Below are 72,089 nucleotides of genomic sequence, written 5' to 3' on the forward strand. Positions count from 1 at the left end.
TTATAAGATGCCTTGTTCTTTATCACTTCCATACATTTAACAGTAAACTGTAAAATTAAATTAAATGTCCCATTAAATCTATTGCAGTTTTTCACCATATAAAGAGAACTGACCATTAACCAATTAACAGTTTTATACAGTATACCATCACTTTTACAGTCATGAATGAGAATTTATTATTTATCGCCAACCAAAAGTATCAGAACAGTGGAGGGTTACTGAGATAAAGTATTCAACATGATCTCCAGCCCGGATCAAGCAGCTTTTTTAAGTTAAAAACTAGTTTTATCTTTTATAATCTTTTATTTGATTGTCAAAAGCTGATTTCGGTCAACAATTACAACGAGTGCTAATTCCCAACATGCAGCTCTGCACAGAATCGGTGATAACGGTGCATGATGGGAACTGGCAGGCACTAATATCTGTGCACTTAGGAGCTTGTCTGAGCTGCTCAGTGGATTGAGTTACTGTGAAAGGCATGATGGAGTGTAAAGTAATCTCCTGCTGTGGAGCTGCCGCGCATGCCTGGAGTCCGTCGCATGTTTCTGAGATTCCTTATCTGGTGTGAGGGGGCTTCACCTGCTGCGCTAAGATGCCCTGGAGACTTTACCACAGCTCGCCAGCATTTCCCAGACAACATTCGGCCTTTATCCAACAAAGTTTCCTACATATCGTAGATATGCAATGAAATACACATCCAAAAAACGCTACAAATCCTGTCCAAATGATCTGAATGTTTAAGCTTGAAATGAAAACAATAGACAATTACAATAAGGTCTCATTAGTTAATGCATTAGCTAACATGAACTAATAATGAGCAATTAATTTTTCAAAGCATTTGTTAATACTTGTTAAAGGACAAGTTCGGTATTTTACACTTAAAGCCCTGTTTTTAGATCGTTTCTGATGAAATAGAATGGTTAAGATTGAAATTTGGACACATGCTGCTGGAGCGAGAATTTTCGGTTTCTGTGGTAGCACCCCCCCCCCCACCTCCACAATGGCTGCATAGGTGCACTGGAACAATCCTTCCTAAAACGCATTAAACTTTCGTTTACAAAGACGTGAAACTCACCGAGTGGTCAGGGGTGTTCACTGATATGCTCACACAAAAATCGCTGCAAAAGATGCTTTCCAACAGGTGTTTTACCATTCGTTGTAAAACTGTGGACCTATTTTTCCAAACGCCTCACATCCGTACATTCTTCCGCTGAGAGCTTGAATAATAGACACTCCAGCCCAGTTGGTGGCGATAATGCACCTTTGCCAATTGCAAGCAAACCACTGGCATTTCATTGAACAAACAGAAGAAGCAGAAGATCGCTGTCTTAATTGTTTGGATAGCCTAGCATACGATACCGCGACTGCATAAGACTACAGAAAGAATACAAACAACCCCATTTCCGTTTCCGGTGGCGGAGTAATACCGTACCTCACAGCACATCCAATACAAGTCAATGGAGTTGGACAAAAACTATGATAAAACCTGTTGGAAAGCATCATTTGCAGCGATTTTTGTGTGAGCATATCAGTGAACACCCCTGACCACTCGGTGAGTTTCACGTCTTTGTAAACGAAAGTTTAATGCGTTTTAGGAAGGATTGTTCCAGTGCACCTATGCAACCATTGTGTAGGTGGGGGGGTGCTACCACAGAAACCGAAAATTCTCGGGCCAGCAGCATGTGTCCAAATTTCAATCTTAACCATTCTATTTCATCAGAAACGATCTGAAAACAGGACTTTAAGTGTAAAATACTGAACTTGTCCTTTAATGTCTACATTTGAAAACGCATCGGTAGCACTTTATTTTACAGTCCTGTTCCACATGTACATACATGTACTTATTATAGTAATTACAGTAACTGGGTGATGACTAGGTACTAATCCTGTACCTACCCCTAAACCTAACCTTAACCCATGTAGTTACTTTATATTAACCAGTAAGTACACGTGACGTAAGTGCACTTACTGTAAACTAAAGTGCAACAAACGCATCTTTTTCCTCTACATTTTGGTCTTTTGTCCACACTGAGATGGCGATTTTGTCCTTTGAAGACTCTCTAAAGTGGGTAAATTGAAAACGCTGTGACTTTGTACAATCTTCATATTACATTTCTTGAAAAAAGACAAAAAATTTACTCTCAATTGCTGTCCTTTGGCAAAACATGAGGGCTATTGCACTTTTGACCTTAAAATGGCTATTGAGTGGTGACCGGTGAGATATTTTGCAAATAAAATGATCGTGCCAGAAGAAAAGTATGAATTTTATTATGTCTGGTCTCTCAGTATCATCTCAGTAAGCTTTTAGTAAATTTAATGTGAGTGCAGGAAGATCATTTAAGCACCATTCAGTGAGGATGAGAAACTTTTGGAAAACACTTGAAACGCTATGTGGACGGAGAGAGGTTTGAAACGAAAACAAATGTATCTGGATTAATATAGATGTTTACACGACCCCACTCTAAACTAAAAAAAAAAACTTTTTATGCATTTTGATCGTTCATTTACACGACAACAGCGTTTTGGGGGCCTGAAAATGCTAGTTTTTGAAAACGGCACTGCTATTGTCTCCGTGTAAACTACAAAAACACGAATTTGTGAAAACGGCGATTTGGTTTTTTGGCGTCATGTGTATGCGTATTACATCACTCTATAGACGAGCAGTGTTTCTTTACAAACATCGCCTACTACTGGCCTGGCAGCAGAATACAGCGTTTTTAATCGTTTTCTCAGATCCGTGCAAACTGGGATCGATTTGACAAAGTTTTTGTCTGTGCGCGAAAAACGAAAAGGAAAAACGTTTCCGTTTTTAATACATCGTGGTCGCGTAGAAATATAATTGTTCATTGTTTGTTCATGTGTTAACTTTTGATTTTCAAAATGTATAAGTAAATGTTGAAATTAACATTGACTAATATTAATAAATGCAGTAGAAGTATTGTTCATTGTTAGCTCATGTTAACTAATATAATTTTAACAAATGGAACCTTACAGTGTAAATTTGCTTCAGAGAACAAAGAAACCCACATTTCACTGGCATATACTGAAGCACATCACATAAGGTAACTCTGGCTCGTCTCCTCATATGTATGAGTCTCAGTTTCAAAAGAGGAAGGATTTTTTCCACCACAATCCAAAGAAACAGCACACAAACGAATGGAGCCGTGCCACGGTGTGGAAAAGACGCATGTCCAGCCTCATGCTTCACGTCAGGGCCTCCGCCAAAGAAAACTGTGGTCGGAAGAATCCTTTAATAGTGCCTGATCTGTGTCACCTGAGACTGGAATCATCCGAAACTCAGAAACCACACGGCCAAAGTCATGGACGTGGATATTTGCAGCAGCTGAGTCTCTCTAATGAAGGGCTCCCACCGCAGACCACTCCGAAATGCATCACAATCTGCCCTACTTTCACATTGAAACGCCTGGGCTCTGGATAGGTCGCAATCCAGACATCTATAACAAATGCACAGTGGTTTTCCCACAGACTCTAAGATTACAGTTTGCCTTATTTATCTCCATCATGACTGTCATGTGACAGTCGAGCACATGAAAACGACTCACACTTCTCAGGGAACGGTGACAGAATTTTCCAACTGTGTGACTGATGCAATCTAATGGTGACAAAGCCTGAGCAGAACATTTCCTATTCTACCATCCACAGTATACTGAGCGCTAGTGCCATCTCGATAGCAAACTTTCAGTAATCAAAAATAATAGGGTATATTAAAGGGATAGTTCACCCATTTACTCGCCTCATGTCGTTCCAAACCTGTGACTTTTTTCTTCTGTGGAACATAAAAGATGATATTTTGAAGACTGTTGAGGTCCAAACACACACTGACTTTCACTCTATGGACAAAAACAACGAGAAATGAGTAAATGATAAGAGAAATTTCATTTTCAACTATCTGTTTTAGCACACTTTAAAAAAAATAAAAAAATTAATTGATATTATTAATATTAAATATTATCACATTAAATTAAAATACTTACCAATAAACATGGAGAGTGTTCCTGGAAGCATGTTTGAGAAAACAATTATTTGCAATAATTGAAATTATTGTTGTTGACATTACATATATATATATATATATATATATATATATATATATATATATATATATATATATATATATATGTATGTCCACTTTAGTGTATAATATATATATATATATATATATATATATATATATATATATATATATATATACACACATATACTAAAGTGGATATATATATATATATATATATATGAATAAAATATTATATTAAATATAATGGATTACTATGCCATTGAAATAAAAATTCTGGCCAATACCGATAAGCCGATAATTATTTTCATAGTTGATAAATAGTCAATATTAAAATGTATGCTTTTTTTTTTTTTTTTTTTTTTATATGGATGAAAATTCATTTTAAGATTTGCTAAAGAATAAATTTAACAGTGTATTAAATTATTAGTGTTTTTAAAGATTAGCTTTGGTACCATTTAACACACACTTGAAGTTAATCTGAATATAAAAAATGCCGGAAATAAATTTACAATCAAGTATCTAATATCGACCAATAGGTTACTGATATGAATTACAAAATCTGACAACCGATATGGTACGGATATGTGCATCCCTACTTTTAACCCCTATAATTTAGTATTATCACTCATATTTTAGTATCAGTAACCCTGAGCACACAAAAACTAAAACCAACATCACACATCTACAAGCCACAGAGAGTTGTGCTTTTTCAGATCGTCCAAGAAGAAGTTGTCATTTGGTGCTTCCACCAAACCTCTGCTTCCAGTTCAGACCAACTGTTGGCGAAGAGACGGAGACACAGAAAAGACTGGTTAGTGTCACACAGGACAATGTGGTCCATTAAGAAGACCACACAGGGCTCCAGACACTTCTCCAGTGAGATAGACGCTATCAGAGTGAGTGACAGGTGCTGGTTTTTTGTCCCATCTCGTTCTCTGATAGTACAGATGAACAAGCCTCCCGACACGCTCCAACTGTTTATCATCAGACGGCTTGATTTCCTCTTACAGAGAACAGATGGCTTCCTCAACGGCTCTGTGCTCGCCAGTTTCCACTTTAGTTCTCAGCACAGACGTTTCGTGAGATCTGGGCCCGCGCTAGATTCGTCCCACAGAAGAAATAATGGGAAAACTAGCACTATCAATACCGTTAAATATACATATTATTGCGACAGTGGTGGGATAGAATATACATACTGTACTAGTTATGTTTATCAGATTCAAATAATGCAGGCACATTTAAAAGTTTGGGGTCAGTAAGACTTTTTTTGAAAAGAAATTAATAAATGTATTCAGCAAAGATGCATTAAATTGATTTAAAGTGACGATAAGATTATAATATTACAAAATATCACAATTTCCACAAAAATATTAGGCAGCACAACTGTTTTCAACATTGATATAAATAAGATATGTTTCTTGAGCATCAAATCATCAATTTTGAATGATTTCTGAAGGACACTGAAGACTGGAGTAATGATGCTGAAAATTCAGCTTTGAAAATATATGAAAATAGATAATATTTCTCAAAATTACTGTTTTTTATTGTATTATTGATTACATAAATGCAGCTTTTGGTGAGCATAAGAGAAAAACATTTTTAATATTTTGTGTTATTTAAAAGAAAGTACCACAAGTATAGATATAAAATATAAATCTGAATTGAAATTATTTTATTATGTGAGAAGAAAAAGGGTGGAGATTGATATTAGAGTTTAGCTGTTATTATACAACATTTTCTGAATACACAATCCTGCGATTGACCAATCACAATCAAGTATTCCAGAATGCCATGTAATAAAGGATAACATATGACAGACATTTTCCATTGTATTTTGTCAGCTAGCATTTGTCAAACTTCATTCACAGTAAGACTTGCTAATGTCATCCTCAATCCATTATGAAGTTTATACTGGCCTCAGCTGTCTGCAACGCATTCATGTAGGAATGCTTGGAAGAACAGGCTAGCATGTCAGCAATGTGTAGCGGGACTTTGAAGTGTCAGCCTGGGTCAACATAAACAACAGGTACGGCAGTAACAAACCTCAGAAACAGGTGGTCCGGTCATGAGTGAACCAATACGTGCTGGTGGCCGCAGGAAATGTTTCCGCTCAAGGACTGGATCGATGTGATCGATTGCTTTTGACAGATTTTTACATTTTCTGAAGAAAAAAAAAAAACATAAGCATGTTAATCTGCTGGATATTTTGGATGGATATTTTCAGTTAATGCATTAGTCAACATGAACCAGCTATGAGCAATATATTTTCCAGCATTTATTCATCTTTGTTAATGTAAACAATTATTCATCGTTTGTTCACAGTGCATTAACTAATGCTAACAGATACAACATAACAAATTAGAAAATGTAGGAATTATCATTAACTGGTTAGTTCATGTTACCTAATGTACACTGCCCGGCCACACAAAATAAAGTCGCTGTTTGGATTTCATAGGCAAATGCTTAAGAGTCTATGATTGGATTGGAATACATTGATGAACCTTTTGATGTTAATAACATCACAACATTTATTTCCATCAAGAGGTTCGTCCATTTTTGGTCAAGATCTTGTATTGTCAATGCAAGAGTCCAGCACTGTGTAAAGTCTCCTCCAGCACATCCCAAAGACTTTCAAAGAATTTAAGCTCTGGACTCAGAGGAGATGATTCATGTGTGAAAATGATTCTTCATGCTCCTCACAACCATTCTTTCACAATCTGAGCCTGATAAATCTTGACATTGTCATCCTGGAATATGGCCATGATGTGTCTCATACATGGTTGTTTAAGAAATGAAAAGCTACACACTCCATCAATTAGGGTTAGAAGAACTTCTGCCAAACATAACATGCTTGAAACATAATAATCACTGAAATATTGATCCAGTCATTGACTCTTAAGCATTTGCATTTTGAAATCCAAACAGCGACTTTTTTATTTTTTTGGCCGGGCAGTGTAACTAATGTTATCAAATGAAACCTTACTTAAAAGTGTTTATTTTTTTTATTTTATTTTAATTGTCTGTATAGTTTTTATCAATTTTTAATAGTAATATTTTTTTAAGTATCTGTTCGTTCGGCTTTTCTTTTTTTTTCTTTTTTTTTCACACAATAAAAAGTCAATGTGTGTTTGGTCCTCAACGATCTAAAACTATCTGTCCACAGACGTAAATGATTAGGTGAACTATTTTTATCTCACATCAAGCTAAATATACCAAATTTGACTGTTAATGTTCCATCAGGACTTTTAAATATTAAAGGACGGTACTGGGTTTATGATTTTATTAAACTAAATAAACGTTGCAACTAATATTTTTAAACGTATTTTTACTTTTTTATTTTTTAATATTAGTTAACGAAAAGTTAAAGGTATAGCGGAGGATCTTTCCGAATTTTAGATAAGAACCGCCCTCTCCACTTTTTGAAAAGTTTGATTGATTCACCAGAATGATTGACAATTAGGAGGACCAATAGTATAGGTGATCCACCCGGAAGTAAAAAATCCTCCGCTATACCTTTAAGTGAATAAAAACTTGCTAACTATAAAAAGTCTCCTTTGCTCACCACCATGTTGTTGGCCTGGTTTATAATGTGACATAAAATATGCGGGGTCAAAGGTTTTGAAAAATCCCTAAGTATTAGCAATAACTATAGTGACGTAAGTATTAGCAAACCACTGTTCCCAAACAATTGCACCTGATATTTCCACAGATATGGTTTGGCGTCTTTAAAATGTGGAACTTGAGAGTGGAAACCGCTCCGGACATCTTTGGAGAGCAGACGACAGTCATTGGCATGTCAAAGGGCCAAGTGTTCACATATGGTCACATAGCTGAACTAATGGCTGACAGGCCTCAGCAAGGGCATTAAAGTGACCCTGCCTCCAGGACAACACAAGCACGGACCAGCGCTCTGTAAACACGCATCCAGAAACCTGTAAACACACAATTAGGCCATTAATGTTGCACAAAGGCCTACTTACTCCTCTCTTCACATTTGATATCTCACCCACAATATAAACAGGGTTTTTCTTTATTCCAAAGAACCTGTAGATTTAAACGACACAATCAGAAAGTCTGTAATTACGTGAACTAATGAAAACATAAATGTACACTGAAAAATTGTTTGGTGTAATTTACTTTGGATCACTTTTCAATCAGAAATGGCTAATTTTACATTTACAATTTACAACTTCAAAGAAATCATTTTTTAAACTGTACCAACCATTCATGTCCATATAGCACAAACGTACAGGATGAGTTGCACATCAAAGTTGAATAAGCACCATGGGACTGTTTAAATAGTTAAACCTCAAGTTTTCCAGATTCCCAGCATGCATTGCAGCTTGAAATATTTATGTGGTCACTATTATTTAAAAATGATCATTGCTTTACATCTTAGGGTCTTCATTTATGCTGCTGCTGTTCATATTTTTACTGAATTTAGAGATTTGAGATTGGTGTATCTAATCGCAACTCTAAGGTTTAATATATTTACCTGAAAGGTTAAACAATCATTATTTGCCTTGATAAGAATTTTCAGTCATTAGTTGAGTTAACTTCACAAATTGACTGTAAAACGTTGCCTTTTTTAAAAGTTAGGTCAGCTTTTTTTTGTTTTACAGTGTTGTTATCTGAGGCATATCATCTCAATTGTAGCAAAAGCTAACAGACCTGTGGGAAATCCTTCACGGATCTGACAGTGTGAGAAAGTTAGCGCACAGATTTGAAGCAGACAGCTTACAATGGACCTTATCTGTATTGAGTGTTTATGATAGATAAGGTTTGGGGAAAAGCCTGCCTTCAGTGACAGCCATCAGACGCTCATAGTGTTCTGATAGAAAGCCTGGACACATCTTGAGATTGTTAACAAATAGACTGCTTCATACAGATAAGCTCGACAGAGATTCAGTACAATCGCAGGGACGTTTTTCGACATATGAGACTATTTGAATACGCAATAGGAACAGCTTTGTTTGGTTCGAGTTCCAAGCCTGACCATTTCATAATCAGGCCTGAATTAGTTTTTTGTCATCAGCATGCAATATTTGTTTTCTATTTAACTGTTAACTATTTCAATCTCTGTCACGGTAAGGGCAAGATTTGAATAATTCAAATGCATGTGTACAGTACACGTAAATGAAGGGAGAAGGACATAGTAAGGCTTTCATTTGAGATGGAACATTTTCATTTTGCCTGATATACAGTATTTTCTTTTGTTTTGAATGTTCCGCTCTAAAATTGGAAGTCAAAGAAGAAGTAATTATCCTCTAAATTGAGCCATTTCGCATAATTATTTCTTGGAATGTAATGTTTTTTACTGAGCTACAAAGAACATTGAAACTCGCCATTTTATATGCCGTTTGTGTCGCATAATGGGTTTTCCCATCAGCTCCAGACTGCGCTGGTTAATTTGGGAAGAGGTCTTGTTCCCTCCGAGAGCACAATTTAATGAGGGATATCATCCAACTGAGAGAAGTTACATTTATTTATATATTTTACATTTATTAATGTATTTGTCTTTCAAGATTTCAATTTGCAGACACTTGATATAGATGAAGGAGGAATGATGGCTGTAATTTTGGTAATCAAATAAAAGATTGTATTGACACATACGTCAATATATGTGTACATTTATATTTTCTTTATTTAACCTGTTGTTAATGTAGAATATATTACAATTACAACCAAATGTGTGTGTGTGTGTGTGTGTGTGTGTGTGTGTGTGTGTGTGTGTGTGTGTGTGTGTGTGTGTGTGTGTGTGTGTGTATGTGTGTGTGTATATATACAGTATACACATAAAAAAAATATATATATATATACATAAAAAAAATATATATATACATATATATATACACACATATACACACATATATATATATATATATACACTGAAAAAAATGTTTCGTTGAATTTAATAAAAATTATCATCACAGTTGCACACAATTGATTTTAGCTACATTTAAACAAATGCATTAAGTTGAACTAAAATTGATTAAGTTCAACTTAATGCATTTGTTTAAATGTAGCTAAAATCAATTGTGTGCAACCACTTACGATAAAAATTTATTAAATTCAACGAATATGCACACATATATATATACACACACACATATATTTACACATATATATACACACACACATATATATAATATATATTTACACGCACACATATATATATACACATAAAAATGTACACACACACACACACACACATATATATATATATATCTTTATATATAAATGCAAAAGTACGCATCAATAAAATGTCATAAAATTCTATATTAAAATGATATATATGCACACAAATTATTAAATGTTTAATATGTAATATAAATATCATGCTATCATCCAATATACCTTAACAACCACCAACAACATTCACAAGTGCTGTTTGTAATCCCTCTAAACAAATGTGATTCTTAAATTGAATCCATAAAATTGAGATTATACACCAACTAAGTAACTAATGGGTCTTTATGCCTCTTTTTAATCTGTCTGTGACCTTTTAAAGTTCATGTAGCTCAAAACAGAGAGCACTTAAGACTTAGTTGCTCCCCAGATGACCAGTTCAGCCATATGAGTGTGAAGAGAATTATGACCCATTTTATGGGGCAAGTTAGTTACTCCTTTGTTTATAACTAAATGCGACTAGTGTTCTGAGAACAGTGTAGCAAATGTAAAATTTATGTACAGCCTCAGGCAATGGTGATTTTTTTTCCCAGTGTTGCATCAGTGAGTTGATCTTTGCATTCCTAGTCTTATCTGTAAATCTTTACGTAGCCGCAAACCACAACCCTGGCACATACGTGAAAAAGCTTCACATCGTGGAAGCCTTGTTCTGCAGGTCACATGATCGTGAGCAAAGGGACGATCTGAATGAAGGGTGACCTCTACTGAAAGAGAAACATGACTGACATCACCCAACTATGTAAGGTCAAAGGTCACAACTGGAGTGATACACAGTGATACCCATGAAGTATCTGGACACTTAAGCCACAAAATATATAAATGTCATTGCATTAGAAATCTCAAATCAAATCCATCTGCAAAGAAAAGCTTTTCTGAAAACTATAACTTTACTTCTATTTAACATTTTTGAGCAATAAGTCAAAAAGTTCCTCTAAAGTGCAGCCTTGGAGAGCAGAAGAGAAAATCTTACCAACTCCAATCTTTAACAATAGTGTACTTGTCTAAACACTTTAGGGGTCATTGAGTGCACATTAAATTCACCAGGTCATCTAGTCTTCTAGTGCAAAACAAAATAGTTCTGATCTACTGTAAAACACCCATTTGGGAGTAGCTAAATTTCCATCATAAAAAAACGTAGATATTGTGGAACAGATTCCATGTTGGCCATTTTAAATTGGCAGACAATAGCATGGCAGGGTTTGTATGAGTTAATGCACTCTAAAAGCCCCAGTGGGAGAGTTGTTATTCAGCCGATGGGAGCCGTTTCTGCAGCTGAAAAGTTTGTGAAACGGTGCCCGCTCCTTTGGTTCCTCACAGCAAGACAGCAGTCTATAATGGGCGGCGATTGTTCTCAAGACAATACGGCTTTTTAAAGGGTGCCACCGCGATGGTAAGTATATATATGAAATATTGTTATCCTGGCTCAGAGAAATCAGAGCGGTCAGGCTGTCTAACCACAGTCACGCAGTGGCGCCACAATCCCGTGGACAGCTTCCACGCTTGTGCCGCTCGAGAACAGCGCCCACGGGTGTCTGGATGGTGAACCGGAGCAATAATCTATTACGAAATCATTTCTTCTTTCTCAAAGTGACATTTCAAGGTGGACAATTGGTTCCTCAAAAGTGACGGAAAGGAAGAAGTTGAGAATCTTTTGTACATGACTGGTCAGTCTCTTAAAGTCAACTTTAAACGCTCAGAGCACATTATTTGACGTATTTTTAAAAATAATGATAAAAGACTAAAGATCCTATTGTAAAAACCTGTTAATTGGTTAATGGTCAGATATCTTACTCTATATGGTGAAAAACTGTAATAGGTCAAATGGGACATTTCATTTAATTTTACAGTAAAATATTGTTAAATGTACAGATTTGGAAGTCAAAAAGAACAAGACATGTTATAATTGGAAATAAAATAATTACACCCTATTGTAATTGTTAGTTTTCTTATTAATCTTCCTCCCAGTGGGTGTCTATGGCAGCCCTATGAACAGAATATAGAAAAATGCTGAAAATTGGCACACTTGTAGTGATGTAATGAATAGTGACCAACTTTTTTGAGATCTGAAAAATTATTTACTTATAACTTTTGAACAGTTTGTCAGAATTATGATCTTGGTGTCTATGGCTTCCTTAGGTTAAACCGAATCCGTGGATACCGATTTTGCCAGGATTGGACCAACCGCCAGTCATTCTGACACCATTTTGAAATTTGCCAAAAAGCTGCAATACCTTTTAAACGATTTGACATATAATCCCAAAATTTGGTAGGGTTCATTGACAGCATGTGCTGAAGGAACATGAGAGGTTTGAACACAGCGCCACGTAGTGTTCCAGATTTATAAGGTTTTTTGCAAAAAATTTGCAAAACTGTCCAAAAGTTGTTTTTTCTGTCACTATTTATCTTGTTTTATGCTGATTCCGACTACATCTCATTTGCAATTTTCCATTAATGTGCCTGTCCACCGTATTGATTTTTTTTATGATTTTTTTTACACCATGCCTGGGTCTTCTGTGGACATTTTCATGGCAAGAAAATTTATGATAAAACTATATCCGGGTTTTACAATCTTTATATATATATATATATATATATACCTCTGCAGAGTTAACTGTGCCTGTTAACTATATGCTAGTTAGCTTAGCATATAATCAAATAGCATGCTAATCAGAGGCCATTCTTTCTTTAAAAGTAACGAATCTTATGTCTAAAAATATTCATTGTGTTGATGGTTTTGTGTTTGTATGACACCGTCCACCTTCTTTATTTTAGTATTTACTTCAGCTTGTGGAAAATTGAGTTTACTCTTTACCACCCGTGTTTTTAAAGTGGTTGTCCGTGTGTGATATATTTGAGTAATTTGGTTTATTAACATTATTTCAGTTAATATAGTATTTTACAGAAAATTTAAGGTAAATCTGTAAAACTTAAACATTGCTACCATATTTTCAGTATGATAAAGTTCTGGCAACCACATCTGCCTTCTTTTACCATAAATTTCACAGAGAAAAGTGGGCGTACCAAAATGGAGTCAGCCAACAAGCAAAGTTGTTTTTAGAGGGGGAGCAAGTGAAAGATTATGAAGACAAACCTTTTTCTTTGGAAAAAAAACATGCATAATCATTTACAACAAGACCAGGAGTGAATTTCAGTTTCATGTTGACTTTTAGCATACTCTGGTGTGCACTATTTCTGGCTTTAATACACATTTCTTGGCCTCAAAATGGCGGCAAACACTTTCAATTCACCAGGCCAAACGCATGATATTAAAATGGGTCAGCTGCCCTGCCTAAATATGACATCTTTCAAACCCCAAAATGTCGCAGTGCTCCTGTTTTTCGCATCAAGACTTCCCCCTTCAGACCACCAGCACCCCGAAGAGAAACCACTTGAGGGAGCGGGACCGGCCTGTAACCAGGAAGAACAGGGCGGCTGTTTATTTCTGGTGCATCTCTACCGAATGACTCACAAGTTGGCTGCAAAACCAGTTCAGTCTCCAACAGCTGAGCATGTGCCAGCTCCAAAGGCATATAACTTGTGCGCTGCCCACCCGCTCCGCTTTACCCCCGTCTCAATCGCAACGCTCGTCATCTGCCTATTTTCTCCTGCGTTTAATCCCCCTGTAATCATCAGATGCAGCGTTTTACAATCAACATTGGATCTGACCTTGAGCAGGTTTAGAAACGGCCAGACACATTAGTGGATGGGTACGAGGCCGGGCATGGAAGAGAGAGAGAGAGATTAAGTATAAGTGGGCGGCTCTCTGCTTCACTGGAGTTGAAACACACATTCGATGTCCCTATTATAGAAGACAGTGGGCCAAATACAAACAAGCACTGCAAAGCGAAACAAATCCACATTAATAGTAGTATCATTAAGGTTGTATAAAGTATTTACAGTATGAGGACTATTTCAAAGTATTAATCAACTAAAAGACAAAAAAAATAAAAATTTGCATGCTTGTTGACTAAACTACAAATGAAGTCATGATTGGTCTAAGTGGGAATATACATTTACCCATTAAAACATTTCTTACCAAATTGACACGTGGGCAGCCAATCTAGGACTTGATGGAGATGCACTTTTAAGATCTTTCTTATGTACACTACCTTTTGAAAGTTTGGGGTCAGCAAGATTTGAAAGCTAGCTAAAGACAAACATTAGTGAAAGTACTAGTCGTGTACGTTGTTTTCTGTATCATACTAGAAATAAACTTGCAAATACAATACATTAATTGCAACTTCTAGAATAATAGTGTGGGTTATTCACATTTAATCTCATAAATGCAACATGTCAGGCCCTCCAAATTCATCCTTATTTTAGGCTTGACCCTCTACGTAGAAAGCAACACACCATGTTATTCACTGAGATCTGAAGCATCATCTGGATTGCAACTGTGACATGGACAACAATTAAGGAGGAGGAAAAAGTTGAAATATTTCCGATCAGCATACTTGGTGACTCAACTACAAATAAAGTAATGATTTATCCTAGTGGGAATATAGACAAACATTTTCCCATAAAACACAGCCATGTGGGCAGTCAATCTAGGATCATGTGGAGATGCACTTTCAAGTAGATATATTGAAATGTATCATGTACACTACCTTTCGAAAGTTTGGGGTCAGTAAGATTTAAAAAAAAATAAAAAATTATATATATACTTTATTCAGCGAGGACGCATTAAATTGATCAAAAGTGACAATTAAAAGACATTTAATGTTACAAATAAATTCTTACAACTTATTAACTTTCTATTCAACAAAGAATTAATCAAAAATATGAAGCAGCACAACTGTTTTCAACATTGATAACAATCAGAAATTGTTCTTGAGCACCAAATCAAAATATTAAAATGATTTCTGAAGGATCATGTGACACTGATGCAGTAATGATGCTGAAAATTCAGCTTTGATCACAGGAATAAATTACATTTTACATTATATTAAAAACATTGTTTTAAACAATAATAGTAATAATATTTGATGTATCTTGCAGACCCCAGATGTATAAATGGTTGTGTACCATTTTTATTCTTTAAAAGAAAAGAGCCTATTTCTCACACACACACACACACACACACACACACACACACACCCTCTGGTTAACCCCTATAGTTTTCATTGAACCAAGTGCTAAAAAAGGACAAAAAAAAGGAACTCTGTGGTAAGCTAACATTAGATGACTTAAAATAGTAGCATGCACATGATCTTAAATATTCAAACATGAGATTATGCTATTTTAAACATTTGAATTAAGTTCAAATAAAAACAAGGCTTATAAAAAATAATAAAAGGCTATATAACCATTTGGATATCGGATTCAAATCATCAGCTTACACTAGACCTGAAAATGAGTCTATGGTCATTATTTAATATGATCAACCTGGTTGTTTATCATCTCATCGACTTTTCAGTAGCCTATCATGGGTGCTAATGAGCAGCGCACCTTGGGTTTCAACTCTTGCAAGACTGTATTCACTCAACAACCAAACCAACCAACAAAAATGAAGACACAGCTTTGACAGTCTCACAAATTCCCCAAAAAAGCCCCCCGTGGGCAAGCCCTGGTTCGTGGGAACTGCTGAGGTGACAGATCCCGGCATCTCTTCCCATAGAGCTCAGGGACAGAAGACATCGCTTATCCTGACCTACAGTCAGTTAGACATGATGAGCTGCTTCCAGCAGTCAGCTGACCCTCTGTGGACCAATCCGAGCAAAAGAAATCCCATGCTGGAGGTCATGGAAAACCTCTCCCTGAGAGGTCCAGATTTACTTACTCAGCAGAACACATAAAACTGCTCTTGGACAACGCGTAACGAGGAAGACGGACATCTCCAGGCCAACATGTCACCCTCAAAAATGCATTTTTTTTCTCCTGGGGAAATTTGTGGCTCGGAACAGTTCATATGCGTTTCTAAAACGGATGAGCTTGTGTTTGAGCGATAGTAATTGGATCGTATACACTCTAAAAATAAACTTAAAATGGATGGATACGCCAGTCTTTTTAACAAATGTTTCCCTCCAAGTTTAAATTACCGTGTGTGAGGGAAATGTCTTAGAAGGTTTTGAAATTTGTACGAGTAGGCCATGATCGTGTGGCTACGACTTAAGATACACCAAAGTTAAATATGCTCCAAATTACAGTCGTTACGAGACCCTCAAAGCCAAAATTAAAGGGCGAACGCCCAGGCGGTACTATTGACTTCTTTATTGAATGGCTGCTCTGTATAATTAGCAAAGCAAACTAATCCATCTGATCTAAACCATCTGAGCGCATTGTGCTGTGATTCAGATGATGTTTCGTGATGGCACCTACTCTAGAATCAACCAGGAGTCTCATCACAACAGAGCTTTGATGTCCGTCTGCGGTCCATTCAAGGTTTTTGGTTGGTTTCTAAGGCGAAACATTGATCTGACGGAGGATGCTGTCCCTGGAGACTCTTCTGACAGCTGAGAAGGAAGCCATTACTGCCACTACGGCCTGATGGTAATGACAGGATGACCTTTAACCTCAGGTTTCCCTCATCTAAAGCACGCCAGTGATTTTCAGAATATCGTATTACGACATTTAACCACATTTCGCCATCAGATGATTTCAGCAGATTAAATTGTTGCTGTTTTCAGTTCTATTTATAAACCCTTGTCTAAAAATATCTCAAAAGCTCAGAATTGTCTGTGTTTTTCCTATGTATGATTTCAGGAACCAGTCACTAATGTGAAAACAGAAAAAACTTAAAATACATGTACAATACTAATATATATATATATATATAAATTGCACCTAGCACAAACATGCACATATGTACATATGTATATATATATATATATATACACACACATATACACACTGTATTTATATGTAGATATACAGTATATATATATATATATACACACACACACGTGAGTGTGTACATATACATTTATTTATATGTACATACACACACACACAAACATACATACACACACACACTCATATACATACATACATACGTATACATACATATATATATACACACACATTATATAAACACAAATATAGGTTAGATGCGATTAATCGATTTGAAAGCAATACACACACACACACATAATATGAATTATTTTATTATAATTCCATATAATTATAATAAAATAATTCAGCTCAAAATTGTCCAAACAAATTGTGGGTAATATTCCAGGTTTTCACTGACTTAGTACTTGAAAAACTGCATTGGTTCTTGCTTCTCATAAATAATTGTGAAGATAGTTGAAAAATTTAATATGCACAAATACAAGACTTAAATCTTAAATATTTTAAGAATTATAGTTCATAGTTACATAGAAGAAATTCATACATGTTTCAGGGTGAACTACTCTTAATTTCTAAAATGTCTCCATTGTCTCTTTACTAAAATAAGGATGCACTTTATTAATTTTAATCTCATTAAAATGTTCTGTAAATGTAAAAAAATTAAAAGTAAAAATGTATTCTTTAATAAAGATAATACTGTCATGGGGGGGGGGGTGCTTATTTGATCCATTTCGACAGGCATTCATCAAATCATCTTGCTAAATTCTTTGGCCTGATTTGTTGTTTAGATGTAGTAGACAAAAACACACACACACACACACACACACACACACACAAACGACTTATATTCATCTTTGGTCTGCTGGCCCGTATCCATGACAACGGTTTCCGTGCTGATGTTCTGTGTAGGACTGTCCTTACCTCACGCTTCCAGACAGAGACACACTGACCAAATTATCCTCACAGCGGCACAGATACGCATGGAGTCATCGCTGTCAGCCTCTGTAGAGCTGTGGTCACATGTTTAATTTTGGATAGTGTTGTAAGAGGTGATGCTCAACACATTCAGCCATTTAAAGCTTTCCTGTCACCTCACCGTCAAGTCGTTTTGACAGCTGAATCGATCCCGCATAGGCAGACATCTGGCCAAGGAACAAAACTTTTGTAGATGTCAAACTTTTTCCAATGAACCGGAGAAGCTAAAGGTTTCCTTTACACACAAATTCTGCCACAGATGTGAACTAGCATGCAATTTGAGATTCAAATTTATGTTGTATTCATAGGTTTCCTTGACTTTGCATGGATTCTGATGAAATATAATTTAAAGTTATGGTCTTTTTGGAAAAAAAAAAATCTCTCTTTTTGAAAACCCAGCAAAACAGCTTTTCTATGAATAATGTCTCCCTCTATTGGCCAAGACTGAATAATCCCCTTTTAAACCTTATAAATCAACACGCCACTAAACTAAACAAGGGACGAAAAGGCAAAAAAAAAAAAAAAAAAAAAAACAACCTTCAATAATACATCACAATAATTAGGTTATGGATTCAATACATTCATAATCAGAATTTTAAATTAACTATACAAAAGATCAGGATGAGCATTATACGATTCAGCTTTTGAGGAATTATTTCTATTTAACGCTATTATTACATATGTTATTTATATTTAATATTATGTATATTTAATATAATCTTGCAACAAGTGACCTTAAAAAAGTGGAAAAAAATAGCAAACCTATGCGGTTTCAGAAAAATTGAGCTGCATTGCCTGGAATCAGTTTAAAATTGAATCAACAATGTAAAGACAGGATTGCAAAATAAATATGCTATCATAGGATAATATGATTATCAATGTGACTGAAGACCATTCTGCCCTTTATTCAAAGAGACGAGCGAAAAATGATATTTTTACTGTGTATTTACAATAAATAGTACTTTGGAATGTTATTTCAGATGCAAAAATGAACAACTACAATACAAACTATTAATATTAAAGACACATCTGCAATGATAAAATACAAAATATCCCTATAAAAATCAAACCAACCTATTCATGACCTGTTCAAACTTCACGGCCAGGTCAGTTCAAGCTTCTGTCCAAACCTTAGCACCGATCAGACCTACCGTTCCATACATTTGAAAAGTGGTTTACTGTTCATAAGATTAGTTTGTCTGATGGAGTGGATCTTTGCAGAACATGTGCAGGCAAATCTTCACCAAACGGTTTCATTGAGTCACAGCTGCTCACGAGTCTCCGGTCATGATGGAGATGAACTCCTCTTGATTAACTGAAAGACAGTACAAGAACAAATGTGATCACTTAAATTTACTTTGCTTTTAACCTACTTATTCACAGCACAGACAATTAATATTTTGCTGATTAAATTACATATCATAACTCTTCACAACGCCAAAGGACACACAAACAGCTTTCAACGCAGCCTTCACTTCCACTGTTCCCATTTTTGTTGGCTGCAACACATTAATTTGCTGGGTCTTAATTGAGAAAAGCACTTTGGGTCAACTGGGAAAAGCACAGTAATTACTTCCATTCATCAGAGGCAATAAAAATAGCACTTTTTCCCTCTCCCTAGATAAAAATCCAGCAACTTACTCTCTCCGTCCCCATCAGTGTCAAATTCATCAATCATGGCTCGCAGGTCTTCGTCACTCATGTCTTCGCCCAGTTCACGAGCGACTCGCCGCAGGTTTCTCAGGCTTATCTTTCCGGTTTCATCATCATCGAACAGCTTAAACGCCTTCATTATTTCTTCTTTTGGGTCTCGCTCCAATATCATGTCCGTCACTTTAAGAAAATGACATTATTTGAAGTATAAATGCTAGTGAAGTATTCACACAAAGCAAGCAGAAGATTTATAATGTTACATACATAAATGTTACATTTATCTGCTCCAGATTTCAGCAATATCATTTTGCAGTCTAGGCCTGCTGATGAGTAGTGAACTCAACTTACCCACTTCTTTGAAATCTTCGAAAGTTATTTTCCCAGTTCCTTCTCTGTCATAGTCTTTTAAGATCTTTAACACATCTACTTTCTTCACCTCAAAACCCAGAGCTCTCATCGCTACCTGGAACACAAGTTTTAAATATCAGCAATTTTTGAGCAACTATTGTTGATGTTTAAAGGTGCACTATGTAACTTTTTGTTCAAAATGAACTAAATTGACATAATGAGTCAATACACCATCAATCCTTCTTCCAAAACGTGTTTTTGTCTTACCCTGATTCACAATGATAAGCCCGTTATAAGCGTTTCTATTTTAGTTCGAGCAGGATGTTTTTCCGTAGAAATTGCGTCCTTACGTTAGGGGTATGCCGGTTTCAGAATTGGTGATGACGGTTATGGCGTGAGTCAAATGTGACGGTTCGTAACATAACCGTTGTCGTCGTCATCGTCGTCGTCATTCATTTACGATGAGATGCGCTCTAGTTCACAATGCAATGCAAGTGAACGCGGCGCACCGGCGCCTCCATGTCACGGTTATTATATTGTCTGCTATATTTATTGGACAGAAAATCTGAGGAGAAGCTGAATTGCTGAGTGATGTCATCAAAATCATTGATCTATTTTGGTGGAAGTGAGAGGCTGTAAATTTTGAATGCTTGTTCTTAATCCAAATTTAGTCATTGGTTTAGAGCACACTAGCTTATCCTAACAGCAATGCTAATGCTTTTTATTTATTAAATACATGCAATTGGTTGATGAAACATTTATTAAAATTAAGATACAATTTGTACAAAACGAAATTCGCTTTAAAGAAAGGCTTTCTACAATGCAAAACTTAATGAAGTGGTAAAAATCATGTCTGACGATTTACAAAACAAAACTTCATTAAGTGGTAAAAACCATGTCTCCCGATATATTGCGCATCTTATGATCCTATCTTTTATTACAATTGTTTTTGAGCTAAAATGTAATACACATCATGGCTATAAACACACTGTATATGTTTCTTTTATCAAACACGTTTGGGGCCAGTCAAGGGGTAATTAAACTGCACGATCAGTTATCGGTAATGATAGGTTGTTTATTATTGCAAAAGTTTATTGCTAATGTTTATTATTGCAAATGTTTTTCATTTGTTTAATAAATCTCATAATGATGGCACATCACTATATCATAGTCATAGCTTTTATTTCTATCTCAACTGATTGGTGGTCGGTCAGGGGGTACTTGGCAAAGAATCAAATACAGTTGGAAACGACGTAGACCATTAATAACACAGACTGTTAACAATTGTTTTTAATTAGTATTTAAACATTCTCTATGACAAAAAATGTTTGTAAAAAATATTTTAATAACACGGTTTTGGCGGTTATAGAGTTCTAATGACGTGCTCAACTATAACCGTCGGTCTCACAGTTATATACTAACCGTCACACCCCTACCTTACGTCACTCGTCCATGCGTGTCTCGAAATATCCGTAAATAGAGAAAAGTGTCTCTGGCTTCTTTGGTGTATGGTGTGGTAGTGGCATAAGTTAGTTGTCACATTGAGGGAAAGTTTGACATGGAGCAACTAAAACTCAAACCTCCAGTGAATCACCGTTTTTGTTTTTTTTAACGCCGAACAGACGAGAGTCTGCTGGAAAAAACAGAGCGCGACAGAGCTCGTAATAAAACAAGAATCAACATTGGCTTGGCTTTTCAGAGATAGTGAGAACTGAGGGATTTGAAATGTTGTAAAAGTGACGTGGAGATTGCGTTTGTATTACTCAACAGGCGAGTAAGGTACTTTATTGAACAGAGATATCGCCATAATATGTATTGTGAAGGGTCATTTCATTATGGTTGTTGTAGTGATTTGTGGGAATTTATTTTGAAGGAATTACGTGTCTATTAACGGGTAAAGCTACAGTAATGTCTTCAGCTAGTTGGCTTGAGACCCTTTCCATCTAACGGGTTATATCTCTTAAGCCTAGTAGTGAATGTTTTATGAGCAGTAGGATAACCATATTCATCCGCACAGTCAGAGCCAAAGCACAACCAAAACAATGTTCTTCTGCAAAATAGGCCTACATGCAGTTTTGTTTTTTAACCACAGGTTAATACAAAGAGTATCTTTAAGTGTTTGCTGAACAAAATTAATATACGCTCTTACAGTTTACAGTAACCTTATAACAAGTCAGAATACCAAGGCCACTACAGCCCTGTGCTATGTGCGCAAATTAATATAAATTAATGTATTAATGAAACGTATTAATGAAATGTTATTCAAAATGTATCATCCTCTTTAATTGGTCTTATGGTTATGTATAAATAATTGTAAAATTGCTATAAAAAGTGGGATTTAGTGACTGTATCAGAAACTTTTCATAAAAAAATAAGAATTTACATATGAGTGAGTTAATCAAAATATTGATATGAATTAATTACATAATTGTTATTTCATATAACATTCTTTTTTTAGTGATATATCTTTCTTATTTGCAAATTATGTTGTATTACTGTTAAAATTAAAAAAAGAACACTCCATTTGTCGAGGGTAACCGAGTAAAAATAGTTAGTGTTTCTCAACCTTAAGATTTGAACTTTTAAACAGATGACCATTACGAATATAATGAATGGCCGTTTTTGAAATTAGATCTTTACCTTTAACTCATGATAATCTATTTCTTTATCCTTGTCTGTGTCAAAGAGCTCGAACGCCTCCTTGATCTCATCCTTCTGCTCCTCTGTAAGTTCTCTCCTTTTCTTCTTTTTGCTCTTATCAGCAGTTAATTCAGTCCTAAGGGCACAAGTATGGAAATCAATCATGTGAGCATGAAATGCATGAAAGCATTCTGATTTTCCATTATTTTAGACACCATTCAATCAAATACACACTTACTACCTGCACTTTTTTCACTCAACTAGACAGTGTTTTGAGGTCTCATAGAACATGTAAGTTATATGATAATGTACAAAACTGCTGACTTGACAGGCAGGTAATCAAGATTTGATTGTCTGTATGAATATGTGATTCATATTGCAATAAAAATGAAGAACATGCGTGCTGTTGCTCTTGTTTAATACGTATAGACATTTTATTATTATGAATCACTATCATTACTATTAATAATACATAAAAATGTGTCAGCGAATCGCATGCACCGGCTAGCAATGCTCAACACACCAGAAGCTGGTCTCTAAACCAACAGCTAGCGACTAAACACCTCATAATTACCTCAGAGACAGACTCATTTTTGCAGTTTAGCAATAAATTCGCTGATATTGAAACCCAAATCCGTCCAACAAGATTAGAGTTCGGCTTCAACAGTCCTGCTAATCCCGAACACAGACGCCAAGGCAAGCACAGCGCGTTGCTAGTTGATTGTCAAGGAAACGTTTCCGATTGGCTGCTGCTGTCTGAGCGTCAGGATGACGATACTTGTGATTGGTTGTTTGGGAACAGATTTGTGTTTGAGCCTGTTTGATTGGCGGACTGGGACTGGCATGGGCGGTCTTAATGATGGCGGTCAAGACGGCGGCGCTTTCATGAAAATTTAAATGTGTGGTAATATTGGACACATTTAGATAATTAGATTGTGTTTATAATGAATCGGTAACTAACTAACATGTATTTCTATATCTGACATGATGTAATATAATACAGGGTAATAGTAATAGTTTAGATACTGAAGTGTAGGCTACTGTTGTTACCAAACATAAATTGTTATAAGCAATACTGATTAAAATTAAGTGATTATACACGAGTATATTTAATGAAATATTATATATAATTGTTGCTGTTAATATTATTATTTTATGTTTTATGATAATAATTAATGTATAAATGTCAATAAATAGGAATTGTTAAAATATTTAAAAGTATATTCACCCAAAAATGAAAATTCTATCATAATTTACTCACCCTCAAGTTGTTCCAAACCTGTATGAATTTCTTTCTTTTTTTGATAAACACAAAAGAAGATATTTTGAAGAATATGGTTAACCAAACAGTTGATTCCATAGTACGGGGGAAAATGTATGTTTCTGACATTCTTCAAAATATCTTCTTTTGTGTTCAGTAGAAGAAAGAAATTTATACAGATTTAGAAGAACTTGAGGGCGAGTAAATCATTTTTGGGTGACTATCCCTTTAAATAATCAGATACTAAAACTCTGGTGATGTATAATGGTGCCTTTTGTTTCATTTTTTATTTCTGTTGCTGTTCATAAACATAATTATTATTGATAATATTTAACAACAATTTATTTAACACATTAAAATAAGTTTTTATTCCTCAACTTAGTAATTGCAGTCAACCACCAATAGAGGACGCCCTACACCATGACAACACTGACATGTATTCTTTCTAAATTCAGCTTAAACTGCAACAGGAAATACAAGAAACTCGTTTAAGACTTTGGACAAAAAATGTTTTTGTGTAATTAATTTAATATCATAGAGTAATAGTATTCTCTTGTTGTAAAATTAAGATCGTGGCAATATCTTTACAGCACATTTAGGGGAGTTAAATGGGTGGCTCCCAAACCACTTCCTCTGATGAGCACAAAATGTGCCTTTGGTCTCACGAGGCTGTTGTGGGTTCAAGCATGAAAGGTCTTAAGGTCACAAAACCACACCCTAGGCTCAGGCCTGGAGAAAAGTAAACAGATTAATCCTGTGAGGTGCATTGGCTGTTCTGATAAATGTTAAAGAATAAGGGTAAAGTGTAAACCAGGACAAACAAATGCACCAATGTAGCCAGGTTTACTTGTATTAGTGCATGTGCAAAAAAAAAAAATAAAAAAAAAATAAAGTATCATTAAAGTCCCCACGAAATCAAATTGAATTTTTATTTTTTTTTTGGGGGGGGGGGGGGGCTTTTAGTGTGAATATGTTAGCATTGCTGTTAGGATAAGCTAGTGTGCTCTAAACCAATGACTAAATTTGGATTAAGAACAAGCATTCAAAATTTACAGCCTCTCACTTCCACCAAAATAGATCAATGATTTTGATGACATCACTCAGCAATTCAGCTTCTCCTCAGATTTTCTGTCCAATAAAGTGCTCTCTAGAATCTAAAGCGTTCCGCCCCCAGTGCACTGACACTGAAGCTGCAGCTAAAATTGGTCCCTTGTTCATACAACTACTATTTGCTACATGGTAAATGGCATATAGTGCACTAAATAGGGGATAGGGAATGATTCAGACAATGTAAATAGGTGAATGATGTCTGGTTTCACATCAGTGTCACAACGCGCACAAGGTCGGTTCAGAGACACGATAGCACAGAGCGGATCATAAGCGCGAGTCGGCGCAGACCACAAAACTTATTGGACCCATTTTAATTCTACACAGAATGCTATATTTAATAGTGATATGGAGGAGATTAGGAGGAGAAACGGTTTTATAGATTAGGAAGAAACTGCGACTCTACCGAGCTCAACGGCTCTGGCCGAGCCGTGACATAAACTAACCGCTATTGGCCATTTTAAAAAAGGGGAGGAGCTGATCGATATGTCCCACCCTGTCTTCCTGTTTCAGTGGAAATCACGTCAACACATTAAGTAATGCTGTGAGTTTCAAGGCACTTCAGTGGGCCTTTAACATGGAATGGCTGTTTTCTTTAAGTGCACAGTCTGCATGTTTTCATGTTTTGACTGAACTTGATTTAGAGCACTTGGAACCAGAAAAGTCTGTTACCGTGACAACAAAGATTACCTCTTGGCAAACGCTGACATTTGATAGGTGTCATATTGAGAAACAACAGGATTGTTCACACACTCGCTAATCATTATTCATATGAGGTGTGAGCGCTTGCTGGCCATTCTGCTTTTGTACAATTTCCACGTAAGCTGATCTAACAGTAACAGGGTTTCATAAAGTCCATGATGTCATTCTCGAAAGTGCAAGCGTGGTTCTGATGGTACAGATCACTGGCTCTGAGTTTTGAAGAACAGAGTTTGTGGATCCCATGAAGCAAGTCTGTGTCTATTGGACGGAGCTGGTCACGTGACTGGCCATTCATTTCATTAGCCTACTTGTGACAGTCACGGCGCAGTCTTGGTCATAAAGACCCTCAAATGCCTGGACCATCTGGACTTGTTTGTTTCGCTAGACTGTTGTGGTGTTAAATAAAATAACTATATAATCATTTGAAAGTATCTTCTGAATATACATTAATTTAACACACAATTACCTGTCATTTTAAGCTCACTATTATGGTTTACGCAGCTTAACCCTGTTTTATAGAGTGATGTTGTTGTGTGCCAGTTAGTAATGCATCCGTGGGGGAGGTTTGACTAGCTATGACTGGCTCTTGCTGAACAAAAGCAGATGAGGAACTACTGTGATGCTGTCGAGGCTGGAGAGATCTAGTTCAGACCGGTAGCTGGGTGCTGCCGGCTTACACACTGAAGGGTTCTTTGCTGTGGTTTTTTTTTAATTTTTTTTTATTGTCATCTGTGTGATTAATTTGGGGAAGACAAGACAGTCTTCAGAGGTTTCATACTTACTATCGTAAGAGGTAATTATAGTATGTACAGCCCTGAGATGGAGGAAGTCAAAACTCTGACTGCTTTTTAAAGGTTATGAAAGTGTGTAGATACAGATTAAAGATGTTTGTTATTAGATTTAAACAGAATAAAACAATAATAATTATATTAATGTAAAAAATATAATCATTTGGAAGAAGATTTTAACCAAAGGTATCATATACAATATGAATATTTATATTTATTATAGATAGATAGATAGATAGATAGATAGATAGATAGATAGATAGATAGATAGATAGATAGATAGATAGACAGACAGACAGACACACACACACACACACACACACACACACACACACACACACACACAATAGTTCTTATATTAAACTGTTGTTACTGAATTGTATGATTGATGATTACATTAAAATGTATTCATTTGTAATTTGGAAGATGCTTTAATCCAAAGATACTTTATCATATATATGTATATGTATAGCCTATAATTTGTTACAACATGTTTACTTTTATGATAAATTCACTGTAAATTAGGTCATGCTTGTTTTTTAATTCCAACATGTATGATATTGTTATAATATTTAATATTTGTTGATCAATGTAAGGTAGGGTAATTTATAGGTGTCAAGTACTTAAGTTGAACATCATTTTCCCTCCAGGCAATGTTTTGTTAATTTTTGCATTTGTTCTATTGACTGTTATGACATAAGCGATAAGCAGATGCAGATGCCATGAACATTGTGAAAAAGGTCACATCAATTATTAGCATCATTAGAATAGCTTAGTGACTCATTATGGGAAATTTCATTGAGGGAAAACAATGAGTTACAGTAAGTACAGGACATCTTATAGTCCTTACCACTCCTTGAGCTCCTCCCCAAATACCTGTTCTTTCAGCTCAGTGGTGGCGTGATGTTATAGACACGCCCCCTCATTGTTTCTGCATTCTCACTGGATGAAGTAGACAATTTGTGATGCAACAGGTGATGGTTTGTGCAGCTCATGAGATGTTTGCTGTCTCATAGCTAAGTTAAACAAACATTTAGCAGATAAACCATTTTTAATAAGCTAAGACTTTATGTGAGGCCACATAAAAGCTCCTTCAGTAGCCATATTTATCTAGACATCAGAGGGACGCGTGACTCTGCAGGGCTGTTGCAGTGGTAATCATGTGGAGATGTTTTTTCTTGTGGCAGAAGGTTAAAGACCACATACGCTCATGTGGCTTCTCGCTTGCTTTCTCGCTGAGAAAGAAGGAAAGGCAGATGTTGTGTGTACACAATTCCAAATCATGCCGCCACAGGAGATCCTGGGATCCAGCCAATCTCTCCCAAAGCCAAGAAAAACAGACCAGTTATTCTCGGGCCGGCTGACCAATCTTCTGTCTGCGATGATATGATGCATGATGTAAAGTTAAAACTGCATTCAGGTCCACAGTGAGTAAGGAGATTAGGTCGATTCTAAGGGCCCTGGTCAGAGAGGGAGAAATTGAGTGAAAAATTCAGCGCTGTGAATACAAAATGTCTAAGCGACGACGTTATTGAGAAGAGAGAGATCATTTTAATTCTGTAGTTAAAAAAATGTTCAAGCAAATTAATTAAAATGAGAAGTATCCTTTCAAAAAAGTAACTCAAATATTAATGTGTAAATAAAATAAGTAATGCGTTACTTTACTCGTTACATCAAAAAGTAATCTGATTACGTAATACACATTACTTGTTACATCTAAAAAGTAATCTGGTTACGTAATACACATTACTTGTGATGCGTTACTCGTTACATACAAAAAGTAATCTGATTATGTAATACACATTACTTGTAATGCGTTACTCGTTACATACAAAAAGTAATCTGATTATGTAATACACATTACTTGTAATGCATTACTTTTTACATCAAAAAAGTAATCTGATTACGCAATACACATTACTTGTAATGCATTACTTTTTACATCAAAAAAGTAATCTGATTACGCAATACACATTACTTGTAATGCGTTACTCTTTACATAGAAAAAGTAATCAGATTACGTAGTACACATTACTTGTAATGCATTACTTTTTGCATCAAAAAAGTAATCTGATTACGCAATATACACTACTTGTAATGCGTTACTTTAAAAAGTAACCTGATTATGTAATGCACATTACTTGTAATGTACAGTTTACTTGTCACATCAAAAAAGTAATCTAATTACGTAATACACATTACTTGTTACATCTAAAATGTAATCTGGTTACGTAATACACATTACTTGTGATGCGTTACTCGTTACATACAAAAAGTAATCTGATTATGTAATACACATTACTTGTAATGCGTTACTCGTTACATAGTAAAAGTAATCAGATTACGTAATACACATTACTTGTAATGCATTACTTTTTACATCAAAAAAGTAATCTGATTACGCAATACACATTACTTGTAATGCGTTACTCGTTACATAGAAAAAGTAATCAGATTACGTAGTACACATTACTTGTAATGCATTACTTTTCACATCAAAAAAAGTAATCTGATTACGCAATACACACTACTTGTAATGTGTTACTTTAAAAAGTAACCTGATTATGTAATGCACATTACTTGTAATGTAGCCTACAGTTTACTCGTTACATCAAAAAAGTAATCAGATTACGTAATACACTTTCCTTGTAATGTATTACCCCAACACTGTTCCGGGGTTCAAATCCAGGCTAAATATGCAGTTTTAATAAACCAAGTATTGCAGCTGAGCCACAGAAAAGCTGGACATTTCGCAACATTTTTTCTTTTGTGTTCCACATGAAGAACGGCACAAGATTTTCAAGTGACCTGAGGATGGGTAAATGATGATGAGGTGAAGTATGACTTTAAACTTTGATTCTGTACCTTCCACATGTTTACATGACCTTCTTCATATTAAATGCCCAATATTTTTTTGCTATGGTTTGTGACACCCATTTTTAAATATCCAGGCAATAGCAGATATACATCAAGTCCTACATTTTCACTTATTCAAAAATGGTGTTGTGAATATGAATTCATGTTCACTTTATCACAATGAATAGCACATTTGCTCTGAATAATTTAGTAAAATCTGCCAATTAGGTCAAAATGTTTTGGATTCATCTGAATGCTTATCAGAGGGTTATTAATGCGTGATTAAGGAAGAAGTAAAGCTGATTTGGATGAGAACGGAAGGGTTTAGACAAACAGTTCAGAGGCGCTCAGTAACTGGTGCAAAAAGGTCATCCCATAAAAGGACGAACTAACTTGACCTCAAAAGAGTGACTATCAGGGGTTTTACGCATGATGCATGTGATTGCAAAAGACTTGCTTAAAGGTTACAAATTATACCATCAATACCAACATGTTCTGTATAAAAGATGACTTTAAAAAATCGGATGTAATCTGATTGAAGAAGATGCTATCCTGTGAGAGGAGCATACACAGATTCTTTGTGATGTGAGAAAGGAGCTGATGCTCGCCTGATTGGATATCTAGTTAAAGCCAGTTTGTTTTTCGCCCTGAAATGAACCTCCTCTGCCTTGTGTTGTTCACACAGGTGTGAAGTCGTACCCTCCTCCCCCCATCCCGCATTGCTCTGAGCACGTAACACCTGCCCGCCACTCGACAAGTGTACAAGATGTTCTCTTGATTACTCCTGCAGCAAAAGAGGAACAACAGCTTTCACTTTCTGTTGCTGCTTGTTTGTTTGTAATGTCTGTAAGCGCTGAGATCAGCAGTGCGGGTAGCAGGTTCAAGGCATCTGGTTCATATGAAGGTATACGATAGAAAACTGCAGATTCTAGATTTATTGTCGTTGAAAGGGATCAAGTTGTGTATGGGACAGTCAGCCAGTGGTTAGACAATTTATTAGCCTCAAAATACTGGAATCTTGCATGAAAAATGCCACAAAAAAAAATCCAAATTGTGCAGAAAAATGGTTGCCTTTAACTAAAACAATTTGAAAAAATTACGAAAAACTATATAACAGTATCTCAATGATACTGAAATAACAGCAAAAAAACAAGTTGGTTTTGCTGACGTCTGTGTGGTTGCGTTTGTATGGCTTACATTTCTTACGGCATCTTTAACACCTTCTGTACTTCAATCATGCAGAGCTGTTTTCGAGTAAACATTAACATCTCCAGGAGATTATTGCAGCATCAAATCAGAGATTGGCATTTGAAGATTATCGCCCACTCTGACATCAAATCCACAACCACAAGCTGCCCTCACGGCCTCATGATTCACACTCTTGATTGAGACAAATCAGACCTTTAAGAAATCTGCAGTATAGCAGCCCTCAATCGTCAGTAAAGTAATTGTGTGACCTGTGTTTAATAGGAACTTACATTACATGATTTTGTGATGATCTCAGACAAAAAGCAACATGCATGTTTCACATGTCTTTAAAGCATGAGAGTGACAAATATTTTACTGATAGTACATTTAGCTGTTTTGTGATTCTAAACCACTGTTTGGACAGATTTTTTAAATAACATTTCGGAATGTGTAGAATTATTTACAAATGACATCTGCAATACCTGGCCAAACATGTGAGTGTCATGTTGCTGATAACTCATATAGAGAGCATTAGTGCTCGCACACTTTTTCAGCGGTGCTGGTTCCAGAAGTGTTTTTTCCATTCATTTTTTCCCAAAAAAGTCTTGGTTAAAGCACTAAACCATGACCCAAACCAACCAGTTGAATCACAACACTGTATATGTTTTTTGCAGTTTTTATTTAGTCACAATACATTGCTTTTTTTCAACTCAATTCAGTTGAGTTTGTTATCCATATTATCCATTTTACATCAAATGGATTTTTTTCTTTCACCATTTCTCCATTTACTGCTATTCTTTTGAATGGCCGTGATTGGAGAAAGATGCTTTTTGCGCAGATAATGGTGTAGTTACAGCATCTACCAGCAGGGGCAGACTGCTGAGACTTGCCTGCCAAACCTTGCTGAGCCCTTTTGTGCTATAAGGTCATAAGGTCAACTCACCCAAGTTGTTGCCAAAGAAGAGGGCAGCACATTGGACTCTCAAAGAAAAGCAAAAAGCGAAAAGCGACTCAGTCATGACTAGGGAAAAAAGACCAACTTGGCATGGCAATCTTGTAAATGGAGCTTGAGGTAATAGTTTTAAGTTTTAGCGCCATGTTGCGTTGATCAATACGACATTTCATGTTGCATTTATATTGGCTAGTCAGTAGAATTAGATCGTAGAGCGAGGTCTCAGGCATGAATACGACTCACTGAATGTGAATCTGTAACTACACTTAAGTATTGATTTCTCACAGCAGATTGATTTCTTACTTTCTAGTATTGATTTCTTACAGACGTTCTGCTTACTGAAGCTCCAGCTCTCACTTGAGAGAACTTCGCAAATAAACATTCACGCTAATGAAACTGCACTTGCTTCAGTTTATTTGTTTAAACTTTCCAGCAGTGCCAGCATAGCATTTTCATGGCCAATTCCTTCTCTCTTTGCTGAAGATCATTGTCTCAGTGAAGTGCGTCACTGGCGTCTCTGTTTGCATGCAACACCACTATGTGAATGAGGCTGCTTGTGCTACGCTTTGATATTTTTTAAACAAAGTCTCATGCTCAAGGAAGACTGTAGGGAGCTGTAGGCCTGAATCATATCGAAGACACAAAGTTTGTTCTTGTGTAATTTCCTGTTTTAAGATATAAGAGCGTAAGGCAGGATGATGATGGGGGGTGTTCTCACTATCTGTGTTGAGAAACTCACAGACAGGGACTCCTTGCTGAATCCAGCTAAAACCAGCCAGCTTCTTAGGTACCAGCCGGTGGAACTGGTTTTTACCTGAGAGGCCATCTTGATCAACCTGTTCAGGGCTGGTAGGCCACCTATGCTCAAAAATCCAGTAAAAACTGTAATATTGTGAAATATTATTACAATTTAATTATTAAAAGTTTTCAAATCTAATTTATTCCTGTCATGAATTTTCAGCATCATTACTCCAGTCTTCAGAGTCACATGATCCTTCAGAAATCATTCCGATGATTTGCTGCTCTAAAAAGATGGCAATGTTTAAAACAGTTGTGCTGCTTAATATTTTTGCTGATAGATTTTTAAAGATTCTTTGATGAATAGAAAGTTCAAAATAACAGCATTTATTTTAAATAGAAATATTTTGTAATAGCCTACTATATCCTAACTGTCCCCTTTGTCCAATTTAATGCATCCTTGCTAAATAGAAGTAATTTCTTTGAAAAATAAATCCTTTTGACCCCAAACAGTTGTTTGAAATATCTTGCAACCCAATGAAACAAAGAAAGGACACATTTCTATTTTTGACCTGTTTGTGGGATCAATCAAAAGGCTGGTACAAAGGAGGCACGCACAATTCCAAGATCTAAAGAAAGATCTTTAATCCGTTTGTAATCCGTAATCGCAGATTCTTTCATAACCAGTTGTAATCATAGCCTCATTCCTTAGGTCAGTTCTAAATGTCTAACGTAATGGTTCGTCATTTGCTTTACTTCAATGTATTCAATTGGTTTTTAATGTAATCAGTTTAAAGCCTATCACTTTGATTTGAATTAGGCTATACACAATCGGCTGATGTAATAAATATATAAATAATTAAATTAATAACTTTTTTTGTCTTTGTCGCGACGCGACCCAGACAGCGGCATAGTGTCGGCCTAGATCCGGCCCACATCTGGTACATGTGCATTGCACAAGGCCCAGATGTGGGCCGAATCTGGATGCGTAAAAGCAACTAATGCAAATCCATTTGTCCTTCATGTCAGAAGCAGCGCGAGCGCTTGGAGAACGTCGGAAATAGTACAGGGAATCAGTTTTACTGTCAGGGATTTCTCGTGTCGAATCACGCAACTCACATCCGATGTAGACTCGCTGTAAGTAGCCTATGAGCAGTGGTGTTTTATCACTCAAAACTAATAGGTCAGCTTTTGACCACCAGGACAAATGCAGACTTGATAACCATCTGGCCAGACCCTGCAGTGACGTGTTTGCCATGTTCTCAGACGGGTCATACATGTCACAGGCTGGTGCTACAGTAAATCCACCCAAGACGTTCAAGCTTCCTTCACACCTTTGTGGGTTCTTTTCTCATGGACGTGTGGTTGTCGAAAATTTCCGTTCCCTTCTGCCCTACGCAGTTCACTTCCTCTTCACCGTGTGTGCAAATGAACCACCTACACAGATGAACATTTTAAAGGTCTCGTTTATGAGTACATGGTTTGTTGCATATCTGTAGCAATTTGATTTACACATCGTTCACATAAAAGGGATATGTTAAAAGGCGTTTGAGAGCTAGTTTGGAAGAGTTTACATCCAAACCACAAGCTGTCATCAGCTCTCTGCACTGACTGATGGCAGTTTGCAAAGTCTGAAATGAACCTGATGCCATGCAGCTCTTTGACATATGTCTTCTGTATGGATTACTGTATGACCTCTGTATGTTTAGTCTAATGGTAACGCTGAGCCGCGTGGTGGACATCTGATATCTCACTCATTCACCGGTACAGCCTGTGCAACTACAGATACAGCAGAAATGTCGCTAACACATTGCAATCATATCCAAGTGTCAGTGGGACACTAATGATACGTGGTTTCATCTATCGTTTTTTTATAACTTCTGGGCCTCTCAGGTGGATGGGATATTGACACAGTGCTAAGTTATGCGATCTTTAGATCATAAATCATCATCGCATCTCATGTTGGAGTACCAATAATTGCTGAGCACGATACACAATTTAATCTGCGTTACATAACCTTTTCAGGTGTATTCTTCAGGTGATGTGTTCAATTAAATGAGGATTAATCGGTATTAAAACCTTTGAAGGCTTTTAACAGGTTAACAAACTAGACATGAAAATCTGGATGGATGGATGGATGGATGGATGGATGGATGTACCACCACAGTACACAGCAAAAGGAGCAATAATACTCGTTTCATGCAGACAGGAGCCATTTTGGTTGGCTGAATGGAAGGATCAGGTTAAAATAAGCTCCTGTAAAAGTCAATGGCAGCCGGTTTGAACTGACCGGAGCTGTAAGGCGAGAGAGTTGCGGACACCGTGTGAACTCCACAACCCGGGCCTGAATGTGCCCTGATAAAATATTTCAACACTCCCAAGTATGTATGTTGAGAAGTAAGCGCACACGCAGAGCTATTAGGTTGCCGATCTGGCCGCCTCCGTCATACTAGGCCAGTCCAAACCAGTTCTTGTTTATCACTGGTACACTGGCTGCCCTTGTATCAACAACTGCAAGCGAGCGAATGAGACTTGTCACTGCACTGAACACAAACATAAGTCATTTGCATGCTGTGCTTGAGGTCAAAGTTGTCTAAAACAAAGGATTATTGTTGTCTTTGCTTATTTTAATGCTTAATCATTTTGAAAGCTCGGATATGAGAGTAAAGCTTTAATACATCAAAGACTTTTTTTCATTTAAATTCGACAAAATTCAAAAGACTTTATTAAAATGTAAGATTTTAAATAAATTATATCACATTTTAAATGCATGCTCCCATTGGCTTTCAACTGGTGGATTGCAAACCAAAAAATATTTGCTCTGATGGGTCAGAAAAAAAGGGAGAAAAACACCCCAATGCTTAAATACAAATAAAAAATTTGACATGATCCAAAATGTGGATCCTGAAGCAAAAGCAATCATTTTTATATTAAATTATATTCATATATTAATAAATACATGTATTTAATTTTTAGAAAAACTTCAGAATCAGAAACCTACAAGAGACTTCGTGCAGGTGGCAGCCAATCAGGAGCCGATCTGGCACTCCTCCACCATTGGCATCGCAGCATGTCTGTGAAAGGGGGCGGGGCCTGCACTGCTGACCACTGATTGCACTGACTCAGCTGAAAGTCAAGGTGTCGTGTGTCAGTACTGACCCCTCTGGCGGCATAGTCACCGACTGACAATCCCTGACTCGTGGAGCACGGCCCTTCTTAGAAACATGTCCCGCCGTTTCTGGCCTTATGTTACAGTTATGAAAGTGTCCTCCACTCCCATATTTAGATCCATGACATTATGTAAAGGGGAGAGAAGGGTCTCCATTCAATTCTGTGTTTGCACCATAGACTGTAAAAAAAGGTTTGCACCTGTTGCGCATGAAAACCTTAATCAAATATAATGCATCTATGATTTACCAGAGACACTTTGTTGATATCCTTGATTTGTGTTTCAGCTCCACTGACAGAGCAAATCCACACCTAGAACATCGTACAAAAGCAAATCCGACATTGTTTTGTTGTCTGCAAGTCTAGACTTTGACATATGTTCGGCGATCTCTTCACAAGACTCTTTCATATGTGTTGAAGCATGCAGAGTTAAACCGTTCACGTAGAGCGCAGATGACGCAGGCTCGCCGTTTTCCTCAGGTTAATCCGGTAGTGCTGTAAACACCTGCCACACACACAAGCTGTCAGGGGCCTCGTTAAGTTCATCACCTAAAGTACCCAGCCAACATGTCTGGAGACAGTTAAATTATTAAAACTTGTCAAAAAGATCCCAAGGCGAAGATGTTACATGGCTATCTGTTAAGACACACTTCTCATCCAGTTCTTCTTGATTCTGATTAAGTGTGCTGGTTAGGCCAGTTATGCATTGTACTGAAATGCTGACATTATGTGAAAGTTTTCACAAGGGCTATATCTCAGTAATTATGAGGTTTGTAGTCAAAAATCCAATTGCACAAAAGTGTCTTTCTTGTTCTTGTTTGGTTATTTGTTTTAAACATCTAGTGCACTGAGTAGCCTAGGCCTACATATGGCGCGACAAAATACTGTTGTCACCAAATATATATATATATATATATATATTTGTAGCCATGACTTTAAAGGGTTAGTTCACCCAGAAATGAAAATGAAGTATTTTTCTACTCACACTGGTGTTGTTCTAATGCCATGTACCCTTGTCCGTATCTAGGCTAATGGGAGGGATTGGGAATAGTGACCAGCATCAAGATTTTTTTTTTAAAAAGACGCAGAATGGTCCCATGCAACACGTGCCATATATTCCAAGTGTTCTGGGGGTATATTATAGGGTTTGGTTGAAAATCGAAGTAAAATGTAATGTAGTAAAACTCTGACCTTGGCTGTTGGTTTTCTGTGCACGAGCACGCGTTCATGAGACTCGTCCAGAAAAGGCACACAAGTTGTGAGAAACCAAGATTAATAAAAACGCGAGATGAAATACAATCCATGTACTTTCTTTTCTGAGGTGAATATTCGTTGTGTTCGTCGCAACAAAAAGATATCGCGTCCACATCTCTGTCAGCTGACTGTCATCAGACAAACAGAATTGTAGTCCGGAGATTTTCAACTCAGTGAAGAAAGATATAGTCAGATAATATCCCCCCCCCCCCCCCTCCTATAGTGTTTATAGATGTCTAGTTTTGTATTTCATGTTGCGTTTTTATCAATCTTGATTTCTCACAAATTGTGTGCTTTTCTGGGCGGAGTGAACTCACTACGGCGCTAATAGACGAACGCGTAGTCGAGCACGGAAGACCAACAGCAATTATTTTTCGTTAAATAATACGTTGTGGGGGGTTTTCCTACTAAATCTTGGAATTTATAAGACACGTGTTGCATGGGACCATTCTGGTGATAGCCTACTTCATCTTTCTTTAAAATTTGATACTGGTCGCAATTCACAGGACAATTTCTCCTTTTGTGGTCCGAAAAAGACACATGGTGAGTAAATTATGACTTTATTTTAATTTTAGGGTGAACTATCCCTTTACAGTTTTGCCTATACACGCCATACACGTACTACACGCCTCACTCTGAGAGGGATTCGAAACCGAGTCGCCATCATGGGAGGCGGGTGCGCTAACAAGGACATTAAAGACTGCAGCCTCTAGCATCAGTCATTAACACGCCTCTTGAGGCCAGGGTAGTGAGTTTTACACGTACTCTTACTAGCCTACTTTACACTCAATCCCCTAAACCTCACTCCCATCCGGATCATGGCACCAAATGTAACCAGCTCCATCCGCTCCAAGTAGAATTCGAACCGTGGTCTCCGACTTGACAGGCGGACGCGCTAACAAGGATGCTAAAGACCGCAGGTAAAATATATTTGTATGAAACTTGAAATAATCCTAGTGTTTCATCTGTTGAAGATTAATTTAAATTAAGTTAATTTAAATGTCCATCTGTAAAATTGAGCATTTTACACTCCATTTACAGCAATGAGCTCTTAAGAACTGGAGAGATCCAGTTTTATCCCTGACCAGTGAAGGGAAACTAGGTTAGTGGTCCACTTACAGCTCTTGGGAGCAAACATCTGCTCCATTTGAGCCTGGGAAGAGGAGTGGAAAATATGAGGCGCTTCTAGCACACATGAGGCCTGTGTGCACAGAGACAACGAACTCCTTGTGTTTGGTCAGCATCTGGTCCTTAGATGGTCTGTGTGCTGGAATGCCAAGAGGGCAGAAAGGAAAAGACGTTTCCTCTATAAGGAAGCTAAAGAATGTGAACCAAACTGTTTTGCATGATGTCTGCTAAAGTAGAATCATACACATTTGTATTTTTATACCTTGGAGGAAGGTAATGTAAATGCTGGTAGGAAAAAGTCACACAATGAAGCATGTCAACACCAAGAACTGGTTCTCGCCTCAGGATATGTAACAGCCGTCTGTCTATTTGCATTGTGTAATTTATTTATTTTTACATTCAATCCCATCATGTTTCACAAACCTGGGTCACAACGCTAGACACGTTAATGCATATGATGTAACCGCATCTGTTTTTTTTCTTTTTTTACTTTTGACAGCTATAGGCAATAACTACAGCAATAATATACACCATCATTTCCACTTTGTCAAAGTGATTTGTTACCATAATTTTTTTTTGTCTGAACATGAAGGATGAGTTTGCCAAATGTGTCATGTTTTCCATTGGAAATATGAATCGATGTTCTCATGTTGATGCAATTCTAACATGGAAATGAAAAAATAAACCTTGCTTTTTTGTAGAAAATGGCATATTTATTTCAACAGATTGGAGCAAAAACAGACAAACATACATGTTTTTTGCTGTGACATAATATACACCACCTACAAAATGGTACAAAAGTTAGAAACAAGCCAAGAATACAAAATTATGTGGAAACACGCTGAAAACACGCAGCGGATATTGCACTGTTCGTCTTAGGAGTAGCTTAATACCCATTTCAAAATTTGCACCGATCAACCCTGAAATGGAAAACAAAATGGAAGCCAGTTTAATTAGCTCTGGACCTGCCTGACTGAAGAGCAATGTTGCTTCCTGTATGCAGTATACATTACATGTTCAGTCTCTATGAGGGTTATTTAATTCCCTGGAAGTGCATGTTTGAGAATGTTCTTGTAGTATCTAAAATAAAAAACAAAACAATTTTTACCACGACCCACAGTGAATTAAGCACAAACATAAAAGTAAGGATGCATACAGTTCACAAGAAGTACATAGTCCCTTTTTTAACAGGTAAATGTCAGCACAGCGCACATTTACAGTGAAAACAAACAAACATGGTTTTGTGCCAAGGCCACAATGATTGTTTCATAAGTCCGAACGCATAACTAGTGATTCTAGTTTGTCTGTTAACAGCACATTTATGTAAACAAACGTACCGAAATCACATGTAAACGTCAGAGCATATGTTTTGTTGTGCATCCTATTAGCCAAGCTTCGGTATACACTTTGAATGCAATCGATGAAAAGTGCTAATTGTCGTTATTAAACAAAGGCCTACACCAACAGGCCACAGTCAGTTGAGTACAAAAAAAAAAGAATATGTCGAGAGTCTAGTTAGCTTTTAATTGTACAAACAGTGCGAAGCTCAACCAAAAGTTCTGAGTGCAGTTTTCTGTGTATTTCATAACAGCGAGAGCAGGAGGACTTATTCCAGAATGTCTTGCATCTCGATGAGTGTCCTCCTTGCTCGCTGTCAATGGTCTCTTTTTCTTTCACCACTTGAATCAGTGCCAAGCGCTGTTTGATGCTCTCGCAGTTTCTTTCTAGCAGAAAGGCAACGTGGCAAGTCAGAATCCCACTCATCAAATCTTTGAAGCCGGTCTTGTTGTATCCACATCTACAGTTTCCAGACATTCTCAAAATATTTCAAGAAAATCGATGTGGTAAAGCCACTTCTTCTAAATCAAAAAAACGACAAACAATTGACAAAAAGAAAGTCTGTCGTTGTTCAGTTGGAGTGGTTGTAGGATGGGTTATTTGTTGCTTTTATTACAACGATCACCGGTAAATCTTCAAGAAGAATCGGTCTAATCATTTAAATAAGTGAAGAATCACATCCAAAACAAAGTTGGAGGCATTTGAACACAGTTCTCACACTTAGTGGTGTTGTGTTTAGTCCATCTTAGTGTCAAGGGCACAGTTTAACTCCGACAAATCCTGTCTGTACTCTTTTCACCAATAATGGAAGGGGAAGGGAATCACTCAAGAACTTCAGCAGCTTTTACGTGCCACTGAGCTGGACTCGACCTGGATTGGGAGTGTCTCCTGGAGGATATCCATCTGCGTCACCAAGATAGCCGCTCATGCCTCTTTATGGAGAAAGAACAAACCCCAGTTGAGGTTGTAGAGATAAGAGATCCCTGACAGCACTGGTCAGGTGTGGTCACACTTTTCAGCGGGATGGACAGGTATCTGGTCTCCTATCCATAGATCCGCACACCTGATCAGGATTGGGATCAACCTATTAAGAGAGAAGGGCAAGGTCTAAGGATACAGGAACTCAAATGCATTAGCAAAATACAAACTACAAGGTCTGGGAACTCAACACACCTCGGAATACAGGGGCGGAGGCTGGAAGCGGAACTCATGAATGTAAGCGTAAAGTGGTCCTTCAATCTCATCTCTCACAGCTGGGAGCTCCAAGTTGTTCTGTCGATCCCCATCAGTGATGATTTCAGAGTAGCTTGGTGGAGCTGGAAGAGTTGAGGGCAAAGCCAACATTAGACCAAAATTAGACTTCTAAACTAATTGTTGTGAAGGTATCTTGGGCATCTTAAGCAGTGGGGCTCAATGCTACTCCGGGAAATAACTTTTGAATAGCTTGTTGGTGCAGGTTTGGAAGTAAACTTTGAAAGAATGTGGTCCTCAAGGAGCAGGACTGAGTACCCATGATCTAAAGCAGGGCTGGGCAACTCTGGCCTTCGAGATACACTTTCCTGTATAGTTTAGCTCCAATCATGTCCAAAATCACCTGCCTGTGACTTACTAGTAATCCTGAAAACCTCTATAAGCTTGATCAGTTGTGTTAGAGTCGGTGCTAATATCAGCAGGAAAGTCGATCTAGAAGGCCAACGTTACCCACTCATGATCTAAAATGTCGAGATGACATGTTTAGGATTTGTGCCATACCTTCAGGTCTCTCGGGCAATCCCAACCAGCTCATGCCCATGCTGCACTGACTGCTGACGGAAGAGGTTCGGCTGCCGAAGGAGTGGAGGGGAATGGTGCCGATTACTAGGGGCAGGTTTAGGGTCAGGTTTACGGCTCGAGGGATGTCCACATACACCTGTCGAGAATCAAAAGGTTAGCTGCATGGCAGGTATCAGCGACCAATCTACCTTCTCGTGAATCAAAAGGATTGTGAACTCACCATGAGCGAATACTCCACATGAATGATGCTGCAGTCCAGAATGGAAGGCGATATGGGTGGGATCTTCAGCATCTTGCCGTCCCACGTCTCAGTCTTGCCAGGGGGTAGAGGATCTCCACGGAGGTTAGCTACAAGCTGTTTGATCTCCTTGATCTTCCCTTTGGCAAAGAAGGTCTGGGTTTGGTAGATGGCTGCCTTTGGCACAACCACACGGGAAGAGCAGTTTTCAATCTCTGCGTAGATCTGAATGGACTCTCCTGCAAAGAAACCCAACCAAATTCACTCAATCTGAACAAGTATCACAAAACTAGGGGCTGATCCAAAAAGCAGGTTTGTCATCTCACCAGGAGTGTAGCCCTTCCTCTCGATTTTGGCACTTAGTGATACGGGCCCTGAGGTGCAGAACCAGCAGCAAAGCGTTTTGTCCTTTGTGCCAGCCTGAGGAGACTATGAATGAAACAAGGACAATATATGAGCCTCTCTCATCATACCACAACTCAAGCAAATGTTCAGTTTTACACTAAGGTGATTAGGCTTCAAATGCTTTTCTCTTACCAGTAACAATGGAGTGTTGATGTCAATGTGCTCGAAGACGGTGAACTCCTTCTTGGTTTTCATGGGCAGGAGCCATGGCCTATGAAGCTCCGCCTTTACCCAATACCGTACGCTGCCGTGTTTGCCTTCAAAGGATGTCGCCAAAGGCCTGGAAAGAGGCATGAAAAAATAATGTAAGCGTTTCGGTCAATACATTATATATGTGTATATTCAGTCAGGAGAGTGAGTTACTTACGTCTGGGGCAGTTCAAGGCTGAAGGGAAACTCATGTCGCCCTGAGTGAAGAATGGTGAAGCCTTCGTCGCAGTTGTCATCATCTAAAAGAAAGGAGAATAAAATTCGATATACCAATATACCATACCTGCAATATTCCTCAAGACCCCTAAACACAAGACAAAGACAGAGATACGACCAACATTGTCTCAGTGCTTTATAAGAACAAATGATTATAAAATATTTTTTTGGTCAAATCAATGTCAGCATATGAATAGATTTTTTTTCAAAAACATTTTTAAAGTGGACATACAACAGCAAACAGTTCATAATAATTTGAAATGATTGTTTTTTATACATTTCAAAAGAAAAAGTGTGGCCCTTGTCAACATCACTAAACCCAAAATCTATTAAGTAACGAACAAAATAACTAGTTTAAAATTGAATATGTATGGCATAACTTGATTCAGAACAAAAAATTAATGGAATATATGAATATTTATGCTCATAGATACTATTTTTAATAACATCCATTGTCTTCAATGTATTATTATATAGCTTTTGTTTATTTCCAAGGTCAGTAGTTCAACAGACTAGTGTAAAGAATTATGGCCCAGGAATCATGTCATAACACGTTAGACATATTGTTTTCATTCATTTATATTTTTTAATATGCATTTATTGCCATCTCAGCAGTTCCACTGCCTGCTTTAAATAACTATGAGCCTGACACTGAAGGCAGACAAGAGCTAGAGAGGACCGGACAGAACCGGCGCGAGCAGCCTCTCTCAGCCGGATTTCCTCATGCATATATTACTAGGCAGCACCTGATTGGCTGAGCCAGAGTGTTTTTGTCTAAAATACGCCCCCCTAAGGAAGCCACATGTGTACTGCAGCGTGGTGGTTTAGGTGTGTAAGGTTTTAGAAAATGAGAAACACGTTTAAAAAAAAAAAAAAAAAAACTCATGCCAATAACAGTTAAATTTTTACTTATTTTATTAATGGATAAGACTTCATTACAGAAACTGTATATTTACTTTAATAGTTGTTACAAAGTATATTTGATTCAGTATGACAAAGTACAAAGAACATACATCAAAATATTCCATTCGCAGAATACAAACACATAATATGACATTTATGCTGACCATATTTTACAGTTTACATAACTCATACTAACCACTGGCATAGGAAGTGAGTTAATATGTCTATACAGCAGTTACAGTAGCTGTTACAGTTAACAATGACTTGGCCAGAATACTTTTAACGATCGCAGAATGATGCATAGGGTGAAGGCTGAAAATATCACATTTCAAACGAACTTTCAATCAGTCCTGCATCGTTGCGAATAAGTTGCGTCGCAGTCTTGACACTTCTGCAAAGATATGATATCACCGGGGGCACACGAGCACTTCCACCAATCAGCGAAAGGATAGGATTGACCTCCACCAATCAGCGACCAGAGGCTCGGTCCGCACAACCCCCCCTTTCCACCAGTTTCTGAACAGGTTTAAACCGCTTCTAACAAAGGCTACAAACTTACTAGAATCGTCTATGAAAGAAACTGTAACGTATAATTAAAAAAAACGCATGTCACCATATGATTACAAGGTAACTGTCGACATAAAAATCGTTTATTGTCGATATTGACGGAAAATATTAAAAGTAAAAGATGAACAGAGGTTGTTTTGGACAGAAGGGCATGTTGTTTATAAGCTCTCGTGCTTTAACAAACACCTTCATTTAAGCATTCATATTGTTGGAATACTTTAAAAAGAATTCAATATATGACTCAGGATGTTTGTTTTTGAATTTATTCCTAGTATTACTGAAATAAACTATTTTAAGAGCAATGAAGACGCTTACACCAAGCATCATCTGCATAGGCTATTTGTTCTTAAAGAAATGTTATAGTTCTCATTTTAGTTTCTACCTATGCCAATGGATCAACCTGTCCACTGAGTAAAAACTGAAATGTATATGGACAGAACTGACAAGAAAGCAAACAAAAGGCACAATGTAAGGAGCATTTGTCATTCAGTCCCTTTCATGAATGTAAGGTGCTTAAAATAAAATGCTCCTTACCTCGATCATGTCCAATAAGGACGTCTCTGTGGTTTAAATACTCCACTTCTTCAGTGAAATTCTGTGTGTAGGCAGTATTGGATCCAGCATTGCGCGATTCAGTCCAGCGAACTTTCGCCAGTCCCTTGGCGTGAATGTTCAAAGATTTCACGCGAATTTCTCCAGTAACTTCAATGATCACCCGACCTGACACAAAGTCCCCACTGGCAAAGACAGGGACATTACTGTCATTGAGACATTCGTAGCTCACAAAGAAGTTTTTCACCTTTCCGAGCACCATGGTGGAAATGTTACTAAGCTGTAAGATGTATAAAATAAAAAGATTGAATCATCTGTCAGATGGTTTTATCAACCATTTAAGGGTTTTTGCCGTGCAGAGATGCTGCAGGCAGGTTCAGTGCTATAGTTGGCTGTCATTCATTGAGTTTAGCTGTAACTGCATGCGAAGATGCAGCTGTGTCTCTGCGCTCAGCCTCTGACACCGCTTTAATACCTCCGTTTCGTGGAAAAACAACCAGACTGCGCATGCGCAATCGATAAGGCTGCCTACTGCTGCTGGTCTCCTCTTCCGCCTTCATGCTGTCTGTGCTTTTATACCCTCAAAACCCCCCTTTAGTGTTTGAAGATTATGCTTTTGTACTTAATATACTATTGTTCATTTTATACACATGAACCTATTTAAGCATAGGTCTATAAGCATAGATATACGAATGGAGGTTTAATTACATGTTATGTGTGTATATTTTCATATGCATATTATGTTTGAGTTTGCAAATTTATATTGTTCAATGAGAAAAAAATGCTGTCCGTGCTTGAGTCTCTGTTGTATTTAGAAGTAGCCTGTCTTCACTGACTTGCTGATGAACAAGTGACTCTTAGGCCTAAATCCATTAAGATGGTATCAAATAGCCTAATAGTGTTATGAAGAAAAGACTCACTGGACAAAAGAAAATGGACGCAAAGAGAAGGAAATCGGCTCCCAAATCCAAATGTACGATTGTTTGAGTTTTTGACATTGCAGAGGTGAAACTTTCTTATATTAAATGTATAGTATAAAATGTATAAATGGCTTTATAGAAAGCAATTTTAGACTGGTATAAGAAGCTTTAGAGAAATTTGATTTGGATGTTTTGTTTTCTCCCATAGATGGCTGTATTGATTAGGCCTGTCATGTTGTTTCAGTGTTATGTTAAAGGAATAGTGAAATGAAAATTTTGTCATCATTTACTCACCCTTAAGTTGTTCCAAACCTGTATGAGTTTCCTTCTGCTGAATAGAAAATAAGATATTTTGAGGATTAATAAATAATGATAGATCATTTTTGGGTGAACTATCCTTTTAAATCTCCTCACTTCAAGTATAGAGCTTTCCTACTTTTCTCCCTTGCTCTTCACTGCCATCTGCCTGTTAAACAGGGCGATTATAAATGATCATTTCCTAAATGCCATACTTTATTCAAATTGATATCTCCAGTCAGGAAATAACCCTTGCTTCAGACTTTGACAGAACAGAATAAATCTTATGTACTTTAATATTTTTTTATATTGTATACTGTACAAGTACTATGCAAATACTATATTATTAGGCTATATTATGTAGCCTATGTGAAATCAACTTCTTTAGTTTTCTTTTTGTTATTAAATTTGTAAGTAGACTTACCATACAGACACAAAATACTACAAAATACTTTAGCTAAAGAAAACAAGAACAGTACCTGACACGACCAGTGTTGTAATAGCTTCTTTGTATCTTCTTTTTGTTATGTACTTTTGTATTTATTTATTTTTTATAAAAGACAATAGCTTTAACTGGTTTTTATTTCAGTTTTTGAACTTGTATATTATTTCAACTTAAATGTATTTATTTCGGTTAGTTGCAGATGTAATATGCTGAGTAAGACGTGAACAAGATTTACTATATGTGTTCACCTGAGGTTTAATCCAGTAATCAGTTTAAATAATTATAAAATATTAATGTTGTTAAGGACGTTGAAATGTTATGTGTTGCATTAATTCATATGTTTAGTGATTTTGTATGAGATTAAAAATGTAATGATGACATGTTTGGGATGAGTGCATCTGATTGGTCGTGTGTGCGCGCGTGCGTTTACTAATAGTTGGGGAGTTCTCGCGAGACGCTTCATTTAAAACTCATGAAGCATCTCGTCTGACTGTTTATTGATAAACGTGCTCCCTTACAGGTATATGAAGCGTACATTTGCACACATGTGAATATTAGTGTTACTAAATGTATTTTTGCTAGGTATTGTGTTGTATTATTGGGTGAAGTGCGATACGGGGCGAATCCAATGTAAAACGCTAGAGTTATCTGTTGCAGAAGCAACCATTCTAATTTTCATCTAATATTTCTATTTTAGATTTACCAAAAATGAATAGTTTAACAATAACAACAACAGACGAGACATTTCAAGCAGTGTCTGCAGTGTGACATGCTATACTTTATCTAAAAAACATTTCTATAATTCTTGTAAGCATTTTAGTCCAGTCATTTTAAGCCAAAATGGGGGTCAACCTTGAACAAATTGCAACATAAGCAAACTCAACTGATTTTGTATCCTCAATATGTCCTGAGTAAAGAAAAAAAAGCCCCGAAGAGTCCCATTAGGGGAAAGTTTCGGAAAAAAAGACCCAAATATAGTCTATTCATACGCCTCATTCTTTTACTCATGTGAATAGGGTAAAAAATTTAACCTTTAGATATCACCATGAAAATTACTGAGTTGATTACTTGCATCAAGACAAACAAAAAATGTATTACAAGTTTTTTGAAAAGGTTTGTTAACATGGACAAACAGTGCATAATCTAACTACGTCCTGTATGTGCTGATTTGCATAAATACCACAACAGAACTAAACATTGGGTGGTGAAAGCCAGGTGAAAATGTCTTGTTGAATCTTGTTGCCACATAACAGTAAAATACTTAATGTTAAGGTCTGAATGAAACCCATTTAGGCTATCCATGAGCATTGATACATAGAGGCAGGAAGAAGTACTTTAGAAACCAGCCTTTATTCATTTTTAAGAGATGGGGTTTGGGGCTGGGTCCGTGGGACTGTTTCTAGGGGACGAGTCTGAGGGAAGAACAGGAGACAATGGTAAGGAGAATGCAGAAGACAAAAGGTAAGTAAAATAAAAAGTGAACCCCCTCCCAAATCCCATCTCTGCAATAATAATTAATAAAGGCTGGTTTCTACTTCTTCCTGACTCTATGTATTAATAGCCTAAATGGGTTCCATTCAGACCTTAACATTAAATATTTTACTGTTATATGTCAACAAGATTCTACAAGACATTTTCACTTGGCTAGACCCAATGTTTAGTTCTGTTGTGGTATTTATGCAAATTAGCACATACGTAATTCGATTATGCACCGTTTGTCCATGTTAACAAACAATTTAAAAAAACTTGTAATACATTTTTTGTTTGTCTTGATGCAAGTAATCAACTCAGTAATTTTCATGGTGATATCTAAAGGTTAAATTTTTTACCCTATTCACGTGAGAAAAAGAATGAGGCGTATGAATAGGCTATTTTTGGGTCTTTTTCGAAACTTTCCCCTAAAGGGATTCTCCGGGGCTTTTTTTTCCTTACTCAGGACATATTGAGGATACAAAATCAGTTGAGTTTGCTTCTGTTGCAATTTGTTCACCTTTTTTTCATAAAATGACTATTTTTCATGCATAAATGTTTTATGATCTCCTATTACTTAGGTGTTTATATGGAATTGTCATTTGTCACTGCAGGACTAACTACAAAAAAAGAAAAAAGTTTAAAAATGGTGAAAACCCTAAAATACATATTGACCAGTTACAGTATTAAAATATACACAACTTGAACATGAAACTTGCATTAAAAATCCATATTATTTGTCATACACTCAACAGCAGATGGCAGCATAGCTCTATTTAAATTCATGAACTTGGATCAATTATTTTATAGTACCATCATATATTTAAGCCCAACTGCTACACACATGCTAAAAATTAATGACACATTTTTCTATGACTCATGTATGGACTCTACATATGGCAATTCCAAAGAAATTATTTTAATTTTCCATATTTTACAGCACAAAATCTATCTGATTTAAAAGTTAAAAGCATATATATATTTTAAAACAGAGCAAAGCTGTGGCACAAAACCTCAGTCGTTTATGAGCATATAAATTTTGGAACAATTTCCCCAAGTAATTGATTGTATTCAGATCAATTCTCATTGGATGACTATTATAGACAAAGACCCTTTCAGGCAATGTCCTGTCATACTAAAACAATGGCCATGACAGAGATGATGGATCCATTTGTACCTTTCCTACTCTTCGTTTTATGTAATTCATTGAATGATCTTATCAATTCCATCCTCCAGAGCGGGGACAGGTCTGCTCTCTCCGGATCAGAGGTCACCGTCAGAGGTCAAAGGTTAAATTTAGTATTTAAATTGAAGACCTTACAAAACGCTGTTGGATATGGTTAGTCTCCTATTAATATTATTATTGCTTCTTGGATGAATGGAAGATATATCTAATTAGAATTTAATTAGACAATTGTAGTCAGTTATGCATCCACACGGGCTAAATTTTGGACGAATCAAGATTTTTATTTCTCAGACTTAACAGTACTTTACTTAATTTATTTTAATTTACATAACTAATTTATGAATTTTCTTGTCGTTGAGCTGTAAGTTCAGTGTCTTACCAAAGTATAAAGCTTCCTTCCTTAGGCTGGTATAGTGTGTATAATGGTGTGTGTGTGTGTGTGTGTGTTTAGAGCCATGATGTAATGTGAAGACTCAAATCTTTCCCACACTTGGAGAGGGATCCCTGACAGCCTGGGAAACTAAAAGCTTCCATCTGTTCAACAGGTCAACAGAGGGTCCTGTGACCTTTGACACAGATTTGTCCCCCAGTAAACATGAAGGACCAAGCTGTTGACAGAGTGGTAAACGATACAGACCAGTTCTGTGTAATCTCATCCGAGTCAGATTTATCGGATATTCTGTTGACAGCTCGTACATCTAATTTGTCCCCCAATAAAAGGAGGGGAAAGAAACAAATTGTTTGGTGATTACGTAACTTCTTTCCACCATTAAAAGTGATTCTAGCATTTACTGAATAATTTTCTCCATTAAATAATGTATCCATTAACACCTTCCAAATTTATTTTCATTAAAAAATAAAAACTATCAATTTGGAATTTCTGAGGATTGGTCCCGTTAACGTTTCACACTTGTAATCTAGAAACGGGTTAGCGCCACTTTTTACCCGGGGTTGTAAAACACTGCTTCAGAGTAGGGTTAGCACTACTTTTGCATTGTTATCTCCGCATTGCGGTGCCAAACTTGTAGCTACTGTGTGAAGCAATGCAGTGTGGCTCGTTCACACCAAGAAAGATAGCTATAAAGATAACTATATTAGCATCCACAATAGCGGAAAATATCATTTTTGATATGCTAAGCTCATGATTGTCTGTCACTTTAAATGCGCGAGCTCGTCACAGCAGGATGGATTCTGATTGGCTGTCAATGTTTGTATCGTTCATCAGCTGGATAAAATCGTTCTGAGAGTGATTTCAAGTTATTGTTTCTCTGTGCCGTTACCGTTTATAGCTGTGGTGTGGACTCTCTAACCTTTAATATTGAGAACGATTTTTAGAAATATATCTTTATCATCATCTTTATAGTTATCGTCCGTTGTGTGAACGGGCCTGTAGAATGTTACGGCTAGATGCTTAGCAACCGGCGTACTACTGGTGAATGGTGAAATGGTGACGGAAAACACATGAATTGGAGTGAAGAAGAGATGTTGTACTAGTTTGAAAAATCCATTCAGGAAAAACTTGATAGTTTAGGGCAATTTATAAAAGGAAGATGTGCAATGCTATCGCGTGCTGCATTCGGCCATTCAATGAGTTGACAGCAAATATGCAAATAGGGACGTTAACCCATGTTTAGATTGTTAATCCTGGGCAAAGTAGGAGAAGAAACAAGATAACCCAGGATTCTTTTTATCTGGGGTTTAGAATGACCCAGGGTTAAATATTTCAAATGCGAAAAGCCCTGGACGGTGGTACGTTGAGGTCCGAGCCTCTATTGAAGCTCCATTCCTTGTCAAGGATCCTCTTTAAAATATGTAGACAATCAATACCATGGTGATCACAGTTGATACTGGAATTTCAAAGCTTAGTGAGCTTAAGAAGACAGCAAGTTGTTTATTTTCCTACTAAGTAAGTGAATCAATGAACTAGACCTATATGTCACTGCTAATCAATATTTTGCAATCAGTCCAGACTATCAGAAATAAATGAGCTACATCTGGGAATGTGTCACATGTAATAGATACCCAGAAATACTTTATATCATCCAGGTGTGCTGGAGTACATTTCAGTCTGTCAGAGATCCAGCTGCATGCATTTGGCTTCCAAATCGCTCAGTCCTTCCAGATGTCACAGAGGTCACACATCTGCATGTGAAATGCGATGCCCTTTGACACCACCCGCTGCCCCTGAGCCTCTGTGGCCCTTTTGGTACATGAAGTGCCAGCACTAGTGTCGACCGCTGTGATTTAGGCACCTGATTTAAGCCTGCACTCAATCACTGAACACGAAAAGTTACTTTGTGATCCTAGTGCAAAAATGCATTTTTTCTAAATATATTAAATATATTTTTTATTGTATTTTAGACAAATTAATAGTTTATCATTAGATTAGTTAATAGTTTAATTGTAAGTTATTTACAGAGCAACTAATAAATAAACAACTAATAGCACTAGAACCCATTAGAATAATTCAAAACAAGATAAAGGTGGCATTCCTGGAAAAATGAAGATACTAATGTTTAGCTGAATCTAGCACATTGTTTTTGTAGTGAGTAGTGACCCTTCTTTTGACCTTTGACCCTGGGCTCTGTCCTTGTCTTTGCTCATTGTATCGCTTTGACCCTTTAACCTGCATCTCCTACAACCTGTTCACAAACATGCCACCAATCATGTGATCCTGCTCCATCCCAAGCCTTGAGGTTCACCAGCAATGCAAAGCAGAACTTTGACCCTTGAACTCACTGAATTATGCATGAGAAGTAGTTGCTGCTGAAAGTGCAATATTCTTGTAATACCTGTTCCTATAAATACCTTGGTTGGTCACATATAAAAAACAATCAATTATTTTTAAATAAAATATTTCAATTATTTTTATATTATATTATATTATATTATATTATATTATATTATATTATATTATATTATATTATATTATATTATATTATATTATATTATATTATAGATGCACTGTGGAAAATACAAACGCATAAAAGGCAAAAAGTGACTTGAAGCACATAATTGCACCCAGTCGCCTTTGGAAGGATGTGAGCTAAATGGCCAATCAAACAGAGCTTTCGAGCTTAAAGGAGCCGCCCACTTCTGTGCTTTAATACTTGATGGGCTCCTTAATACAGACCATTCAATGGACCACCACTGAAGCGCGTAAGACCAAGCAAAGGTGTGGTCATTTGGATCACCATCATGCCAAAGTTGAGTCCGTTCAGCTCTGTTTTTACGGATACTCCAAATAAGGCCGTTTTTAGTTAGAGTAGAATTCTTCCATTCATGCTCATGTCAATCATGCCAACAGAAAGCTGCGCTACGCCGCGTCTTTGCTCCCCTCGGATCTGATTCATTTGGGGTTTCCGATTGTCCCTTTTACGCACCAAGACATCACCAACACGGAGTTCCTTAAATCGGCGTGATTTTTGATGTGCAATCTTCTCTGGCTGGCTGAACTTGTTGGACACATATCTTCAGTCTCCTCGAAGCGCATTCCACATCAATAGGTTCTTCTGCATGGATAAAACACGACCGGCCTTCTTCATCTTGAATAATTCTGGAGAATACGCGTAAAAGGTTCGCAGTCCAGCCATGGCCATGGTGGTGAGCGTGTGGAGAGATCCGCAGGAGGAACTGCCACCGGGGGGATCTCTGGATGAGCCGAGCGGACCGGGGAGAGACCACCCCCAGCACCACCGCTTGAGCGCAGCCGCGCACTCTCCAAACACCGGACTTCCCTCCGCGGAGGATAAAGGGCAGAACTCAGCCCAGAACCAGCAGCACATTGAGTGCGCTGTTTGCGGGGATAAATCCAGCGGGAAGCACTACGGACAGTTCACGTGTGAGGGATGCAAAAGTTTCTTCAAGCGGAGTGTTCGGCGGAACTTAACGTACACGTGCCGTGCCAACAGAAGCTGCCCGGTGGATCAGCACCACAGGAACCAGTGCCAGTACTGCCGCCTGAAGAAATGCCTGAAAGTGGGCATGAGACGCGAAGGTGAGTGTGCACTGGGTTTTGTCTTTTGTAGCAGAAAGAAAGAAAGAAAGAAAGAAAGAAAGAAAGAAAGAAAGACAGAACAAAAATAAAGATATTAAAAAACAATAGCTATATATGTATTTTTTTATTATCAAACTTTAATTATCAAACACATACCAGCTTGCTTAAAAGCAATACAAGTAAAGGATTTGTCTTTGTGCATAAAAATGCCTTATAATCAAAAAGCTTTTTTAAATGATTCTTAATGTAATAATATTATTTATAAAGCAACTTATGCAAGTAATAACTCAAGACTACTGAGTTAGCCTGCAATCAATCACTGAACAGGAAAAGTTACTTTATTGTCTCAATATACCACAGATACAATAATACATTTCATATTCTTTATAGTGAAAAACTGCATAAAATATTAAGAGCATTGCAGTAGTTACTTTCAGTCTTGTGTTTTCATAGATTGCACTCAGTTAATTGTGTAAGCAGTGTTAGATAGATAGATAGATAATTTATTTATGATTTAACACCATATCAGCAGTAATGTATATACTGTATGCAATCAACAGTATTTTAATATTAAGATAGATAGATAGATAGATAGATAGATAGATAGATAGATAGATAGATAGATAGATAGATAGATAGATAGATAGATAGATAGCGTTATTCCAATGATTGCAGTGCACATAATATTATATGTTATTTGCTTGCACATTTCTTCTCCATCTCCTCCTGTTTTGATAGCGGTTCAGCGAGGAAGAATGCCACCAAACCAGCCGAACCCGAGCCATTACGCGCTGACCAATGGAGACCACCTGAATGGCCAATGCTACCTATCCGGATACATATCCCTTCTGCTTCGGGCCGAACCATATCCAGCCTCACGATATGGAAACCAGTGCATGCAGTCTGGCAACATCATGGGCATAGAGAACATCTGCGAGCTGGCGGCCCGTTTGCTCTTCAGTGCGGTGGAATGGGCAAGGAACATCCCTTTCTTTCCTGACCTTCAAATCACGGATCAGGTGTCTCTCCTCAGACTCACCTGGAGTGAACTTTTTGTTCTGAACGCTGCGCAGTGCTCCATGCCGCTCCACGTGGCTCCTCTCCTCGCCGCCGCTGGACTTCACGCGTCCCCAATGTCCGCGGATCGGGTCGTGGCCTTCATGGATCATATCCGATTCTTCCAGGAGCAGGTGGAGAAGCTGAAGGCCCTGCAGGTGGACTCCGCCGAATACAGCTGTGCCAAAGCAATAGTGCTGTTCACATCAGGTAGGCCCGAATCATTCAAGATCGAGTAAACGTATTGTACACTTTAATGAGCGTGTCTATAAGATAATCCTATTTGTCCCGCGGTGTTTGTTTCAAACAGAATATTAATCTGTCAAAATTACCATCTGTGCACAATCAGATTAAAGGCGTGTGTAGGTTGTTTAAAAATATACATATTTTTTTCTTTGGCTATTATTTTGAGTATTACTCAATAACCCATGTAGTCTACATGTTATCATGTTAAACATTAACACAAACATTTAGGCTAATTGTATGTTTGAAAACATTCGCATCAGTAAAGTGTTAATCAACTTTAATGTTTTAGGTCTAAATTATCCTTTTCGGTCCTACAAGTCCTACAAATATTACATTTAGTCCTTTAAAATGTGACCCGATAAATATGAACTGCTTTCATAATTTCATAACTTAGCAAAGTGCTTAATTGAATGGAGCCTTGCATGTTAGCCCCCCCCCCCCCTTATTTTAACTTTATTTTAACTTTATTTTATCATTGTTACGCGTTACATGTAGTTACTGTAGCAGTAGCTACATTATGCATGTTTGCATGCATTTAAACCCTAAACCAAACCCTCATCCTAACCCTAACCCTATAGTTAATAATTATTACTCAGTACTTAAATATATAATTAAACTGTAATACTGACACCTTGAAATAAAGTGTAACCAAAAGCTGTTTCAAATATATATAAATTTTAAACAACCAGCAAAGTTCGAATGCAAGTTTTAGGTAGAGTGCGCAAAACATAAGCTCGCGCATGTCTACGGAGGTTACTATAGCAACAGCATATATAGCTCGAGCACTTTCTGTTTCAGTTAGGATCACATGACACATCGACAAAACAGAAGTAGTCCTAGATTTACTTTTAATTACCGGCCTGTTATAAATATACACTCCACAAATATACCGCAAAAAATATTTTGTATTTTGTTTAAAATGTCGCCAGACGATTGACCGAATGCGCCCGGAAATAATAGGCCTAACGTTAGTTGGCTACTGACAGAAAAGGTAGACCCTAAGTGACATGCTGATATCAAACTTCCTTAAATATTAACCTTACTGAAGAAAACTGAAGCGTTAGTGTAAGATTTTTCAGAGCAATCCAAAAACACATCAAATAATAGTAGGCTATACGGAAGAGCTGTCTGTACCTCACAGCCTCGCTTCCATTACCGTTAAACATCAAGGCGCTGCTGTGAATAAGGTCTATATAGGCTGGTTAAATACAGAGTCCTATTCTATAGAAATGGAAAGTATAGGCTAGGCTACAACATAAAACAGTGTAGGCTATTTCGAATTCGAGGAGTTTCTTATTGTTGTTTTAATTATAGCTATTACTCTCTTTTCAACTTTTTGAATATATCCTATAGGCCTAAATACTGCAGCACCAAGTGCTTAATTCGTTTCGGTAATTCATTGCAGCTACCTATAGCCAACATATTTTCTATTTCATCTATTTCATCGTTTAAATAACAGAAACATTACGAAATTAAACTGAAACACATTCGTTTAATACGGCGAATGCTTTCTTGAAAGGAAAATAGTTGTATAGAATGAAGCCTGTTTGAATGACACAATTCGATTTTCGAACGAATAGGCTAAATTAATTCGGTTTAAGAAAATAATAACACTTTATATGATATTTCTTGCTGTCTTTTTCTACACAATCATGTTAAATAACTCTAGAAGTGTGTGCATATTTAGAGTCGCAGTTATATGTTATCCTTCTGAATGATGTGAGTTCATATCTGACTTATATCTGTATTTGTGTGCAGATGCGTGCGGCCTTTCAGACGTACCGCATATAGAAGGTCTTCAGGAGAAATCCCAGTGTGCGCTCGAGGAGTACGTGAGGAGCCAGTACCCGAACCAGCCCACTCGCTTCGGCAAGCTTCTGCTGAGACTCCCCGCGCTCCGCATGGTCTCCTCCTCCGTCATAGAACAGATTTTCTTCGTTCGACTGGTGGGTAAAACCCCCATCGAGACGCTCATCAGGGATATGCTGCTATCTGGGAGCAGTTTCAACTGGCCCTATATGTCCATTCAATGAGAGCGAGATGAAGATGATGGGCATTTGGTGAGCAAAACGTACTGGATGAAACTGAAATCTCTCTCACTCAGTGTCGATTTATATAGCAATGATATTGTGAAAATGTGAAGATATCTTTACTCTCTTTCTCCTGATCTCTACTTTTAACAGTGAAGCATCATATGTGCCATAAAGACTTTACAAAATAACGTTTGATTCATTTCCTCACAGTGTAATTGTCGATATTTTAATGTCTTGATTTAGTTATTTGAACGAGGGGGTAGCGTATATACATATATGCTTTGATCCAAAATAACAGAAATAAAATCACTATTGGTGTTACCCTAAAAAACCTTCAACAAATACCACGTTTGTTTCGCGGAGACAATGGATTTAACATTTATTTATTTTGCTGTAGGCTATTTATTTTCCTGCTCATCATCTTCCTGTGTCTAAACAATCAACCACAGCACTTACGGTTATGTTTTTCTGAGGCTCGACAATAAATGTGATTGATGTATTTTTCAACATTTTTCTCGGTATTAAGTATTACAATTCAAACCCTTAAATGATCAGGGTGGGCGATGTTGGATTTGATGTACGATGGATGAAACATTTGATTAAACGATTTTCATTAATCATTTCGTGCGTAAATGTGCTTTTGTTTTGACTTTTTCTAATAAAGATAGTTTTCATAACTTTGAGAGACAAAGTGATGTTCATTTTCATCACGCTGTGGTCTTGTCATGCTTTAAGCGCTTTAAATGTTTTGAGATCTGTTTCAGGAACTGTGAACACCAATGCAATGAAACTAAAAGCCCATAAAGGCATGAGACTAGACTATTAGCAGGTCATTAATATTTACAAAAATATGGAATATTTTGATTTATATGCAATCATTTAACACGCGCAATGCAACAAAATAGAGTTGTTTCTCATGACAAATATAATGTGAATGTTCTTCATGCATTTTTAGACGAAAAATACACGTTTGCGCCTTCAGTTGCCTACGTTAAATTATAAATAGCCTATATATAAAATAAGTTAGTGCGAAAAGTTAACTTTGAATAGAGTAAGAAATAGAAAATCGCAGCTGAATACCTTAGGCTTATAAATACATCAAATGCCGCTTTCTAAAATAGGCAACTCGTTTTGATGGTTCTTTAAAATATGCCTGAAACGATATTTTTCCATCTAACCTTGAAAAAGACAGATCGTTTGTCCTGTAAAGGCTCATGTTTATCAGAAATATTCGAATTTTATCTGATCAGTTCACAGACCGATGATACAGGTGAGATGTGTTTTGCACAGAGGTGTCAGGAAAGCGCTGTGATCTTATCACATTAATCAGATCAGGCTTCAAATAAACGAGATTCATTGTAATTGGACTAGTTTGTGCCCTTTCTTATGGGCTGATATGTGCCATAGCTATCTGAAATCGCTTGTTTATCTTTTATTTTCCAGAGACAGTTTTGCCATTTATATTTAGCCATGATAATTTATGAATATATCTTATTGTAGGGTAGCCTACAATGCATAATAGCTGTGTACTGATATCTAAAGTGTTAGCTTGATACAGGCGTTTTTTTCTGACCACCTTACTTTAATTTATCAAGCATTTTCTTTCAAATGAAAGTTTCCAGTCGTGATAATGAAATAATTTAATTAAGTCGACGCGTGTTTTCATTTAAAAAAAAACAACAACAAAAAATAATCCATTAGCCTACAACGTTCATTAGCTACAACGACAAAATGTCCGTCAATATATCAGAAACAAAAATGTACATTTTGTTGTAGAAATGTAATTTTTTTTTAAAGAAATTCTTTCCCAAACCAACATGTTTATCCACGAAATAAACTGTCGTCAGGTGTTTCACTTAATAAGGATTTTTAATATAGGCCTATCGATTAAATTTAAACTTATTTATTTATTAGGCCTATCTGTCGTACTAATGATTATAGTATGAAATACGCATGCGCAACAATGGCAAGAAATAAAATAAAGTCAGTGTACTGAAAATTACCTGAAAGTAACAACCTATTTGGATTTTTATATCTTTTTTATATCTCACAACAATATTTGAACAGCTTAATTTTATTTTTACTTATTTTGTTTGCTTATGTAATTTAGTGACAAAATTGTCCCCAGAAGTGGGCTAAATCTGACATAACCTTTGCTTGGAGACACCAGTTTTCTTTAAAAAAAAAGTATGTGAAGTCTGAGCATCTCCCCAGATAACCTGTGTGTGTTCTTCCGTGTGGAGTCTTGACAGCCAGAGTCTCTAGTTATTGCGACCGTCTGTGTGAACCCCGTGACCCCGCGCCTCTCTCATCATGTGTGGGTCTCCTCCTGAGGTGGATCATGAACTCGTGGCACCTCAGATGAATCGCTGACTCCGTGCCTGGGCTAGCCGTGACCCCAGCGGCGCCTGGGGACCCGTGAGGAGAACTGGAGCTCAGAATAAAGCACAGGCTCATCCACAGGGGGATTCCTGATGGCCACGGCACTTCTTTGTTGGAAGTTAGTATACGTGCTCGGATCAAGGGTACGGCTGTCAGAGGAAACTGTGTCCAAGGAGCTAGTGTGAGAATGCAAACATATAGACACTTGTGAGTAAAATAGTGTTAAGAAAGCTGTGGTTTCTGAGTGCAGATGTGATGTCCTGCAAATATGAATAAAAAAGTACGTCAGCAAAATTAAAGATCCGATTTAAAGGTCATGGGGCATGTAAATATGGGTCTTCCTGTCATGGGCAGCATTAAAGTCTTACTGGACTTATTTGGATTAGCAACCTGTAAAGACATATAGAGCAGGACTACCAGGAAAGGGGGCTTATGGCACAATCTGGAGACAGGAATGCTGTCTAAATGAATCAAGTTAACAGGACGTGTCATCTGTAGAATCCAGGATCCTATGGTATGGACAATAGGCTTTCTAGCACAGAAATCGAAGGGAACCCCAAATCCTAGTTTAAGACTTTAATGCAGTATTTATTGTATTCCTAGGCCTGGCTTAATTAGCTCACTTGCAGATTCCACGTACTATGTCCTAAGTGGATTTTAAGTCGAATGGCTGACTAGATTTACAGCCAACGGACATTTATGAGAATGGCTTTTAAATTCCAATTCAATTCATATTGGTAACAAACGGGATGCAGAAGTTGTTGTTTGAATTTAAAGGTGTCCTTTATTCAAGGACATTAAATTGATTAAAAGTGAGGATAAAGGGGCTTAAAGGCACACTTAGTTTCCATTTTTCTCAGAGTACTTGTGTTTAACGTTACTGTCGTAAATACCACTCACGCAGAGCCGTCTCTGCACTCTTCCGACCGCGCTTTCTTCGTTGACTCTGCCATGATTGACGTCTGAAATGCGTGCTAGTGTCCTCCATAGAGGCTGCTTCATATGTTGTTGATGTATGTGACGTCGTGCCGTAAAGCAAGTCGTGATTCTCGCCAGATTTGTCGGGGCGCCACCTCTCAAACCTGCATTGCTGGTTTTGCATGCAGCGGCGTCCCCTCCACTTTGCTATCGGGATGATTCGCCCTACTACGAGTTCGTTTACCATCGAAATGATTTCTGTTATATTAAGGTACAAATCTTGCGTAGTGTGCCTTTAAATATAACAAAAGATTTCTATTTCAAATAAATGCTGTACTTTTGAACTCTCTATTCATCAAATAATCCTGAAAATAATGTATCGCATGCAGTTTCCACAAAAATATGAAGCAGCACAACTGTTTTCAACATTGATAATAATTAGATATGTTTCTTGAGCAGCAAATCAGCATATTTGAATGATTTCTGAAGGATCATGTGACACTGAAGACTGGAGTAATGATGCTGAAAATTCAGCTTTGCATCACAGGAATATATTGCGGTTTTAAAAAAAAGTTATTCTGAATTGTAATAACATTTCACAATATTAGTTAGTATGTGGCTAAATTAATTCATACTCTTACTCTTGAATTGAAAAAGAAGCCCATTCTGAAATCCCGATCTTAGCCAGCAATCTTTGATCAACAAGGTTAATTTGTCTTTGTCTCTCGGACGATCAGGGATACCTGCTCTTTTGTTGCTCACTGATTATCAGACATCGTCTCTTCTTCTGCAGTCAATTATGTCCTGCTGGTGTAATTACAGAGCACTTCACTGTCTGGCCCATTATCAGCCTTTGTTCATTTTTTAACTTGGCCTGAATGCATCTGATACATGTTTTAATTGTCCAAGCGTTCTATTCAAACATAATCTGTTTTACAAGAAGTTACACACATGAACATGGACAGAACTGCCACTGCATAAGAATATATACAAACATATGATATGCATTTGTTTAAGACATGCAAAAATAGTGTTCTGCAGTTTAAAACGATACGATGATAACTGGGTCAGTCCTCATATGCAGCACATTTGGACTCTGTAACTTAAAAATAAAATGAATATGCTTGTGTTTAATCAAATATTTCTACAGTATGAAAGTGCACAAACTTTCAGAACTCACAGAATTCCATTGATGAGACTTACTGATACTTGTACTGTTGATTTGCCACCAAAACTTGTCACTTCCTGGAAGATGATTTCAAGGATCTTGTTAAGGGATTTTTCAAAAGACTAAACAGCTTAAAACCAAAATGGTGAAATTATTTTAAAAATGTAATATATGATTTCCATCCACACAGAATTCGTTAAAGGGTTAGTTAACCCAAAAATGAAAATTATGTCATTAATGACTCACCCATCTCGGTTCATCTTCGGAACACAGTTTAAGATATTTTAGATTTAGTCCGAGAGCTTTCTGTTCCTCCATTGAAAGTCAATGGACGGCATACTGTCCATGTCCAGAAAGGCAGTACAGACATCATCAAAGTAGTCCATACGACATCAGTGGCTCAATCTTAAGTTTATCAAGCGACGAGAATACTTTTTGTGCGCAAAAAGTAAACAAAAATAACGACTTTATGCCACTATTCATTTCCTTCTCTCTGTGCCTCAAGTGAGTTCGCGTAGTGTTTCAGCGTAGCGCGTCTGTGTTGTACGTCACACGTAGGCTCACTATTGGCCGACACTGGTCATGTGTGATGCGTGTGACGTACAACACAGACGCGCTACGCTGAAACACTACGCGAACTCACTCGAGGCACAGAGAGAAGGAAATGAATAGTGGCATAAAGTCGTTATTTTTGTTTACTTTTTGCGCACAAAAAGTATTCTCGTTGCTTGATAAACTGATGTCACATGGACTACTTTGATGATGTCTGTATTGCCTTTCTGGACGTGAACAGTTTGCCGTCCATTGACTTTCAATAGAGGAACAGAAAGCTCTCGGACTAAATCTAAAATATCTTAAACTGTGTTCCGAAGATGAACGGAGGTCTTACGGGCTTGGAACGACATGAGGGTGAGTCATTAATGACATAATTTTCATTTTTGGGTGAACTAACCCTTTAAATCCATTGCTAACTAGTGATGCTTGTGCTGTTGCTTTGCCACCAAAATGATGTCACGATACCTGGAAGATGACATCATAAAGGCTTTTGTTACTTGGGGTTAATTCAGGATAATTGGGACGTTTTTCCACAGTCATCTCAATGGTAAAACATGTCCCAATTTACCTGCAAGTGATTTTTACAAAAGACTCAACAACTTAAAGGGATAGTTCACCCTAAAACGAAAATTAAGTCATTATTTACTCACCCTGGTGTTGTTCTAATTGTTCTAATCCCACTCACGTTTGTCCATATAATGGCAGTGAATAGCGACCGTCATCAAGCTTTTTCAAAAAAAGATACAAAAGTATCAATGAATGTTCTGATGCGACACGTGACATATATTCCAACGGCATGCAATCCATACACCTTCTTCCCTGATATATATATATATATCTGTTGTGTTCGTCATAACAAAAAGTTATTGCGGTCACATCTGTCAACTCTCATTCTGACTGTTATCAGACAAGGAGATATTTGACTCAGTGAGAAAAGGATACTTTTTTGGAATTTCTAGGCGTTTTATGTTTTTGTTAATCTGGATTTCTCAGAACTTGTGTGCTTTTTCTGGGCGAAGCGGAGTGAACTGCGGTGCTAAGAGTCACACAAACACGTTCACTGAAGACCAGCGGCCAAGTTAAGATTTTAAAACATTCAATTTCGGTTTGTTTTTCACCAAACCCTATCCTATGGGATATACGACACGTGTAGCATTGGACCATTCTGTGTTACTTTTGCATCTTTTTTTCAAAAGCTTGATGCTATTCACTGGCATTAGAGACGAGCGACATTTGTTTGTTGAAAAGTCTCCTTTTGTGGTCCATAAAAAAAAAGAAGGGCATATGGCATTAAAACAACGGTGAGTAAATGATTAATTAATTAATTTTCATATTAGGGTGAACTATCCCTTTAAAAACAAAATGGTGATTATAACAAGATGTAGGCCAGAATCCCTCATTTAACCCAGTAACGCTTTAACTAAATCACCGGTGTGTGACGTGTTGGCATACTGGTAATAAGTGTTGATAGAATGTTCTCTCCTCGGATCTCCCAACTATAGTAATCCTCCTAATGAAGTAAACATGGATTTCCCCGTAATGCCCATCGTCTTGCACAGAACATTGTCCCTAATCCGCTCCAGACGGCTTGATAATGACGTGTTCCTATGGACCAATCAACCCATGCACAAGAACATTAAGAATGAATTAGCCTCTAGTTACGGTCTCCACAAATGTGTGCTGAATATTGTGTCTGCGCAAAGTTCTTAACATTAATTCAGCTACATTTTTGGTCATTGAAAACAATGCAGCCCGATTCAACTGCATTGCCTACAAATGTATCAAATATGACACTCCAAAATCAGTGTTTTAAAAGACAGTATACAGTTTAATATTAAGGTAACTGTATTGATGAGGTCATTGCAGGGTCATGGGATTATCCCCGGCTCTAACACAGTTTTACGCACTGGGGGGCCCACAACTTTTTAGACAACAGCTTGTCGGCAGCCCACTCATTAGTGTCACAAACACGCACACACATGCTCAAACATCCACTCAAACTGACACCAAATAGAAGGTGATGATAGTGACTGTTAAAATAGCACATTTGCTTTTGATTCAATTATAATTCTCAAGCTAAGCTGCAATCTGTCCTCATTATCACTTTATATTTAATACATTAATATTACAGTTAAACCCAACACACGACAAATACACTTTCAAACAGTCGAGATATCATTTTAACACCTCCTTTTCTACTTTTCCGACATTAATTAATTCCAAAAACAAAGATCATGACTTTACAATGAAGTTTTCTCCAAACTTTTAGAATGGATCCCCATTCACCTCTTCTGCTTCTCGGCACAGACATGCATTAATCCACTTTCTGCTTCTTTGAAGTCGAATCTCTTTCTAATTAAGGAACCACTGGCCTTCAAAAGACCTCATTCTGGAGTCATGTGGTATCCTCTATGCGACTTGACTGAGAAATACATTTGGAGTGAGGCGATTCTCTTTCACTCAGAAATAAAAATATGGTTGCAGTGCAACCTCCATGAACAGAAGAATGTCGAAAAAGGAGGAATTAACAATGAGGAGACATTGACGTATCTCAAGAGACAACATCCCTGACGACTGAGAAACTACATTACACCTAGAAGTTGATGCAAATAATATTGTAAAACTATTAAAGTACAAAAAATAAAAATACAATTCACCAAATATGCAGTACACTGCAAGTAACGCTTTGACATTGTTTACTAAAGAACTAAACAGTTCTTAGTGGAACTTATGTATTCCACTCATCCGTATTCCTCAAATGCGAATGTTTGGAAGTCTGCACAAGCTCCGTTCTGAGAATAACTTCTGCAGGGTTTTATGAACCTGCGCTGTCTGTTCACCCTCCAGGCTCTCTGAAATGGATTCTGTATGTCTGAACCAGTCGCGCCACGCGCTTGTCCTTGGTATAAAAGAAAAGAGGGAGATTTTTTCCCTTCAACACAGAGAGGTTATTATCAGAGCTTGTGCTGTTAATAGATCCGACAAACACCTACAGACTGATCCGCTTCATTTGCCGCTTGCCTTTTTGAAGCATCAGAAATGAAATATAATGAGATTTGAAATGCGTTCTGGTACATCTGTCATGCAGCTATGACATTGATGTAACTCTCAGTGGAATATTTTATTGCTCAGTGGAGTTTCATTTAAAGTCAACATTATTTACTTACATAAAGTCAGCATGAAATCAAAATAGACAATTCTTGTTTCCTTGTAATATATTAGAATATTGCAGTATTTAATATAAATGACATCATTCGTTTTCAAAAATGTCCTCGTAATCTTTATTCAACAAATCTTTCCCTCCTATTGCAGCGACATCTATTTTTATCTCTGATGATGTGTTTACTGGCGTGAGGGCGGGGCAACCTGTCACTCAAATGAGATCCACCAATAGCAAACCACAACCATCCAATCAATTCCTGACGGACAAAAGAAAATCCTGCCCTACATTTTTTCTTGTTCAAGAAGCCGTTTCACTCAGATCACAATAGGGAAGAAAAGGCAGTCACAACATCCGACTTTAAAGCACATTCTTGTGCTTACTGTGAACGATGCATGTTGTTCAAAAGGAAAATAAATGACGGTAAGGCATTAAAGCGATCTCAACTATGATTTTTCCTAAGGCTTTGTATCTGAACGAGCTAAATGAAGAGTGGTGTTGTGTGTGAGCTGTCAGAGCTGAACTCCGTGTGCCAGTGTCTGTGGGAGCAGCAGCAGGATTCATCACACAGAGGTGAGTGGCCCAGCCGGATCCACGGATCACTGCCAGAGGGAAACTTTGCCCTGGGCGATGCAAATGAAAGGCCCTCCAACAGATCACACATGAAGGAGACAATAAAGTCATGAGGTGTGACTGTGTGTGTGTGCCAATCCACAAAAGACTTTGCAACACAAAACTCAGTGCATTTTTATGTCTGACAGGACATTTCAATTCATTCAAGGGGAATTTAAGAATATCATTTTAAAAAGGAGCGTTTTACTATTGAAATATTAGTATGATAAAAATATTTAACTATTAAATTAAATAATTAGGTATTACTGGTTTGCTAAGACAAGCATCCCTATTATTAATACCTCTATCATATACTTACTGTCATATCTATTATATCTATTCATATTATTAACTATAGCGATAACTACATTAGCATCCACTTAGAGCTGCAGTTTTGTCATCTGTCGCTTTAAACGCTCGAGCGCTTTACAGCAGGATGGATTCTGATTGGCTGTCAATGTTTTTATCGTTCGTCAGCTGGAAAAATAATCGTTCCGAAATTGATTCCAATGATATCGTTTTTCTGTGTCGTTATCGTTATAGCTGTGGTGTGGTGTGGACTTCACTGTTCTCAATTAGAATGATTATTAAAACTTTTAACAATTGTTAATTGTTATAGTTATCGTCTTTGGTGTGATTAAGCCTTAAGTGTTAAAAGTTTGCATGCAGCTCATCCTACACCATTTGTGCTCAATTTGCTTGTCTGTTAAGCTTCTTTTTGGACTTACAGTTTTCAAGGGGTGGATGATAGAATGGGTGAAAAGCAACAAACAACCTATAAAACCCCAGCAACCATCTAGAACACCCTAGCAACCCCTTGGAGATCCATAGCAACCATCTAGAATACCCTAGAAACCCCTTGGAGATTTATAGCAACCATCTAAAACACCCTAGAAACCACCTGGAGCACCCTATAAAGCACTCAGACTGTAACAGCAAAGAAAGAGCAAATACTGAAAATTTTCAAGCACACTCCAACATTGCATGTGCAAGGACAACAAATTTTGTCTTCAGAAAATGTTAATTATCTCTAGTTTTAAAGCTTAATTGTGTCATTTCTGCACCACTAGTGCCACCAAATGGAATTGCAAAAATAATAACTGCTTTCAAACAGGTTTCTCAAACTCACACAATTGGTTGAAAGATGTCAAGATGCTTAAAAACAGCAATGTTCCACAGTCACAGTATTATTTGCATGGGAATTTCATGAGAATCAACCTATAAATGTCTTAGTTCTAGTTTTCTCTGCATATTTAACGGAGATAGAAGAAAGTGTTGGATTTTTAAGTTGATTAAAACTTAATTAAAGTACAAAAATGAATTAATGACTTTTATTTCTACACATAACCTGCCATCCTTCTTTCAAAAATGCGAAGTTCTTCAAAACATTTTAGCGAATAACAAAAAGTGGAGACTAGACCACCGAAAGTTAAAGGGTTAGTTCACCCAAAAATGAAAATTCTGTCAGTAATTACTCACCCTCATGTTGTTCCAACCCCGTAAGACCTTCGTTCATCTTCGGAACACAAATTAAGATATTTTTGATGAAATCTGAGAACTGTCTCACTCCTCCACAGGCTTATGGACACCTTAACTTGCTGGCCCAGAAAAGTTATTAAAGACATCGTTAATATAGTACAGACTCCAGTGGCTCAATCTTAAGTTTATAAAGCGACGAGAATACTTTTTGTGCGCAAAAAAAGAAAAAAAAGAACGACTTTATTCCACTATTCATTTCCTTCTCTCTGGGCCTCGAGTTTTTTCACGTAGTAAAACAGCGCAGCGCTTCTGTGTTATACGTCACACGTAGGCTCACTATTGGCCGACGCTGGTCATGTGTGTGATGCGTGTGACGTACAACACAGAGGCGCTACGCAGTTATACTACGTGAAAAAACTCGAGGCCCAGAGAGAAGGAAATGAATAGTGGAATAAAGTCTATGGGGAAAGACAAATTGGAAATTTTATGCTCGTGTTTTTGTTAACGTGAGAGTAGTGAATCTAGTGATGCAAGTATTATTCCCATTCATTTTCTTCACAAGCATTCAAAAACCAAATTATCTGTGGTTATAAACACCATGTCACGGATGCTTTTGATGGTGCTTAATGGCGCTCTGTCTCAGTAATTGTTCAAATGAGAGCTGGATTTGAGATCACATGCACTCTGGAAGCTTTAAATGTCATTTCATCTCCCGGGAAATGAAAACTTGCCAAAAAAAAAAAAGCTTGTCAGTACATGTTCTTTAGAGATCAGTGTTTTATGATATACTAAGATCACCTCGTCTAGAGAGATGATCTGTTTCCATGATTGCCGTTTGGTTGAACAACTCAAATAATGGTACTAGGTACAAGCTTTTGGCTTCAGATCTATTGTTTTCCTCCACCCTAAAAAAAAAACCTCTGCTGTCCCACTGAATGTCTGTTCATTTTTTGCATGTTTTTTTTTGCATGACCTCATCATGTTTACATTTATTTTTTTTATTTTTTTTCGCACAAAAAGTATTCTCGTCGCTTTATAAACTTAAGATTGATTTTTGGGTGAACTAACCCTTTAAATCAAATCATCATATATCACCATTCATACACACATTCCATCATCATCCGAATACATATTCTAGCAGGTTCACACACATATGCGTTTTTAAAATAATGTCCTGAAGGACCACCTGTTGTCCATTATTGTGAAATATTTCTAAGGCATGAATCATAAGGGTGAGTAATTAATCACGGGCTGTCAGAACGGAGCGCAGGGGTCTCGTGGGAGGGTGAAGAGTCACATATGGGCAGATGGAGGTCAGAGTCACACCGCACACGCCATCGACAGGTTAACATGAGAGAGCGAGAGCGAGAGAGCAAGTGTGAAGACAAAAGTAAAAACAGATGAGATGAGAAATATGAGGGGAGGTTATTGGAAATAACCACTGATATTATCTTTAGTAGTTTCAGTAGTTTCTATCTATCTATCTATCTATCTATCTATCTATCTATCTATCTATCTATCTATCTATCTATCTATCTATCTATCTATCTATCTATCTATCTATCTATCTATCTATCTATCTATCTACCTACCTACCTACCTACCTACCTACCTACCTGTCTGTCTGTCTGTCTGTCTGTCTGTCTGTCTGTCTGTCTGTCTGTCTGTCTGTCTATCTATCTATCTATCTATCTATCTATCTATCTATCTATCTACCTATCTATCTATCTATCTATCTATCTATCTATCTATCTATCTATCTATCTATCTATCTATCTATCTATCTATCTATCTATCTATCTATCTATCTATCTATCAGCATGTTAGTGCAGTTCACTATCTGAATTTAGAAAATGAAATGGACAGACATTTTTAGCACCACTAAATGATAGTACAAAAATCAGTCTCAACACTGAAAAATATTGAATGGTTTCATTCATAGATAAAGGATATATCTTAATTTTTACATTTAATTAAATGCTGTATTATACTGTGTAGATAGCTGCAAAATGTAGATTGATCATGAAATTTAACTATTAGAAAACAGTTTTTATGTTGTTAAACATTTTATGTTAGTTTATGACATTAAATCCATTATTATTAGAGAATATTCTGTAGGCTATACATATATGTTTTGGTATATATATATATATATATATATCAATTTGGTCTTGGGAGAAATTGATAAGTAATGTTACGAATTTTGATTGTAGATATTTCATCACAAATTTAAGTTAGAGACTCTATTGGAGTCTTTTTTTCTTGAGAGAAAAATGTGCGAGGGAAGAGATATTAATTGACTGATACTCGCTACATGAATAACTACATCAAAACAGCATCCACAAAATCCAGCAAACAAACATGAAACAAAAGCATGTGGTTTTTCAGTGCTGTTCCAGTCCCAATAGTATCTGATACAGATAGCTCAGCTGAATAACACGTTTAAAGGTTTTTGAGATCGTCATAGAGCCTGAAGCCAGCGTGATGATCCTTCACTCCTCAGTAAACTCGTGCACTGTCGCCCTCTGGCTCTCTCCACTCAAACACTGTTGGCTCTCAGATAAAGATAATTACCACAGGCTGTAGGCTAGAGCGCGTCCCATTTTGATCTGTAGTACAAAAGATCTGAAGCCAGTGTTATCTATTCCTTCTCTCTTTAGACGTTACGCGAGTATTTGAAGTGTGTTTAGAGCCCCTTCAAGCATGTTTATTCTCAAATGAATGTCCCTTTTTAATTCTGGCCTACAGAGAAGGAAGACAATTTTATCATTTAGCAAAAATGTATTCATCCTGAAAGACAATGAATCCACAGGGAAAACAGGCACTGAAGTGGTTTTTTTACAGTTTTGCATGAACTCTCCTCGGGTTTACGAATACAACTCCTAGCACAAGCTTCTTACTAGTAAAACATCTGAAATAAATCCAAGTATTAATGCAATAAGCAGTGTGGGGGGTAACGCATTACAAGTAACATTCACAAAAGTAAAACTAAAGCAAGGAGAGTCAAAAGGTAGGTAATGTTTGATAGAAAACTTTTTACATTTGGAAATTCTCATGCTTAGAAACTGCTGATAAAAGATAAAAAATAAAAGTGTTATTAAGGGAAATTTCACATATCTTTCTATTTTGACATGCAATATCTCAGGAAGGAAATAAGGTACGAGGAAACAAATTTTTGTTTGTTCCACTACTCTTTTTAAATCGTGTGAATCTGCAGTAAATTATAATTGGCCATCATTTCCATTATCTGTGCATGTTTCATGAAGTTACAAGCAAAAAACGCCACATGAATGCTATTTTTGCCTCCATGACTCCATGAGCAATATATTTACATTTGAGTGACGGATTATGTTGAGTTTGGCCTCTTTTTAATCGGGATTTTCCACGATCTATGCATGTTTCATGAAGTTATGTGTGAAAACAACATGTGAAAGCTAGCCTACCTTTTTTTTTAGCTACATCTGTTGGGTTTTATTTGCATTATAACTCCCTGAGGAATCAATTTAGATATAAGTGATTAATTATGGTGAGTTTGGGCTCTATTTAATCATGCTGTAAACAATGATGTACTATTTTCCATGAACTGATCATTTTTTATGAAGTTACATACAAAAACGTGACATAAACTGCATCTGTTATTTACATATGGGTCTTGCAGGGCTTCACGTTCAAAAACTCACTCAAGTTTAGTCAAAGCCCAAAACAATTACGCTGTATGATGTTTTTGACATATTACAGTACATAGTACAATTGTTTTTTTATTTAACAGCAAATAACTCAGCACTTAAGAGTTAATCAAATTGGGTAAATGCATTGTAAAGTTCAGAATCTAAGCTTTCAAATGACCCCTATTTTGTGTTGATCCAGGCAGTAGTTTTGAAAAATAAGATTATTCATTTCTTTGCCATAACGCAAAAGTAACATAACTACTTTCCATTATAAGTAAAGCAATTAGTTACTTTTTTAGGAAGTAACACAACATTGATTTGTAACACATTACTTTTAAAAGTAACTTTCCCCAACACTGGCAATAAGATTGAGTTTCCCTCCTTCAATGTAAATCTATGGAATTATTTTACATGTTATAATTTGAGGTATCATTCATGTCTGTATCAAAAACTATAATAAATAAAAAAAGTAGTGTTACCCTTAACAAACACCATTAATGATACACTTCAAATGGTTCTATATCCTGCAATAAATCCCTATTAAGAACTATCAAAATAATAGCAAGAGTTAAAATAAAACCGTTCCAAATCTGTAACATGGTCTGGTTCACTCATAAAGATGCGCATGCCATGCAGCAATTTGCCCCAGAATGCGACAGCATTTCATACGTCTGAACCTCCAAATGACCCACTTAAAGTGGCACTGATGCCATTAATACTTTCTCAGGTCATGGCACCTTAGGATATTCAAATCAAAACACTCAAAGAGAAAGAAAGAGAGCGAGAAAAGGAAAGAAATCTTGTGTGTCTCTCAGGGATGCCCTCTATATTAAATTTATAATAGAGTCGACTGCCATTGGCTATATCTAAAACATGCTAATTTTCCTGCAAACCCCAATATCCATGGGAAAACACTTTTCTCCCAATAGACAAATCCAGCCTTAAATAGGAAAAAGAGTCTTAAGTTTTAGTTTAAATCGACGCACGGTTTAGCATGGATTTTTATTTTATTTATTTTTTATAATTGATTAAAGCACAAAAACAAATCGACTCATACAGAAAATGATACATCTCATGAAAATACCTCCAAGTCACATTTCACATTAACCCCCCCCCCCCCCCCCCCAATGAAAAAATTTGTCATGTATAGAAAAAAAAAGATACATCAAGATTGGGGTGATTAACCCATTTAATCCCAAATTTTTCCCAGACACAAAAATATCCAAATCATGTGTCATTAGTATCCCTTTGAAACAATCAATAATAATTTTTTGAAATTTTCATGGAAAAGTTTGTGAAAAAGTGTGTTTTATGATCGGTCACAATTGTGACCGGTGGGAAACTGTGTTGTATCAACCATTGTATTGATTTAATATAGGTCTATTTGACCTATGCACTGTGTTTGTGTGTGTTTTTGTGTGTGTGTGTGTGTGTGTGTGTGTGTGTGTGTGTGTGTGTGTGTGTGTGTGTGTGTTTTGTGTGTGTGTTTTTGTGTGTCTGTGTGTGTGTGGGTGGGTGTGTGTGTGGAGATCAGACATCAGAGGAGACGTGACCATGTGTGAGTGTGTGTGTGTGTGTGTGTGTGTGTGTGTTTGTGTATGTGTGTTTGTGTGTGTGTGTGTGTGTGTGTGTTTCTGTGTGTGTTTCTCTGTGTGTGTCTGTGTGTGTGTGGAAATCAGACATCAGAGAAGACGTGATCGTGTGTGTGTGTGTCTGTGTGTGTGTGTCTGTGTGTGTCTGTGTGTGTGTGTCTGTGTGTGTGTGTGTGTGTGTGTGTGTCTGTGTCTGTGTCTGTGTGTGTGTGTTTGTGTGTGGAGATCAGACATCAGAAGAGACGTGACCATGTGTGTGTGTGTGTGTGTGTGTGTGTGTGTGTGTGTGTGTGTGTGTGTGTGTGTGTGTGTGTGTGTGTGTGTGTGTGTGTGTGTGTGTGTGTGTGTGTGTGTGTGTGTGTGTGTGTCTGTGTGTGTGTAAAATTAGGTAGATAGTAAGGTAGAACAGTTAGCCTATATGTGTATTAGTATGTAGATACAATGGGTTATCCCACCGGTCACTATTGTTGCCGTTGACATGTTTGTGAGTTCTATGAACACATTAAACAAAGTTGAGTAATTGCAAATGCATATATCAATACTAGACACCTTAAACATGATATGTACCAAAAATCTATGTCCTATCTTTATGTTAACATACTTTAGCACCCTTTTCTTTGGGAGCTTTCTTGCTGGCATCCTCTTCTCTTGGCGCAAACAGGAAATAAACAGCTCTGGTCATGTGACAATTTACAGTAAACATGCGAAACTGCACATATTTCATTGAGACCCTTTATTATTTCAATATCTGCTGGAAATGCATTGATAGATCATTTAGTAACATTTTTATAGCCTTAGAAATGAAACACTTTTTTACGGTCACTATTGTGACATTTTGGCTTTAATAAAGGCTTTATTTTTATATAAAATATAAATTCTTATTAGTGAAATATGAGCTGGGCATGTGCTGACAGGTTTTGTGAGATTCGCC

General features: G+C 37.1%; 3 protein-coding genes across 3 annotated transcripts; 1 reads left to right on the forward strand and 2 right to left on the reverse strand.

Moving 5' to 3' along the window:
• Positions 1-18,874: 18,874 nt before the first annotated feature.
• cetn3 (centrin 3) lies at positions 18,875-23,395 on the reverse strand. The gene is made up of 5 exons (XM_081353986.1): positions 23,205-23,395; positions 22,631-22,766; positions 19,991-20,105; positions 19,631-19,822; positions 18,875-19,304 (listed from the first exon to the last, which is right to left on the reverse strand). The coding sequence occupies exons 1-5, from the start codon at positions 23,219-23,221 to the stop codon at positions 19,261-19,263; spliced, it is 504 nt and encodes a 167-aa protein (XP_081210112.1). The 5' UTR covers positions 23,222-23,395; the 3' UTR covers positions 18,875-19,260.
• A 14,871-nt stretch (positions 23,396-38,266) lies between these two features.
• On the reverse strand, positions 38,267-44,419 carry arrdc3b (arrestin domain containing 3b). Its single transcript, XM_081354667.1, has 8 exons — positions 43,957-44,419; positions 41,894-41,975; positions 41,659-41,806; positions 41,448-41,550; positions 41,104-41,360; positions 40,863-41,019; positions 40,284-40,426; positions 38,267-40,194 (listed from the first exon to the last, which is right to left on the reverse strand). Exons 1-8 carry the CDS (start codon positions 44,234-44,236, stop codon positions 40,126-40,128), a joined length of 1,239 nt encoding a protein of 412 aa, XP_081210793.1. The 5' UTR covers positions 44,237-44,419; the 3' UTR covers positions 38,267-40,125.
• Positions 44,420-51,883: 7,464 nt separating this feature from the next.
• Positions 51,884-56,243, forward strand: nr2f1b (nuclear receptor subfamily 2, group F, member 1b; the record flags this gene model as incomplete). The annotated part of the gene is made up of 3 exons (XM_081354029.1): positions 51,884-52,289; positions 53,028-53,555; positions 55,350-56,243. The coding sequence occupies 3 exons, from the start codon at positions 51,884-51,886 to the stop codon at positions 55,622-55,624; spliced, it is 1,209 nt and encodes a 402-aa protein (XP_081210155.1). The 3' UTR covers positions 55,625-56,243.
• Positions 56,244-72,089: the final 15,846 nt, after the last annotated feature.

Source organism: Scardinius erythrophthalmus, assembly GCF_964197995.2.
Source record: "Scardinius erythrophthalmus genome assembly, chromosome: 23".
NCBI classification, from domain to species: Eukaryota; Metazoa; Chordata; class Actinopteri; order Cypriniformes; family Leuciscidae; genus Scardinius; species Scardinius erythrophthalmus.

Excerpts from the sequence above, each read along its gene's own strand:
- cetn3 (XM_081353986.1), bottom strand. Across the intron at positions 20,106-22,630 it reads TAGATTATCATGAGTTAAAG|GTAGCGATGAGAGCTCTGGG; the intron begins GTAAAGATCTAA and ends CTTGTGTTCCAG. Across the intron at positions 19,305-19,630 it reads CACTGATGGGGACGGAGAGA|TTAATCAAGAGGAGTTCATC; the intron begins GTAAGTTGCTGG and ends ACTGTCTTTCAG.
- arrdc3b (XM_081354667.1), bottom strand. The coding sequence starts at position 44,236 with ATGGTGCTCGGAAAGGTGAAAAACTTCTTTGTGAGCTACGAATGTCTC. Across the intron at positions 41,807-41,893 it reads AGCCTTGAACTGCCCCAGAC|GCCTTTGGCGACATCCTTTG; the intron begins GTAAGTAACTCA and ends GCCTCTTTCCAG. Across the intron at positions 40,427-40,862 it reads ATTGCCCGAGAGACCTGAAG|CTCCACCAAGCTACTCTGAA; the intron begins GTATGGCACAAA and ends CAACTCTTCCAG.